Source organism: Protopterus annectens, chromosome 13.part0, assembly GCF_019279795.1.
Source record: "Protopterus annectens isolate FY-2018-M chromosome 13.part0, PAN1.0, whole genome shotgun sequence".
In the NCBI taxonomy this organism is placed as follows: Eukaryota; Metazoa; Chordata; order Ceratodontiformes; family Protopteridae; genus Protopterus; species Protopterus annectens.
In genome coordinates this window covers 381,796,989-381,869,077 of record NC_056747.1, presented here as the reverse complement: position 1 = coordinate 381,869,077, position 72,089 = coordinate 381,796,989, and the positions used below count along the sequence as shown (strand labels likewise).

General features: G+C 40.8%; 1 protein-coding gene across 3 annotated transcripts; it reads right to left on the bottom strand.

The window, feature by feature from the left end:
* Positions 1 to 23,919: 23,919 nt before the first annotated feature.
* Positions 23,920 to 70,553, bottom strand: CCHR13.PART0H19orf25 (chromosome chr13.part0 C19orf25 homolog). 3 transcript variants are annotated; one of them, XM_044053994.1, is made up of 3 exons: positions 70,448 to 70,553; positions 50,642 to 50,809; positions 23,920 to 25,185 (listed from the first exon to the last, which is right to left on the bottom strand). In XM_044053994.1, exons 2-3 carry the CDS (start codon positions 50,775 to 50,777, stop codon positions 25,004 to 25,006), a joined length of 318 nt encoding a protein of 105 aa, XP_043909929.1. In that variant the 5' UTR covers positions 50,778 to 50,809; positions 70,448 to 70,553; the 3' UTR covers positions 23,920 to 25,003. The 3 variants fall into 3 exon arrangements, with proteins under 3 accessions (XP_043909929.1, XP_043909930.1, XP_043909931.1); XM_044053995.1 differs by having other exon boundaries at positions 70,444 to 70,546; XM_044053996.1 differs by having other exon boundaries at positions 50,642 to 50,805; positions 70,448 to 70,545.
* Between the last annotated feature and the right edge of the window lie 1,536 nt (positions 70,554 to 72,089).

Here is a 72,089-nt window from a genome sequence, read left to right as displayed (position 1 = left end):
GTTGGCTTACCTCCTTAACCTGTTCTGCATCACAAAATGACTTTGATCCTCTAGGAAAAATCCTGAGGGCAGTTAGATATAACAGCTTGAATCTCACACCTGCCTCTCAACATTCCCTGATTGTTGGAATACATTATCTTTTCTTCTACCTGTTGTACAGTGAATGACCATTTTCCGCAAACACCACAATTTCCATATTTTTAATACTTTGCCCTTCAGCCACAATTTTGTCAGGATTAACTCTTTCTGCTGGTATGACTTTATCTTTACTAATACTGGTCTTGAATGCTTTCCCATGGCCAGGTTTGGAGTACACTCAATGTGCTTTTTCAATTAACAACCCCTGCTGTTGAATACTAGTTCAGTTGTTTATTTGTGCTTTCATCAAATAAATACAGTCTGCTCCTCCCAGTTTCTTTGATTCAGCAAAAATTCTCAGGTTTTCCTTATTCACACTTGTCCTCTAACTACCATTTTTTTGAAACAGCTCTTCTTAAGGAGTCTTATACTCAGCGAGATTTTTCTTCTTTCCAGCCTTTTGAGTTGAGATACCCCTTCAGTGATTCTTAATGTATTTTAATCAGCTCCGATAACATTTGATTTATTTTATCATCCAGATTACAGGAAGCAATGTCTTGCACCAAGGCTGGAGCTTGAACTGCTTTTTGCTGAACAGCTGCAGAATTCTTCCTAGTCCTTGTTTTCTCTTCACACCTTTTTGCTGATTTTCTTTCAGACTCTAGGCTTCTTCTTTGTTGGCATCCAGGCAGTGTACTTACTAGTCAGCAACTGAATTTACTAAATCTGGCAGTGTTACTGGTTCTTATTTCTCAAGTTTCTTTTTTCATACTGGGGGAAAAAGAAGTTATGTACTCACCATAACGTTCCATGTGAGTTGTTCATCTTGCCTTTATTCTCACTGATGGGTTCGGAGCCGATCCTCTGCTCTGATACGGCCTATAGCAAAGCTCAAGGTTTGGCAGTAGCTCGAGACCAAACCCCTTATCCCATGATGCACTGCTGGAATTACCTCCGATCTTGTTTGCTGCGTGTATATATACCCCGGTAAGGGGAGCACTCCCCAAGAAGGAAGGAAGAAAAAGTATTGAACAACCAGGATGATACTAGCCTCTAGGTCAACTGTCAGCCAGGAGGGGGATGGAGGGAGGGTCGTGATAATAAAGGCAAGATAAACAACTCACATGGAATGTTATGGTGAGTACATAACTTCTTTATGTGAAGTTAAATCTCACCGTTTATTCTCACTGATGGGTAGCGTTCCTAGCACCCACAATCCTGGGTGGCTCACAGGAGTACATTTCTCAGGACCGTGGAACCAAAACAAGACCTGCCCCTGGAAGCCTTATCGACTTTGTAATGAGTGATAAAGGTATGAGGCTTAGACCAAGTGGCTGCAGCACAAATGTTGTCAAGGGGCAATTTAGCTTGAAAAGCAGAAGACGTGGAAACGGCTCTGGTTGAATGAGCCTTTGCTTTGTGTGGCAAAGGTATGTTAGCATTTGCATGAACAAATGAGATACAATCCGATAACCATTTTGAAAGGGTTGTTTTAGCCACTGGTCTACCTTTTCTGGCCTCCGAAAAGGATACAAAGAGTTGATCTGATTTTCTAATATCCTTAGTTCTATCAAGATAAAATCTGAGCTGTCTATGTACGTCAAGTTTGTGCAGCATGTATTCCAATTTGTTGGAATGGTTGGGAAAAAAGACTGGCAACTCAGTGACCTGATAGATATTGGACTCGGAACAGACTTGAGGCAAAAAGGAGGGGTTTGTTCTGAGAGATACTCTATCAGCATGGAAAATCATGTAAGGAGGTCTGATAGATAATGCTTGAAGTTCTGACACTCTGTGGGCAGAAGTAATGGCCACCAGAAAAATAGTTTTCCAGGACAAAAATTTGAGAATACAAGATGATACTGGTTCGAAGGGGGGAAGAATTATTTGAGACAGCATAAAATTCAAATTCCAGGGAGAATAAGGGATTTTGACAGGAGGTCTCATGTGAAAAACACCTTTAAAAAAACCCTTAGATAACTTATGGGCCATAACATTTAACCCATCGAATCCAAGGTGGAAATTTGATATGGCGGCTAACTGAACCAGAACGCTGCTGCTCCTCCCTTAAAAATCATTGTCTAAAATGGACAACAGAGGAGCTCAGAAAGGGTCATTTTTTTGTATACTGGCCCAAACTGAGGACCTTTTCCACTTACTGCGATATAGTTTTCTAGTGGATGGCTTATGAGAAGACAATAGAATTTGTCTTGCCTCATCTGAGAGTAAATGAAACCTGGCTATTTGGGGAAGTGGATCAGCCACGCAGTCAGCTTTAGAGACTGCAATGAAGGATAGCAGTCCCCTGACGGGTGTGTCAGGAGGTCTGGAATTGGGTCCAAGATCCATGGATCCTCCAGCAAATAATGGTGAAGGAAAGGGAACCAAATCTGTCAAGACCAATGGGGGGCTATGAGGATAACAGTCCTTCCCAGCAATTTTGCTTTCTGTAAAAACCTGGGTATCAATGGAATCGGTGGGATGCATATAGGAGACCCAGAGGGCAATTCTGTACGAGTGTGTCTCTCAGGGAATGTCCAAGAGGTGGTATTAGGTCAAAGTAGCTTCTGCATTTGGTACTGATGTGACTGGCAAAGAGGTCGCAGCAAGGCTGGCCCTATTTGTGGAAAATCAAGTCCGCAACGTGTTCATTGAGAGACCACTCGTGAGGCAACAGGATTGCCCTGCTCAGCTTGTCCGCTATCACACTGAATTTCCCCGGGATGTGCATTGCTAACAGAAAATGCTGGGATAACACAGCCCATTGCCATACACTGAGGGCTTCTCGACAAAGGGGGTAAGACTTGGTTCCACCCTGTTTGTTCAAGTACCAGACCATTGACATGTCTGTCTGAATTGCAATTGCCCCTAGAGGAAGAGAGTCCTGGAAGTACTGCAACGTCAGAAGTACTGCTCTCAACTCCAGAACACTGATATGCAGATGCAACTCTTGATCCATCCATGTGCCTTGGGCAGTCTTTCCCTGAAAATGCCCCCCACCCTATCAGGGAAGCGTCCATGGTCACAGTGGCTATGGGGGGAAAGCACAAAGGGTCTTCCTATTGTGACATGAAGAGATGGCAACCACCACCGAAGGTTTCTCTTGCAAGAATTTGTGATGAGACCATTGAGCGAACAGGAGCCATTGAAGAATTTGCACATGCATACTTGTGAGTGGAATGGCTAGAATTGCTGCCACCATCAAACCTAGTACCTTCAAGACCTCTGCAGCTGTACCTTTGTATTTTGACACCAATGAGTTGACATGTTGATGAAGAAGTGAGACCCTTTCGACTGGAAGGCGTAGAGTGGTGGTCGAGGTATCTAACTCTGCTCCTATAAAGACGGTATGCTGCGATGGCGACAAGGCAGACTTTTCGAAGTTGACTGTAATACCTAAGTGGTGGCAAAGTGTCAGAGTAGACTGTGTTGCCTGAATCAATTGATGCCTGGTGGTAGCAGTGAGGAGCCAATTGTCTAGATATGGAAACACCTGGAATCCTAGATGCCTCAGGTGAGCTGTGACCACTGCCATGCATTTGGTGAACACTCTAGGAGCTGTAGTAAGCCCAAAGGGCAGGGCTCGAAACTGGTAGTGATTGGCTCCCAGCCAGAGATGCAGGTGATCTCTGGAGTGTCTGTCCATCTTTATGTGGTAGTACACGTCCTTGAGATGGATGGAGCACATCCAATCGCCTTTCCCTAAAGGGAAGAATGGCCTGAAGCGTGACCATTCGGAACTTCTCTTTTTTTACAAATTGGTTGTCTGCTGAGGTCCAAGATAGGTCTCCAGTCCTGTTTTCTTTGGAACCAAAAAGAATCTTGAGTAAGTTCCGAATCCAACTTGGTCTGCTGGGACTGGCTGGATGACTCTCTTTTTCTAGCAACTTGCGGACCTCTATGGTTGCTTGTTCCCTGAGACTGGGTGGAACATCCAGGATTCTGTTTACAGGAGTGGGAGGGGAAGAGAACGTTATGAAATACCCTCTGGAAATGATGCTTTGTACCCAGGTATTGGACATTATGCACAGCCAGGCTTCTGGGTACAAAGATAAGCAACCCCCGACTGCCTCCAGAGACGGACAGCCGGGTCTCCTTTCAGAAGCGCTGGTAGGGCTGACCCAAGAACTGGCCTCTGTCACCCTGCTGTTGCTGACACCCCCCCCCCGCTGCACGGGTAGCGTCTTCCATTATAACCCCCTCCTCTGCCTCTAGAGGGGGTTTCTCCACATGTCCTGAAAGGCTCCCTGTGCTTTTCAGAACCACATTTTTCCGCCCTTAGGACCCTTGGGATAGGGCCGAGCAGGGGTAGAAAAATGGACTCCAACAGCAGATAGAGTCTTGCCTTCCTGCTCATACCTGGTTAGAGTGTCCTTTACCTTGGGCCCAAACAGGGATGAGCCATCAAATGGAGTGTTGATAAAGGAAGACTTGAAAGGCTCCGCAAAGGAACAGAGATGCATCCACTCTTGTCTATGCAGAGCAATGCCTGAACTAGCGGCTCTACTTGAACCATCAGCTGCATAAGATATGAGGTGCATGGACGAGTTCACAATCGAGTTTAGGGTAGCGAGCTGTGTGTTAACTTTGTCGGCAACCCCTGCAGCTACTGTACCCTGGAGAGTATCTCCTAGCTATTTCAGATCTGTTTGTAGTCTTGTAAAATGGGTTAAATAGTTCAGTGATCGAAGGGTAAAGGTCGCTGAACTAAACATGCATTGCCCATATCTATCCATGATCCTAGAATCTCTGTTAGGAGGATGGATAGATGAGGACATCTTAGACATTTCCTTTTTGGTGGCTGCAGCCATCACCATGGCATCAACGGACACTCCCTTTGTCAAAAAGGCTTTGTCCACTGGGGCAGAGATTAATTTATTTGGCTTCCAAGGGACAGATTCCATGGCCTCCAGAGACTCCCATGCCTTATGAGAGATCAGCTCCATGAGCTCATCATAAGGCGGGGACACCCAAGAAGTGGAAGGTTGAGACCCGAAAGCCTTCAAGAGCACTGACTCATCTTCAGTAGGGCTTTTGGACTGCCAACCGGCCCTCTGATTATCTCCGCAAAGGAGATATCCTCAGAGGGGGATAAAGGGGACCCTTCTGACTCATCCAAGACAGTGTCAGATGTCAAAGACTCCTGTGGGGAGTACAAGTGCCTCCTCTTGCACAGTCTCTTCCTGGGTACCTCCTCAGTAGGGGGATCTGGGAAGGTCTCACAAGAGCACAGGGCGCCCTGTGGGGCTACTTGAGGCTCAGGCTCTCTACGCTTGGGTGGACCAATAGAAGCAGGAGCGGACACAGGCGCTTGAGGGGAGGAGGCAGACCGGATGCTGATGTCTTTGGAGACAGGACTCTCCTCACGGCATCGAACGCACCATGGCTCCGAAGAGAAGGGGCAGACAGATCCAAGGGACCGTCTGATCCTCCCGCACCGAGGCCATGGGCTCCAAGCCTGAGGTAGGACCCGAGCTCATCCAAGCTGAAGGCCCGATAGGAAGAGTCGGCACTGACAAATTGGTATAGCTATCCTCCCCGGACCCGACATGAGAGTGTCGGCTCCTAGAGTCCCTGGTCGGTGCCGAGGACATCCAAGTAGATGGAACCAATAACACCGGTGCAGGTCTTGGCTCCAAAGGCTGAACAACTATCAAGTCAGGCTCCTTCAGATCCGAAAGTCCAGTATGGCTCGGAGGAGGAGTAGTGAAGTCCGGGTTAATGGTCTGGTGCCTGTAGAAGCTTCTGCAATAGCTGGTCCATATCCATATTTGAGAGGCTGAAAGAAGACTTCGAGCAGTGCACCAAAGGTGCTGATTGGAGCAGAGGAGATGACGGAATCTCAGAGACCGGCTCCAAAGCTGTGAGCTGGCTCCGAACAGAAGGGACACTCGGTTCCGAGGACAGTGGAACCGATGACCCTACACCCTCTCCATTTGTTTTGTCTTTTTGGATGCTTTTGAGTCACCTAAGGATTTGGAAGAATTTGAGGATCTACTAGCACCATCCTGGTCACCCAGCACTTTGTAGAAAGGGTGCTGAAGTAAACCCCTATCTACTAATTTCCTCTTTCTCTCCAAAAGTAACCTGGAGGAGAAGGAGTGACATATACTGCAAGAGTCTTGAAGGTGTTTAGCCCCCAGACAATAAACACATTGAACATGCCCATCAGTGACTGACATTTTTTGTCCACAATCCAGGCATTTTTTGAAGCCAGATTTTGGGTGAGACTTCTCTTTCTCATCAGGCATCTCTATCATCAGATTAAACAATTTTAAAGAATTGAAACAACACACTTAGAAATTATCTACCAAAATACACCTAAGAATGAGGTTAAATACAAGGCCAACTCTTAGGCCCAACACTATAGAAAAACAGAAGCCAACACAGGGCACTAATCTAAAACTAAGTCTATGTCTAAGACTATAGAGATTTTATATATATATATATACATACATACATACATACATATACATATATACTATCCTGTCAAGAAAAAAAGTTTTTAGACTTGCAAATAGATGAATCTATCGATTAATAATGGTCCGAGCTATCTGGAACACCTAGATCTTGTGCCGCAGCAAACTAGATCTGAGGCAATTCCAGCAGTGCATCAAGGGATAAGGGGCTTGGTCTCGAGCTACTGGCAAACCTTGTGTTTTGCTATAGGCCGCGTTGGAGCCGAGGATCAGCTCCGAACCCATCCATGAGAATAAACTGAATTAGCAACTTCACATTTACAATTAAGCTGTTAATTAGTGTGCTGCCACCTTGGAATATCCACCCAAGTCAATACTCGAGCATTATTATGACAAAGGCTTAATAACTGAATAGTCCGCTTTCTTTCACTTCCCTTTTGTTCCACCACTGCCTATTTCCCTCACTTCCCTTTTATTCCACTATGATTTTTCTGAATGGTTACCATCCTCAGTCACACTAACTCAGACTTGTACTGAACTGGGTCTATATTAAAAGACTGAAGAGGTGTTTCATCGAACACCTCTTGGTCAACACAGAGAGCAAACGCACTAAAGCACGAACGCTCAAAACAGCGCTTTCCCTGGGAAAGAAATCACTAGCACAAACACACACTTTCAAACATAATGTGGAGGGCTGTGCCCCCCACACCCCGTTAACTAAATAGACCAAATCCAAGATCACACTACAGTGAGGAAAGGGGAAAACACATGGGGATGGCCAAGCGATTTCTTTCCCAAGGAAAGAAAATCGCTGTTTTGAGCATTTGAGCTTTAGTGCATTCGCTCTTTATGTGTCGACCAAGAGGTGTTCGATGAAACACCTCTGTTCTTTTAATACAGACCCTACTGAACTACTACTCACTTTCACAGACTAACTTACTCCTCTCTCAAGTAGCCCTTGATACTTTGATAACTTAACTTCAGTCATAACATTTTCTATCTATACTCTAAAAACGTACCCTATACTATTTGTTACTTGTAAATATCTTCCTCAAAGCCAATCTGTTACCATATAAAACAACTTACAATATCTTATCTGTAAGGTATTATTGGTTACTGAAAATATTGTATTCATACTATGCAATACATCCTTGTATTGTTTTTCTGACATAACTACCTGCAACATTAAATATTGTACATACTCTGTGCTATTTTTATTGTAAAATCTGTGGAGGTATCCTTGTGCTGAAGTATTGCTCTGCAGCTTTTCTCCCCAGTCTTCTGCTGAAAAACAGGCACTTCCCAGTTACTAGGCAAATGACCACTAGGGTCCTTACAAACCTAGCTACACATCCTAAACTATTTGGATCCAAAGTATCACAGGCCTCTATATGGGAGGGCATGCTAGCAGACAGGTAACTAAGGATTTGTAAGGTGGGTATGCCTCTTTCTATATCAAATAAATTTAAAGGTACTTTTCTCAAGTCAATAAAGGCAGCACCTAGCTGTTTATAATGCTGGAGAATATGTGGTCCAAAACAAAGATAGCGCTTAAGTATTAAATTATTTATAAAATCCACACTGAGCATTTTTGCTACTACTTGCTTGGGCAGTTTTAGTGGAACTCCCAACAGTGTCTCTTTTAGACAGAAATAAAAGCATGACTAAAAAGTAGTCATTGAGTGTCCTGGGTTTCTGTACATAATCAAGCCAGTTACCTCTCAGCTGCCTTATTCCACAATTAGGAAAAGATTATCCTGAAAACAGATAAGGGACATACGGAATAGGTCCAGGATTTGGAGTTCAGTTTCATCATAGACTGCTTCCCTGTTTAGACAATCAGGATCTAACAGCAAGGCTGTTTCCTTTCTAGTTGGACAGACCTGAACTTGATGTAGGTGGACTCAAGTTTAGGGGATCTTAAATGACCATATAGTGCAGATCAGTGGTTACCTAAAGGAGCTTGAGTGAACCTGCAAAAACACACATCTAACAAGAATGGTACTGAAGACAGCAATGGGAAGGAAGGCAGTTAACCATCTTGTGTAGGATTAGGATTTATGAGCATTATTTCTCTTCAAGACAGCTTTGTCTCAGCCCATCCAGTTTAGGTTAAAAAGCTTCTCTCAGTATGAGCCTGAATTGTTTGAAATAAGTCCTAATGCTTGTTGGGTATCAGAGGGGTGGGGAGACTGGATTACAATCCCACTAACAGTTTATGTCCACCTAATAACTTTGTAACAAGCCAGTTGCATGCTACATCACCCAGAGTGGCACCTTTACTGTGTCTTATCTCAACATCCATTTTATGAAGCACTAGCAGTCCCCTACCCCCAATCCTTATAACTGGCCTACTGTCAATAAATATTGAATACTATCAGACAGCAAGAAGGGCAGCCATCATAACTGAGTAATGACTGCTAAACCCAATTTTTTCCCAACAATCATAATTCAAGCATGGTATATTTGTGGTTCATGCTAGAAGCATTTAGCTGGGTAATTTGGAGGCCTGTTCACTGCTAGGTCACCAATCTGCAACTTAGTGAGTATGGGGTACCTACTGGTTGAGGCCTTAATGAATTATCAGGACAATTGTTCAAGTTGCTATCACCCACTCCAAGAAGCCTGCAGACTGCGAGTTACCTAAGGCATTCAATATAGATACTAAATGGGGTATCTAAAACTTAAAGTAGGGCTGTCGTGTCAAAATTCCCTTGTACTATATCAAGTACATTCTTGAACCACATTAAGGCACCATTCTGCAATGCTGACACTTAGGAATGTTTCAAACCTCAAAACTACCTCATTTGCCAAAACCACTTTCAATTATTTTTAAATCATGGCAAATCTATAGTCAAACAGATGACAGCTAATAATCCACTATCACAAATGAACTCAGAAGTATGATTAATCCAGAATTGGAAGTCATGAGCCTCCTTCTGTACTCCACCCCCAACAGTGCTCTGTACACCTCACATTGCTACCATAAAAGTATAACACAATTAGTTGTTTAGGCCAAGATTAACAGCTAGCAAGGACACAACTATGAATTTTCAATTCAAAGAAAAATACAATATAATAAGATATTTTCATTTGTATTTGAAACAGGTAGATATAGCTGAACATCCTACTCCTTTTATCTCCAGTGACAAAGAACCAGTGGCCAAGAAGGATGTTAATTCAGTCATCAAAACTGAAATATACATACATGGTCTTTATTTCCATTTAATTTCAATAAAACAGCTTTTTTTTTTTTTTTTTTTTAAACCTATGAGGGCAACAGTCTAAGACCTAGCACACCCATAGACTGGATCATGTCCAGCATGGTTGTTCACATCAGGACAAACAAGGAACTAGTGACTATACAATGCACTAATTAATCTGGTCAATGTTATGACTAACTCAAGCAACCCTTCTCTAGTCTTGTGGCCATGGCAAAATTACATTTTCAAGAGCCTTCCTAGTTTTAATTTTGGACTGCTCTAACTTTTAAGGATGATGTGAACACACCCCGTTATCCTTGCAACACTAACTATGACTCTTACTTCTTTTACTTTTTGTGCAAAATGTGGAAGAACTCTACAGTCTTGAAAGAGATGAAAATAAAGGCAAGAGTGCTTACTACCATAGTACTTTATAGAGTCAAGTTATGGAGATATCTTATTTGTCATTCTTAAGTCACTGGAACTCTAAACAAATCACAAATATAGAAAGAAAAAACACTGCACATCCATGCAATAATGAGTAATAAGTAGGAATGAATCAAATCCCAAGTTAATAGCAGTGAATGTCACACACATTAGGTGGTCAAGACTGCTACTTACCTGTTGTAAAAGCTCAAATATCCGATGCTTTTTTAACTAATTATTCTGCAGATTATTTTGCAAAGGCTGACTCTGCTGCCCTCATTGGTTAGTAGATACAATAATGCTGATGGCAAAAGCTTAGCTTCAGAACTTAGAATGTCTCCAAATAGGAGGTTCTACAGCTCACCAAAAATAAACAGTGAAAGGTTTCCTAAAACCAAAAATTCCCACATCTGCAGTGTCACTGGTACAGATATGGCCTCAAAAACTCTAAGCTTACAGCCAAAAAAAAAAAATCTATTTTAGATCTCAGTTGACAGTAATGTTCAAAGGCACCTTCCTGTCTTTAGTGATTCAAAAGTAAAGCGGAAAAAAAGGCAGTCGCCAAATGTACCACAAAAAGGAGGCTGTGAAAACTATATGCCACCTTTGCTGCCAACATTTTGTTTTGCTCTACTGCTCATTAGGTCTACACTCTACTCAAATATGATGCTTATGTCACATTATATTCCATCTATGGAGATTTGTGGAATATACGAGTTTACAAATTTGGTGCAATGCAACTAGTTGGAGTAAGAAGGGACTTGGATTTAACTTGCGTGTACATTACATAGTTTGCAAAATATTGTGATTAGAGTCCACTTTACACAAAAATGTCTATGTTACAAGAGGACTACTTGGACAATGACAAGAACAATGTATAGAAAACACAACAGGGTCCAAAAAAATTACAGGAATTGATTAAGGCTAGAGATTTTGCTTACCAGAAAAAAGAAAATGTTGGATATATACACACATACATTTTAAGAGGATCTTTTTTGCTACCACAGAGTAAAAGGAAAAACAATAATGGTACAGAATGCCTAGCATGCATCTCTAATCTTTAGCCATAAGAAATAAAAGGCAACAGAGCCTTGTGACCATTTACTCTTTGCCAGTAACCACCCCTTAATATTCTCCTTTTCAGGGAGTGGTAGACCAGTCAAGTTAGGGGTTAATTTTTGAGTATCCATCCAATTGTCCAGTTCACATATATGAGGGAAGATAATGCATCACATTGCTTGATTTGCAGCAGACGTCTACTCCAATGGTGGGGAAAGCATTACGTAATGAACCACTCTCTATATACTGTATTTTACTTACTTGCTGTTGAAAACGTGGATCCCTGGGTCTGATATTTGTGGAACTATTTGATTTGTGGCAGTGCAAAATATCCAGCACCACTGGGTGCCTAATGGCATAGAATTCTAGAATATGCTGAATAAAGGGACAGGGTTTCTGTATTGAGAAAATGGTTTCTGAGAGACAGGTTGCACTCCAAGAAGGCAGCTGTGCCTCGAAAGGTTTATCTGCTATAAATTAACAAGTCACTGTCCCTGTCTTTTACATTTGAGAAAAAAGTAAAAAGCATACAAGTACACCCTCAGTATGCAACAGGCCATTTCTAACCTGGTAAAAGAGTATTTTGAAACTATACCAGCCATAGCGGTTCGTGCATTACTTAGTAGTTAGCATGTGAACGGTTACAAAAGAATGAGAATGTTATCTAATCAGCATGTGGACTGTTACAAAAGACTGAGAACATTACCTAATCTATAGTTACAGTTTACTGCTTCATCATCTCCTAACTATGAATTCCACACACTGTTGAAGTTTCTAAAGATTCAGGACCTCACCACTCATGGCCACTTTTCAAAACATACCAAGAATGAACAGCTACATGTAAGCAACCCTGGGCAAGATTTGAAAAACAGGGACTACATTCCACACCATAGCAGGGATCTAATCTGTTATAGCTCAGTTTACAGTATGTCACAAATTAAATTACAACCTGAACATTTCACAAATATAACATTTGCATTTCAAGTTATCTGTAGTTAAAACGCACATAACAGCAACCCACCTATAAAATCCCCAACAGAACCAACACAAGCATGCTGAACAGACTGTAAATCCAGAAGCAGTTTAACAGAAACCCTCATCTGAAGTATATATGCATATCTGAAAAACGTCAAGTCAGGCATCTTTACATGTAAAGTTAAACATCTGACATCAAACACATTTTCCAAAATGTGAAGCTTTTGCATACGCACTAGCTCATCTAGAGTCTGTGGTAGCTTATTCAGTCACCAATATAAAAAGAAAAAAAACATTTTTGCAAGTTAGAACTACCCATATCCACCACACTTTGACAGAGAGTTCGTACTGACAGCTATGTTTCAGTATCACTGCGCTTAGCTTTCTTAAAGGTATGCTTTAAAAGACATCCCTGCCTAACTAGTAACTTTGGGAAGGACCCACAGTGAAATTCACCACCCATCTCAGCTTTGTAACTTCAAAGTGTGTTCTGTACAGCTACTCACAAGTTAATTTAATCAGAATGTAATTAATGAAAAGTCTGGAAATGTAGTCTTAGAAAATTATGTGCAATCAAAAATCCTTCTGGAATGCTAATTATAAGCACTTTCATAGCAAAATGATGACATGCCCAAGTAGGCCCATTAGTGTGCATTTTATATAAACAAAAATTAAAAGTTAAACAAAAAAGTGAGAGGTATAGGCAAAACTGCTATCTATAAGAAGCTAAAATCTCCCCAAACTCTCAGTGCGAGGTGCTGTGCTTGTGCCTTTTTCAACAAACATCTTTTGTCAGGCTTCCTCTGGCTTATTCGAGTGCCTCATACCATTACCCCTACATTCCTGCTGAAAGTGGTGAAGGAGGAAGGGAAAGAGGGACAGACCGATACACAGGGTGGGGTGGGGTTGCTGGACTAAATACCATCAAATGGCAGTAGGACATTTAATTCCAATCTGGCATAATTCTGCAAGGCCCCCCACCTCCTGAAAATGCACACCTATGTGTCTACGTTATTTGTCCAAGCTACAGCAATTAGGTTCTCCCCATGAGACAAAGTCAACTGCTGCAACCTTCACTTACCCCCCCCCCCCCACCTTTACCAGCTAGCCCTTCAGTGCCAAGGGTGCTACCCAAACTTAAGTAACCGGATGCAGATACCGTGACAGTAGCTCTGCTGTTCATTCTGACTCACAGTAACTCCAAAATACATGCACTCAACTTAAGCAAGTTACATTATATGCAGCTTATACAAATTTAAAGTGCACATTTTCAAAATCAGTAAACAAATTCCCAAGAAATGTTGAAGTTTCAAGCCACTATGCTCAGAGCTGCATTTCGCTTAAAAGTAGTTCTTAAAAACAGAAACATTCTTCAATAAGAAATAAAATCAACAAGATAATGGCCCAAGAATGACTACAGGGGGTGAACAGCCACTCTGGGAGGAACAGGCTTCTGTCCTATGATAAGGACACATCCCCAGTAATACGGATGGTAGCATAATCACAGGGATTTTGTGGGGACAACACATACACATGAAATGCACCTGACATTATACATAGTGGTGCGACTTCATTAGCACCACCCAGTTAGGGCATATTAAAAAAAAAAAAAATCAAGAAGTGCACAGGATCAGTGTATAAGACAATGCAGACTGCTTCTGCTCCACTCATCTTTCCATTCCTAAAATGCCACGGTTACAATCCCAGACCACGGGGGATAGTACTGGGGACACAAAGGTAAAATGGTGGAGTTAGGAAGATGAAGGCCAGCTGATTGCATGCAAATTGGGAAAATTAAAAACAACAAAGCATATATTTTAAAAGCATTCATTTGTGATTACTTATGGCTTGTGCTTAATATTCTGGCTCTCCAGTCACAAAAAGTTTGTTCTGTACTCTGCAAAGCTACTACTATGTTATACTGTTATGCATATACTACTGTGTTATCAAACAGCAATACAATACCAACTTAAAAGAATCTATAAAACAAAAGCAAACATAAATAATTAAGGTTTGCTGTAAAAGCACCAAACTGTGGGACAGTGTATTGGTTTTGACTTTCACTATGACACTGGTGACCCAACTTCAAAAAGCACCTCAGCATAATAAAGAACCAGACTACAGTGAGGTGCAGAGCAAGGAATCACCAGCTCACCCATCCTTTGAAGGCCGGGGTCTACATCTCTCTCCAGCTACAGAAACATTCCTATGGCAATGGAAAGACACTAACTACAGACTATCAGGAGCAAACACCCAGCAGGGACAGCATGCTGTTAATGCCACACTCTGCAGCACATTTGACACATTTAGAGGGATAAAGTGCACATCATGCATTACAAATGACAAACAGAGCTTGCACATGGGGGGAGGGGGCATAAAGAGAAAGTCCAATCTGCCACACATGACACCATCCTACTAGCACACAGGACTGTTCAACCTTCTGATGGTCCAAAACCACTGGATTATATGGAATCAAGACCAGGCTTTTGTTTCCAATTCAATCTCTGGTATGCTGATTTTTTTTTTTTTTTTTGTACTTTTGCATCAGTTCTATGGTTGTGTGCTAGAGGTTTGATTTTTCAATTACTCAGTGACTAATGTGGCTGGTTTAGTCCATCTGATTGTTTTACTGTTTATTTTTATTTATTGCTTTTTATTATTACATTTATTGTTGCCTGAACTGCAGGGAATCTTACATCTTCCACAGAGAAGATTCCTCATCACTTATTTGTGTTGGAGGTTGTTCATCTGGGTATGTTCTTCGAGAAGCAGTCTTTAGGATTATGTTCTTGCTTTCTGAGGAGAGTTACTATTTGTCTTGCTGGCTGAAGGGTGTCTGATTTATAAATCTGCTCAAAATATCTTTTTTTTTTTTTTTTGGGGTTTAAGTGAGTGCTTTAGCTCTGTGTTCATAAGGCTGCTTTTGCTGTTTAGCCCAGTAACAGACTACTTTGGACAAACTAATTAACTATGCAAGTTTGTCCCAATCATGAAGATTAATTTTTCCAACAAGGTTTTTGAGACAACTAGACCTGTAAGATGGTATCTTACATTAAAGATTTCCAGTATTCATAACTTTAGAGAGTTCTAGTATCAACTACACACCATTTACAGAAACTAGCATTATACTCCACATCAACATGTTAACACCACACTTTTCTTAGTGCCATCATAGCCCTGCAATGCATGCATAGAGGCAGACTGCAGATTCATCCAAAACACAGGAATACAAGAGGTAGACTGCAGATTCATCCAAAATACAGAACTACAAGTCCAAGAGGAGAAGTTGTTGTTGTCTGATAAGAGCTCAAAGTTCCACTGCTGTTTTAGTAGTAGTTCCAAAACCTTAACATTTCATATCAAAACTTCTGATCCAGACACACACTCAGCATCCAAGCCAAAGTAATACTAAGAATCAGAGTCTGAATCTAGTGGGACTTGCCAAATGTAAGTTGTATTAGTTCCCAATAGACATAATTTACTCCAGATAGCCACACAACTAAAATTCGCATGTACACAAAATCAGAAGTTAACAATGAAATTTAAACTAAGCTTCAGAAGTAGGAGAGCCAATCAGGAACTTAATCAGGACATGCAATACGTATTACTACTGAAAAATCACAGTACAGCTGTGTAAAACAGTACATGGCCTGTTTATTGTTGCAGAATACCTGCACAATGGGCTATCACTGCTGATGTCCAGCTGGTATACCAAAGCTTAACATTCCCAGGATCATACATCTATTTATGATCTCAGCTCATAGCGGTATATTGGCGTACAAGCATGAATCCTCACAACTACCTCCAAGCCAGTGGCATGAAGACTACCGAGAGAGTCATGTAGAAGAGGCAAAGCACGAAATGGTAATGAAGTCCCCACAGTTGTAGGACACTATTGGAGAATGAATGCAGAGGAGAATACTGCAACAGTGATCAGGAGGACATCTACTGTTATGTTGAGGTCTTACACAACTGTACTAGGTCCTGATTACGAATACTGCAACAGTGATCAGGAGGACATCTACTGTTATGTTGAGTTCTTACACAACTGTACTAGGTCCTGATTACGAATACTGCAACAGTGATCAGGAGGACATCTACTGCTATGTTGAGTTCTTACACAACTGTACTAGGTCCTGATCATGAATACTGTAACAGTGGTTTTCAAACAAAGGGAGATTTCCCAGACCTGAAGGTGATGCAACAGTGGTTGGATATTAAGTTGTTGTGCTGTCTTAATAGGCCCTAAAGGAATGACCTATTGAATGTCCTGGAAACATCAATAATCTTTTACTGTTTAGTGAAAGTGTGTACAGAAGACTAGGTAGCAGCTTTCAAGTATGGCCCTGGCATCCACCCCTTTGTAGAATGGTCCAGAGGATGCTACTGCCAGGTCTTGCCATGGACAGAATAAAAGGAGATGGACTTGGATAGCCAGCTTGCAATTGTTTGCTTGGGTACTAGTTGACCAAATGTATAGTCCATGAAAAACAGATGAGGTTTTCAAATGGATTTGGTTAGTTCAGATAAAATCTTAACTGTCATGAATACTTAGAAGGAGCCTTTCCCCTCGGTAATGAGGGTTTGGAAAGAAAGTACAGAGATGTATTGCCTTGTTGAGAGCTAGCTTATTTACTATCTTGGGCACGAAAGAAGGTTTAACCCTTAGCATCATTATGCCCTTGGGAAAAATAGAAAAATCGAAGTGGCCATGACAACCTGCAGCTTTGAAACACTCCTAGTTGAACTGAGAGCCAGAAATAGAAGAGTTTTCTCTAAGTGAATACAGAGTTGCTGAGTTTGCTGGTTCAAGAGGAAGCAAGATTAAGTTTTTCAAGCACAAAATTTAGGTTCCCAAAGATGATGTTATGTGCTTTCTAGGTGGGTTAAGATGCAGAATCCCTTCAAGGATTAACCTGGCCTTGGACCCAGACAAAAGCAGAGGGGTAGACGAGCAGTCTGCAGGAAAGACTTGACTTGTAGTTGATAGTGAACCCCAACTGTGATAGGAGGTTGAGGATGAATTGAAGGTGCTGTGGAACTATCTGTGGTAAGAACTGCCTGGATTAACAGGTCATCTACGTGGGGGGGGGGGGGGATCTGGATTCTGTGTGTTCGACAGAAAGCAATCACTGTTGCTAGCCACTTTCTGAAAAGATTTGCACCATTTCTAAACAATGGGTTACCACTGCTGAAGCCTGGCTGGGGTACCCACATTCAGTACAAAACTTAAAGAATATCCTGGAAGGTGGGCAAATGACTAAGTATCTTAAATCCAGAGACAGCATTTTGAAGGTCACCACTTTTAGAAAGACATTTAGTAAGGGGATATCCAGAATTGACCACCTAGGAACAGTCTGAAAAAGTCATCCTTTCCCACAAATTCACGGGGCACAGGTTCTACTCTAACCTGTACCTACAATTCCCATAAGATGGGTGACAGACTGATCTGGTTTTAGGAAAGGGGCTGCATGTCCTTTAGAGGGGGTAGGATTTCTATCCAAAACATGGCATAGCCCTGATGACAGAAAGCACCCACTCGCCTGTGGAAATCTTCTCCCAGTTGTAGGATGAATGGGTCAACCCATTTGGACAGTGGCAGGGCAGATGTGGGGGGGGGGGCATAGAGATGGATTAGAAAATAGTCACAGATTTGTCCCCAAAAGAGGAATCTCTGGGATTTCTCTGTGAATCACTTTTTGGTGGTCTTCCAGTGTCTGTACAGGTCTAGGGTCCTTTCTGACAAAGGAGATTAGTTTGGTAGGATAGTTCCTCTGGTTTGGAGGTTAATAAAAGCTGCCTGCAGTCCTTCATAGTTTTTCCATGCTCCTGGACATTTTTTTTGAAAAAGGCAGTCTCAGCTTGATGGCCAAACAAGAAATTGTCTAAAGGGGAATCTAATTTTGACATTAAAATCCCCTGGTATGGGTTGATTATGCAACCAAGTATACCTGCCAACAGAGCCACTACCAGATTTGACAAAACAACCCAGTGAATGATCTAAATTAGAAGCCTCCATCTAAACAGGAAGATAAAACCATAGCAATCTTCTGAAGAGTGTGTGTGTGGGGATGGGGGGCTGGGAAGAAAAGGAAGTCTCAGAGCCAAAATGGTCCCAAGTAAGTCTTGGGAAAAAGTCTATCCATTCTCTCTCAAAGATGAAGGGGGGGTTGCATGCTTAGTTTTTTGGTGCTTCTTTTCAGGCATAACACCTACCTGTACCAAGCGTGGAACGGCAGATCCCAGATATACTTTAATTTACCCATAATCTCTTCCCTAACAAGTATCTATGGAATACCCTCTAGGCCCTCCGAGATGACAATGTGAGGTTCAGCTTTTTCCTGTAGATACCGCAGTCATCAGAACCTCTGACACCATACAAGCCTCTTGCAGGGTCTTTATATAGGAGCTGGAACCAGATGTACTATGAGTTATGAAACTTCAGCAGGCACATCAGAATCAGAAGGATATGACCAAGTCTCAGGCCTAGGTTTTAAGTTATTTCTTTAGTGTAAGAGGAATGTCTGGGGAAGCAGGGTCTGCCATCTTGGAATGGGCCAAGCATTTCAGATGCTGGGTCTCCAGAAACATGTTAAGCAAAATCAGGTGGGATTGCAACATCTTGGGAACAAGCAACTGACAAATGTAATGGGTCTTGTAATAAAGCTCCCCTGCCAAGCATAGCAGGCACTGGGTGTGCAAGTCTTTGTATTGGATTTGCCTACCAGACTTTGATTTACCCCTCCTATCTGACATCCAACACTGGTAATAAAAAACACAAAGAAAAGGCAAAGGAAGCTTCCCCAACTGGGAAATTGTGTAATCGAAGCAATGGTATCAATCAAATGACCATCAGTTCAACAGATAAGTGACCTGCATTCGGGCTGGCATCGACAGTCTATGGATTCACATTATGCCTGCTTAAATAACCCTATAAGGAGATGTCATGCATCCATTCTAAAAGCCCTTAAAAGATGGTTAAAGGTACTACACACACATGGTTTGTTATTTATACATATATAAATTTTTAACACCTTTGGTCTTTTATAAGTAAATATACATGAATGTTATACAATATATATATATATATATATATATATATATATATATATATATACATAAAAATATATTTGAATGGTAATATTTAAATGGTTTACTCATTTTATACTAATTTTTATTATGTGTAACATTTACCTTTTACGATATATTAATAATCTGAATGATTTTAGTGTGTTTTGTTGGGGGGGGGGGGTGACTGCACTAGTATGGAAAGGAAATTATGTCACTATTTTAAATGTATTTAACTTAACTTGAAACAGCATTTTTATATCTGAAGTTCCTGTTAAAATTTATTTGGGACAAAAGCATTTATGCTTGAACTACCATTAAATAAACTTTGTGGACCTCTACCCTTCTGCGAGCATTCTGTGAATTTTGTGGTTTACTACATTGGATTTGGACTCGTTTGTTAGTTTCCTGGTTCGCAGATGGATGCGGTGCAACCAAACAGTACACAACCTAATTCTTTGCAAACGGATGGTTTATCGCAACCTAGTGGTTCTTTGGGCGAGATTTCCGCTCTTATCCAACAACTAACACAAAGAATGGAATGGTTGGAACAGTGTTCTTTGTCGCAATTATCCATACACCCCACTCCTGGCACTTTTCTGCAGGAAGTGACTTTGGATAATAATGACAGTGAAAACAATGGAATTAACCTAGAAACTCATTTGAATACAAGACCTGTGCTCAGAACCGACAAGGTTTGTACAAGTGTATGAATAACGCTGGTGGTAATGGCAGTAACATGCTTCCATTTAATGACTGGTTAGAAAACGGTTCGTTTTTAAACCTGCAATCTTCTGAAGCCAGTATATTTTATGACACTGTGCAACTTTGATCACATTCTTTTCAAGATAAACTACAAACGGACAATTTATATTTTCAAGAATGCCTCAAAATGAAAGTTGTACCAAAGGGTCTGCGCTTATGGCGCTACCCATGTTTAACACCAAACTCAGCATTTCATAAAGATTTAATACAGTTGTTTGATATTGAGTACATAGAAATGGTAAAATATAAATCAAACCCAAATCGATTCTTTGAGTAATGAAGTGAAGATTTTGGATAAAAAGATTGTACATGACTCACTCTTTACCATCAACAAGTTTGAATATACATGTATTTTTATACTATTGATGAGCAAATTGAGGTGATAAAAAAATAGGAAAATTAAAAAACTTAAGGGACAAAAAAAGAATACAATGCAAACTCTGCCTACCCACCTCCCCCCAATCTCAAGAATGGCACTTGAATAGACCTGTATATAATATAGTACAGATATGAGACTGTGGCTAACTATAATTATGAACCTTATGAAACAGCTTTTCTTTATAGATGAAAGCGAATATCCCCCACTTAGACGCTTGGAGAGTATTATGAACAAAACAGGGTGTGAACAACAATCAGGGGAGAGGCGACAGTAGCCTCCCAACCACCAACGGGGCCAACAGCGGATGAACAGAGGGAACTACAGGGGGTCATGGAGGGGAAGGAGATAAATATATCTGTTTATATGACGGACTGTAACGAACTGATGTGGGACGATGTGTTTTTACCTCCTCTTTCAATTAAAATGAATTGTTCTAGTGACTTTAAAAGTATACAACTTTGCTGACATCTGCTTTAACGTTAATTTATGTGATTTACTTGCCAAAGGGTTTACGGTTATACCAAGTAGATCAGCTAATTTAATCCACACACTGATGGATCTTAAGCAATATGTGAGAAAATTTCAATGTTTTATTCCACAGTGTGAATGACGTCATAGAACCTTTTAGTTTCTAGTACATAAAACCCCCCATACATCCTACTTTGGACATTTTTGAAAGATTATATGAGCTGGACATTAGAGCCTTATGTGAAAAAAATAAAAAAGCTAAGAGTAATTTGAGTATGGAAGAAGATTTAGAATTATAGTTCCTTAGGGGAACTAAGAGTGTTTGAATAATGAAGCCGGGGACAAGGGGGGGGGGGTTGGGTTGTCATGAATAAAGGTGATTACAACAGGAAAATGAAGGAGATTCTAGAGACCCTACTTATATTCATAGCTCTCTAAATGAGATGAATGGGGCATATAGGAAAATTAAAGGTTTTATACAACACCTTTTTATAGATGGTTTGATATCTATTGAAATATTAATTTTTTTTGACAGTGGAATTTCCTGTTAAGACAGTTATTGTCGGAATACCGAAAATACATAAGGACATGCACCAAACCCCCATGTGTCCCACTGTGGAGGCAAGAGGCTCCATAAAACTCATCCTTTAGCCAAGCTCTTAGACACAGAAATAAAAAATCTCTCTCCTTGAGGAACCACACTGATTCTTTTCCTGAAAAAATTAACCAAACAACATTAGACAGTAGGTTTTTATTTATCACTGTGGATGTCAGAGATTTATATACGGTCAACCCACACAGGTTGGGTGAACAATGGTTTTGTGACTATTTGCATCATAAAGGGGATCCCACAGGACAGGATTTACATGTCAACTCAAACAGTTCTTAAAAATAACTTATTTTAAAAAGAATTTTACCTTCAAACACAGGGAGTTGATATGGGTTCAGCTTCTGGGGGTTTGTATACAAACATCGTGATGTTAGAATGGGAAAGAAAATATTTAATGAATTCCTCCTTCTTCCCCTTCTGTCATACCTATACACAGTTCCTTGATGACATTTTATTTTATGGAATGGACCTAAACATCAAATTGTTGTTTTTTTTGAATTTATTAACACCACTACATCATTTTTAAAGTTTACCCATACTGTTAGTGAATTGGAAACATCTTACCTAGATGTCCTATTGAAAAATGACTCTCAGAATAATAGATATGTGGCAAAAATATTTCGTAAAGAAACGTATGCAAACTGTTTTCCTACAGTTTGATAGTTGCCACCCTCATTACAGAACAGGCAGTGGTAAAAGGCCAATTTGTGAGAGCAGCCCGGACGGTTACGCTTTGGGAATCCTTCATTATGGAATGTGAGAAACAGAGAGAGGTTTCTTAAAAGGGGGTATCCAACAGTATGGTTAAACAAGATTATAAATAAGGTTATTACCAAGTGACAAAATGGACATTTTTTGCCTTTATTGGGTGTCAATTATCCCAGCACAGGACAGAATAATGGTATAGAGTTGCCTAAAAGTATAACATCTGAATTGGGAGAACATTCCAACTCATTGGTCAACAGTTCCTCGATGCCACTACAACAAAAAGAGGGGCTTTTTTAAGTCCAGCTTTTTAACCACCTTTTCAAATGACTCCAGTTATATTAAAATAATTTTAGAAAACAAAAATGGAAGTTACTGAGTGGAGATAGGGACCCAAGGCAATTTGCAGGTGAAAAACCCATGTGTGCATTTAGAAAGGGGTCAAATTTAAAAAAAAAAATCTACTTGAGAATAAGACACACTCAATGTACCACAGGATACACGTACAAATGTGGAACTTGCAAGTTTTACCCTTGTACCTTAGAAATAAATGAGATAGTTATTAATAGAGTAAGGGTGAAAATACATGGTAGATGTTGTAACACCAAGACAGTGGTCTACTGTGCTGTAACTGCCCATGTTTTTACGTAGGTAAGACCGAACATAAATTGAAAAGTAGGATAGGTGAACATATTAGAAACAGGGGCAGTTATGAGTTCAATGCACTAGCTAAACACCTCATATTAAATTCAAGACATATGTTTAAATTTATTATCCTGGAAACCTTACCCCGTTTTGAAAGAGGGGGAGCTTGGCCATATGTTTTAGAAAAAGAATTAAGTTGGCAAATCCGCTTGGATGCTGGACATTGGCCTAGTTTGAATAATTGTACTTCGATAAATAGTCTTAAAACTAAAAGCTCTTAAAAGACAGTTTGAAGTATACATACCTTTAACTACACACACATGGCTTATTTACAACATATATAAAATTTTAACACCTTTGCTCTTTTATAAGTAAATATATATGAACGTTTTATATATATATATATATATATATATATATATATATATATATATATATATATATATATATATATATATATATATATATATATATATATATATATATATATATATATATATATATATATTTTGAATGGCAATATTTAAATGGTTTGTTTTTATACCAATTTTTATTATGTATAACATTTACCTTTTATGATATATTAATAATCTGAATGATTTTAGAGTGTTTTGTTAGGGAGGGGGAGTGACGGATTGCTCTACTATGGAAAGGAAATGTCACTATTTTAAATGTATTTAACTTAACTTGAAACATAGCATTTTTGTATATGATGAAGTTCCTGTTAAAATTTATTTGGGACGAAAGCGCTTATACTTGAACTATCGTTAAATAAACTTTGGGGACCTCTACCGTTCTGCAAGCATTCTGTAAATAATGGCAACCTCCACTGCTGACAACCTGTATATAAGAGACAACAGGAAGTAAGGTGCCCCAGCATTTTCCACATCTACACGCATATCCAAAAGTTATATTCACAGTTCAACATCAGGCAACTACATATCAGCTATAATTATCCCTCTACCAGAACCGGGTGCACAACAATACATGGTATCAACTCCAATTACAAGCAAAACAAACAAAAAAAAAAAAAAAACAAACAAACAAATGCAAATAGACTGCTCAAATTTACCATCCCTGAAAGTGACAGCACCTTTGCTCCATAATGAAGGCTATGTAAAAAGTGCAAGGCCTGATCCTTTATTTTTGCCAATACATGAACACAGCTGAAATACAAATGCATCCGTAAATGGGGAGTGCTAGCCAGGCCTGCTCCACTTGCAGTCTAGGAGGTAAATCTTTTACATCTCACCTTTTTGCTTTTCATACTTCCCAATAGTTTTGTTTTGAAAAATGTACTACTGTACTTGAGTCCACTAATGTGCCGAAGCACTACTGGCACCTGTTCATCTTGTACATTGGCATAAACTGGTATGAACTTGGTACCAGCTTGTTCAATGCTGTGAAACAAATTCCATTCTAAGACCTTCTGGCACCAATAATTCTTCAGAGAGTTCGCAGACAGAATAACAAACGTAACACTACTACGACAAATAATGTCAGTTACTGAAGAAATGGCCAGCATCCCTCCTAGTTCATCCTGATGTTCCAAATAGCCACAGTGACCTGAACTGCGCAAGATTTCAGCAACAGTACTAGCAATGTCTTCATCAGTTTCACTGTACCAGATGGAAAAGTCGTATACAAATGTGGTATTCTTCCGCAGTTCCATGAGCAGTACAGTCCACGTCTTACATCAGTACCACACATATGGGTGTATAACCAGGAATCATTTAGTCCTTTAAGCACATAATGAATAAATCTGACTTTCAAAACATTCTTGACAATTACAAAAATAATGTCAGCTAAATATACAGACAGAAATAAGCTTCTAAAAACAGTAAACTGTGATAGGAGGTGCAAAGCACTAGCAGTCAGATTAGAAAAAAAAAACTGTCTTATGAAAAGCACATGAATTCAGTGGGGAAATACTAAAACCACCAACTTGGAACAACCAACCTTGTCATGTTTTACAATTAATGTGAAAATGGCTTTACAGCAATGTTTACAAAGGTTTATTTTCAATCCAAAAGGCAGAGAAAACCCCAACAGAACTGTTTTCTTGACAGAATAGTTTATTAAAATGGACAAGCTAGAAAGGTTCTCTGTTGGGGAAAAAGCCTCTCTCAATAACTGCAAATGCCCTTCCTATTTTTGGTAAAGCTAATTTGAGAAATCTGCTCAGATTCATTTCAGCTGTAGATCAGGAAGCTCGCTCTCTCATATCTGTGATGTTTTGTTCAAGCTGCTCACCAACCACCTTCAGCTGTTCACGTTTTTGCTTTAGTACTGCTTGCATCTGCTGCAGTTTCTGGGTGAATTCGACACATGAGCGACACTGCTGGTACTGTTTCTCCCTGTTTTCTGCAGAATCTTCTAGTGGCTCTGAAACAGAAACAAAAGAAAAGTTAGAGCCAAGCAATCTTTCACTGCTCCTCTAATGTCAGTGTCTTATCTGGTCTGTCTCCCAGACATCGCTTTCACTCTTCCAGATCTCAGTGCCAGCTAATTTAGGAAATCTTTCCAAGTACAGACACAGGCTTAGTACAAAACACAACCACAGTCTTACAAGACAGCACCATTGCTCACCAACTCCATACTACTTACAGATGCAAATGCAGACCTATGGCAGCAAACAGTAGCTACTTGGAATGCAGCATTTCTCTTCCCCAGCAAGCTAGAACATATATTAACACAAATCAACTACAAGTCACTCAACCTGTGACAGTCCAGAATCAAGCAATGATGCTTGCTGGCAGTTCGGGGCATGAAAAAGGAGACCACCTCTGTTTCTGTAATATATCTCATGCTATATTTACAGCATTGACAGTCATAAAAGGCAGTTCTGTGAACCCACTTTCTGACATGGAGGAAGTAAATGTACAGTTTTCAAAACACACAACTGGTGATGGCAGGTGATTCACACACAAAGGGAACAATTAAAATCAAGAAATTTTACTTACCTCTACTGTACCCGTCTACAGTTTTGTGTCTTATTTCAGATTTCTACACTTCTGATGAAAGGCTTAAAGCTGAATTTTCTGTGCGTGCGGGTCTCTAGTACCTGGAAAAATGCATCTTAAACTACTGGTGTTAATACTTCTGGGCAAGGTAAATTAAGTTAAACTGCTGGACTACAATTCTTTATTTTAGTTCCACAGGTAAAGTCATCTATGCAAACAAGCCCCTTTTTAGCAGAGACCTGGAGAGAAAAGCTCCACAAGAAATAACAGTAGTACATATAATACAGAGTATGCCTTGACCCTGCCCGAAATAGATCTGGCATGGTGAGTTGAACAAAGGTAATAGCCTTGGACAAGCATTTGGAAATCTTTTGACACCAGTTGTCCCTTCTTACCTTCACAAGAAATGAATCATGATGCCGTGACACCTAAAATCCTGAGATCCTTTGATATCCAAGGAACACAATCCAGTGAGAGGAAGACAAAGACTTGACTGTTCTCTTGGAATTCCAGCTTGTGTAAGATCTCTCACCAAAGAGATTCCTGATATTTGAAGACAATGCTGCAAACATAAGAAAGTCATCTAAATATGGAAAAATGTGGATACCCTGTAGCCTGCAACTGGCTGTAACTGGAGCTAGACACTGAACACTCTTGGTGCAGGAGGTAGTCCAAAGGTTAAGGAAGAGAACTGATATTGTGATCCACACACACAAAACCTTAAGAAACAACTGAAGTACACATGAATAGGAATGTGATAAGCATCTTTTAAGCCTAGTGTCACCAAGAAAATTGAAAGAGGTAGAAGAGGCATCAGAGGTTGGGAAGTGACAACATTTTGAATTTCGCCACCATCAAACAGGTTTAAGAAACAAAGATCTAGAACCGGTCTCCAGGACTTTTCTTTCTCTGGGACTAGGGGTATCCTTAAATAAAATCTCTTCCCCACCTGGGAATGAGGAACTGGTTTCCATCACTCTTGGATACCATGTGATGAAGAGGAGGAAACAAACTGTCTGATCTGCAGGATGAGGGACAACCCCTGGAAAGGAGGAATTTTCTCCCACTGCCATCTGTAAACCCGATGAATGATTTTTAGAACCCATTTGTCTAAAACAAACGGGTCACAAAAGAGAAAAATGGAGATTCAGACTTTCTTTAAGAGAAAGAGGGCCATGGTGGGCTTGGTTCACAAGGTCTTGAACAGTCAGCCACTCTTGTTGGAATGTCCTTAGTTTTGGGAGGTTTGAGACTTCTTTTTGAAACCTCCTTACCACTTTTTAACCATCTGTTTACCTAAATTCTGCAGAGTCTGTTTATTTTCTTTTTTGATGACACTGGATGAGGAGAAAGAAAATCCCTTGGGCGATGTAGAAAAGGAGGGCTGAAAAATCTTAGATATTCCCTGAATCAGCTTGCCCCTTTCACACTACTGACTACCTCTGCAGCAGTGGGGGCCAGACACTAAATCTCTATCAAAGGGAGAATTTCAACTCATTTTTATCATCGGAAGGTTCTGCAAATGCAGCCAAACATACCTCCTTAAACTGTACCAGTGGCCATAGCCCTGGAAGTAGTATCAGAGTAATACCAACACTACAAACATTGAGCAGTGACCTATGCAGTAAAACAAACCAAGTTATTTAAAGCAAATGTTCCTTCACAAGAAGCAGCTGTAGATAAAATATTCCCCACACTTTCACAATATGTCAGAATAAGTTTTAACATACGAGCCTGAAAATTTAAGGATTCTGAAATTCAAAAGATCATACTTCTTGTGACTTTTTCCCATATCCATCAATTTTCCAATCTATCAGAAAGAGTAGGATTGGAATTAAGCAAAGGTCTTAGAAGCAGAGGAGTCAACTAATGTTATAGCTACTGGGTCAGGTTAACCAGAATTAAACTTAATGCCCTACTATCTCTAGAACTTCAGATCCTGTATCCCAGCTCAAAAAATAATTTCCTTAGTTAAAATAATTTGACTGCCCAGTATTTGACAGAGTACTCTGTAGGGAATTTTTAGTCTGCCAACTCATTACACTCCCAAAACATATGTTCCCAGTTGCCTCTTTCCTCCCAATCACACCTCAAATATTAATCTACCCAAGAAAAACTCTTTTTAGTCTGTTTGCGGTATAAAGGTATCTATGCCAACACCTCCAGGCAAAATCCTATACCTTTTAAACTTTTTTGCATATACGGGAGCTGTACACAAGTCATTCCATTGTTTCTTTGTGAATTACAAATCTAGTCTCTCACCAATCTTTTCAGACCTCTGAGGAATCCTACACTTATGCAATATGTAACAGTGGCTTCTGTAGGAGATTCCAATAAAAACCCAACCAGTACAGGTCTTTCATTTAGGATTCTCCTATCCCCTTCTCTTGGTCTATACCTCGATATCAATCCCTGATAGGGAAGGTAATCAGTAGCCTGCAATCCAAATGTCTTCTGGCCTCTACCCATTTTATTACCATTCCTTCTCTAATTATCTGTTCCCAACACCTTGGTTCCCTTGCCAGTTTCCTCCAGTAAATTCCAACCCCCTCATCTGTTCTCTGTGCCCTTAACTGCAGTCATTCTTACTGGCAGAATCGTTCTCCATTTTCGTGTTGGTTTAGTTTTTAATATACTTTCTGCTACTTTACGAATAATATGTATGATTGTTAATCTCCTTAAGAATGTGTGTCCAAACTCCCATTCTTTCCTTATTACTTGAATTGCCCCCCTGCTTTATCATCCCTTTCCACTTTGAATTGTAGCATTCTGCTTGTGTTGTGTAAGAGCATCAACTGTGTAGCAATAAAATATCCCTTCAAATCAGATAATCCTAAACCTTTTTCTGTTGGGAGGATCAGCTTACCCCACTTGACTCTTCCCCTCTGCCCCACCCAAATAAAATCCTTCAACTCTTTAAATACTGTCCACATCTTCTCTGGTTGATAAAAATATGCCAAACCTGCATATAAAAAAGTAAAGAGACTAAATATTTTTCCACTTGCACCTTGCTATCCATACCCATCAGTTATTGTAATATCTTTTGTCAAGTTACCTTCTTCCCACACATCCTTAGCTGCCATAACTGAATCCATTTCACTCCATACTCCTAAATGCTTCATTTTATCACGTCCCCATAAATATGGGTATTGCTGGTCCAATTCATGTGTGGGTACATAGCTTTATAGCTATAGCCTTTGTTTTATCTTTTTGTGATATTAAATTAATGAACAGAACTGTCTCCGAAAATTCCACAACACTGAAATAGTTCTATTAGGTCCAAAATAACATCTGCAAATAAAGCCAGCTTTTCTTGAACACCATAGAAATTAAAGAATATAATTCACAAGTCCCTCATTTTCTTTGCCAGAGGTTCTAAATACAACACAAATAAAAGGGAAAGAGGCCTCCCCTACCTGGTTCTGTGTTCAGGGACAACTACTCAGACAGGAACCCTCTAACTTTGATTTTTGATTCCGATAATGTATCTTTCTAAATTAACCTTATTTCCGTATCAGGAAATGCAAATGCTTTCATGGTACTACTCAAAATCCCAGTTTACTGTGTCGAATGCTTCCTCTGCCTCAAGACCCACCAATAACAGCAGTATTTTCTTACATTCTTATCTCTGGATCATGGTTTTATTAATGTTTGCCTCCCCTCCACATAAGCACACAGGTCCATATCTATCAATTCTGGCATCACCTTTACTATTCTTTAGCAATTATGCACATAACACTTTATAATCGTGGTTTAGACTTGAAATGGATCAAATGGGTCTTTATTGTCTTTAGGTATTACAGCCACCACAGCTTTTTTCCCCAGGATGCTGGTGCTTCCCCTCCTTTTAATATAATGTCAAACAAAACCTTCCAGATCTTTCACTTTCTTCCCTCAATTTCTAATTAAATAATATGTATTCCTGGAGACTTTCCCATTTCCTTCCATCTTAACTCTTAGTTGCCGAATTTCATCTACGTCTAACCTTGGCATATTAAATCTTCCATAGATATTTCCATTTTTTTTTCTCGATTTCCTCACTTCTCGGCTTTGTACAAATTTTCATAAAATTTCAAAATTATCTCCAATACCTCTACAGGATCTCTGGTTATTTATTTATTTTTTTATTGTGTAGGGTCTCCAAGTTTGGCAACAACCCTATTTTCGGTTAATGAAGTTGTTGTGCCAAAAGTTTATGTGTTCTAGAGAGCGAGATTGGTAGGGGGAATCAGAAAAAACAGATGAGAGATAAACTTTATGCTGGGGACATGAAGCATCTTAGCCCTAAGGGACAACAGGTTAGTCCCTCTATTGCTGCTCTTTTTTTCCCCCACCGGTCACAGAAGTGCTTCACTAGTAAGCAATACCATTCAGAAGATTTTAAAAACAGTACTTAGTATAGCTCCAGCTAAGTTCCTACATCCACGGACATACCCTCACATGTTTTTTCACTCTCCAACTGCTTCAGCATAAAACGAGCGATTGTCCCTATTTAAATGTAATAGCAGTACTTTTCAACAGCCCAGCTACACCCACACTGCCGCTTACAAGGCAGCACCTATTTTTACCCCTAGAAGCGTTCATCTCTTTTTAAAGTCAATATCCAGTCATAAATCCATCCCAGCCATGTTGTGCCTAACTAGGCTGTACTATTCTGCTTACCAGCCCCACTAATGGCATTTTAGCATTCTACTTCTCTCTGAAGGATTGTGCACCGCCACCCTTTTTACCTCATATTAATGTTTTGTGGCTAACTAGGCTGTACTATTTCTCCTTACCAGCCGCACTAACGGCGACTCAGCATTCTACTCCTCTCTGGACGAAGGTTCACCACCACCCTTTTAATCCCCATATTACTAATGTTTTATGCTGAACTACAAACCAGTTGTGGCGTACCAGCTGCATTAGCGGAACATACCACATCCTAAATTGAAATGTTACCCTCATCACATTCCCTACACTTGGCGTCTTTCCTCACCAATAGCACAAATGTGTAACGCGCGTATCCACCTATTGTACTGAACTAAAACTGGTAATATAATCATGCTCACTCTAAACGGATTACATAGACCCTTGTATGCATCAGTAATCCTGTTCTCATACAAATGCCCTTGTTGCTCAGATATTCCCTTTCACTGCCTAATTTTACTGGGTTTTGAAAAGGTTATACCAGAAGGTTGCTCACTCACACAGACTGAATCCCCCCCAGTTTAGAATACTTATATGCCTATACCCAACCCAATTGTTTTTAGTGCTATTACTGTATAATCTGCCAAATTTTGGGGTATTTATCTGTGTGTAAAGCAAGTTTTTCTGTGATACTTGGCTAGTTGAAGAATCTTTGTAGTTTTAATAGCATATGTTACATTTGCTATGCATAGTGTAAAGGGATTTTTATGACTAGTTGTGTAGAGTATGATATCTGAAGCTTATGTGTTGTTTATATCTAGACTCTCTGTTTGCCTTATCAGTTATATGTGTATGTTCCTTAATTGCTGATTAACCTGTTAATCTCTGTTTGCTTATATCTGTATTTATATTACAATTATCTCCTCTCATTATTTTTCTCCAGTTTTTTCTGCCTCTCTACCTACTCTGCTCTGCCTACTGGCCCTGCCCTCCTGGACAACTAAGAACAGTCACAGAATCTATTTTATCCCAGATCGACTTGCTTCCCTAACGGGAAAGTCCTAAGTTTTCCCCTGAAGTGACAGAAAGTATGATATATGGAATTAATCCTAATTTATTTTTAATGTAAAGTTACTCTATCACTTGCTAGGAGCTAGGATAGGACTCCGGACTGAGAAGCCTGCAGCCAAAGCCCCCATATCTACCTCATCCCATCTCACCCCTTTCCTTTGCATTTCTACCTCCTATAGTGATTCGTCACTCCACATATTTGATTTGGCCACTAGATAGCAGTCTTTACCCATCTATAACCTCTCTTCCCCACACAATCTCTCTCACCATAACATATATCTAGTTTCTTTTTCACCTTATTTTCTCAAGCTGCTTGTTAAATTAGTCCTACCTACCTCCCTCTGACTTTCATTTATTCCCCCTCACAGTCCCCTAAAGCACACCTCTAATCAGCCTGATTACCACCCTCTGTACTTACCTTCACCTAACTGATAGTTTTTTCACACAGTCTGTCCTGCTGCCTTTCTTTCCTTGGGTCTACCCTCTCCATTCACCCTTCGGGCTCACTCCGCTCCCCTACCCTAACCCCAAATTCCACCCACCCCCAGTGCACCTGACCTCATACTTCCCTAGCCACACCCCCCACTCTTCAACCAATTAGCCAACTCCATTTCTCTTATCAATTAACAATTTTTGGCTCCTTTTGTTAACTCAAACTGTTTATCAGCTGACTGTCCCTCTCACAGCCCCTCCACACAACTGGTCTTCATTTCTTCTAATTATCTTAATCTCCTCCACCCATCTCTTCCAATTATCTTAATCTCTTCCTCCCTATACATCTCACTATGTATAGTCACTGCTGGGCAACAAACCGTAACATTCTTCCCCTATCCATTGGGCTTACCTCTCCGATATCTCATGACCTAACTTGCTACAAATCCCTAACCTTTGCTAAATTTCAACACCCCCTAGGACAAACAAGCCCACTCTCTCCTATAACCTCTCTAACACACAGTGACATCATATCTTCATCCTACCTTCTACCACAGTTTCATAGACTAACCCATATTAAATATCACCAAATGAGAAAAGGAGACCCTTCTCTCTGTAAACTTATCAAACTATCATGTAACCCTCATAATTGTTTACTGCTACATGGTGACATCCACCCAGACCCTGGTCCTAACTATACCACCCTTAATACCTCTTCAGCCAATACTACCACTCTTCTCTCCCTCTCAAAAAAACAAGACTCAGGTCACCTCAATATATGTAGTGTAAATAATAAAATAACCCAGCTACATGCCCTAATAAACACCTATTCCTTTGACATCTTATGCCTTACTGAAACTTGGCTTAAACCCACAACTAAAGACAATGACATTGTCCCACCAGGCTAGAACATTCTCAGACATGACCGTCTAAATAAAAAGGGTGGTGGGGTAGCCTATACTGTTCAAATCTGAAATGAAGGTCACAGCACTAGATATCCATCCACCACCACCTAATAAGGCTGAAATTCTAACCTCTAAGCTCCAAATTAATACAAAAAAAGCTATATACATTATTTGCTCATATATCCCCCCATGTAATAACATCAGTACTCTTGAAAATACCCTTAGCTGGCTTGCCACATCCCTACCACAAGAAACCATACCCCTTGGAGATTATTTGATTGGAATGGATGTACCTCTGCCAACCCAACTACTCATATAAACCTCTCTGGCTTCCAGCAAACCATTAACTTCCCTACCAGAACCCACAAACCTAGCAAGAAACAAACCATATTAAGATTGGATACTAGTTAATAGTAACCCCCATGCATATAAAACAGGTATACTCCCCGATCACATAAATGACCACTCTCTACTTTCATTTCTAGGCAAAAGACCCACCTTCACAATCAAATAGCATTTAGAACTACCAAAAACAAGACAGACTTCAACCCAGTTAACTTCCAAGATGAGCTCAAAGCCTGCAATTGGTCACCCATAAAATACCTACCCTCTTGACAAAGCAGTTTCTTTAACAACAACTTTTTGCAAATCCAAGACCACCATGTTCCTACCTACATTGTTAGAATTAAAAACAAACCAGCTCCCTGGCTCACCAAGGACACAAGGCTAAACATTCGACTAAGAAAAACTCTGGTCCAAATGGAGAAAAACTAAAAACCCAGTTGACTACCTTAACTTTAGACAACTTTGTAATACCACAAAAAAATCTATATTCCTTGACAAAATAATTACTACCTCAATTCCAACAGACCCAACAGCAAAACCCACAAAAGTTCTGGTCAGGAATCAAACTACTCCATCCAGTGCAAAACATCTACCCCCTCAAACTTAACACAAACTTCTCCCAACCAAATTGCTAATACATTTAATAACATTTTCTCTGAAACAGTACAATCACTAGCAAATACCTTACCACCCGTTACCACCACCGAACTATCCTCACTAACCAACTTGCCCCAGACATTTAGCCTCCAGCCTGTTCCAACATCTCATACACTCCCTGCTTCTCAAACAAACCATGTACACCATCAGCCAACCTCCTCCCAGCTGAATACCTGCAAATTGCAGCTGGTGTACTTGCCTACCCTATTTCTATCTTAATACACAGAACCATTTCTGAATCCCGTGTCCCAGCCATTTGGAAAGTCTCACACATTATCCCTTTGCATAAAGGGGGTACCTCAAATGACCTTTCACACATCCACCCATAGCCCTTCTCTCTCCTTTAGCAAAAATTATGGAGAGATGTATCCACCGTCAATTACTACATCATCTCCTCCAAAGTAACCTACTAGTGGACTGCCAACATGGATTCAGGCCATACCATAGTACAACTGCTCTTCTATCCTTTACAGACTGCATTAATAAAAATAGGAAATACTAACCTGCTATCTTCTGCTCTTTTCATACACCTCTCCAAGGCCTTTGATATGGTTAACCACCAACTATAGACCAGTATACTTAAATCACTTTCTCTTGATTCTCAATTAGTACAATGGTTCCAATCCTACCTGGAAAACAGAAAAAAAGCAGTTCTGTGGGACAATAACCTATCCTCTCAGCTTCCAGTCACCCTTGGAGTCCCACAAGGATCAATTCTTGGACCACTCCTTTTTACTATTTTCATTAATGATCTGAAAACTTCCCTTCCCCAAGCTATGTGCATACAATATGCCGATGATTCAACTCTATGTGCCGCATCTTCTCCAGCAGAACTCCAATCCGGTACACAAACAGTCTTTACCTTAGTTGAAAACTGGTTCCATCAAATATGTCTCCTCCTTAACCCAAAAAAAAACTAAATTATTACTTTTTACTCCCACACAGAAATCCCCCCCCCCCTATAAATTTCATAGTTGCATCAAATAATGGCACAGAAATTGCTCCCAACACCGCCACCAAACTCCTGGGTGTGCAATAGGCAACAATCTCAACTTTAACACACACATTAATTCAACTATTAAATCAGTTAATAGAAAACTTGGATTCCTTTATAGATCAAGCCTTTTCTCACAGCCTCAGCTACAGTTTCTATTACCCAGACCCACCTCACTTCACCCTTCTCTACGCCTCCCCTATCTATACTAACTTATCCAAAAGCAATCTGAATAAACTAGCAACCTCCTACAACAACATAGCCAAATTGGACACCGGTGCCCCCTTTCGTACCCACCACTGCCATCATCTTAAACTTCTAGGACAGCTGGAAGTACAAAACCATCTACTTTTCCAGCAACTCATTTTTATCCACAAGATCATACATCATCCTTCAAATACTCCCATACTCTGTAACCTCTTCAACTCCTATAAAACTTTACAAACCCTAAAATCCGCTAAGAAGCTGCAAGTATCCACCATACAATCCAACAACAAATCTGGGGACTGACTGTTCTCAAATGCTATTGGCAACCCTCGGAACAAACTTCCAAATGAAATAACATCCCTGACTTCCACCAACCTTTTCAAGAAACAATTCAAAATTTTCATTAAAAACCAATGGCTCTGCCCCTGCTCTAATCCTGATACTATTTCACCTTTTTGTCCAAATACTTCTCAACTAAAAACTTTCTTCTTCTGATATTCCTCTATCCTCTACGCTGTCTTAGAATCAATAATTTTTTTTTGTTGTTTTGCCTGCCTTACTGTCCCGAGTAAACTCATGTACATTGAAAGTTTTTTGTTATTTCTTTTTTTATATACAACTGTATAACTATCTTCATATGTGTAACCTTAAGACTGTTTGCACAAACTTTTACTAAGCAGTTGCATACTTATGTAAATTGTTTTTTTTCCCCACTGTTTTTGTGGACTCTGTGTATAATATTTTTTTTCTCGGAGCTTCTCGGGCCTCTGCTGAAAATATATATCCAGCTAGACTAGCCCGGTCAACAAATGTAAAATAAATAAATAATAAACAGCGCTCAAGAAGGGATTGGAAACATGAGCTGCACCATTAAATCCATGCAGGTGGAGGAGGGGGGAGTCAAACATGCAGAAGAAAGGCACAGATTCGGCAGCAAGAGAGAGAGAAGAAAAAAAAAGGTGAACGGCACACAAAGGCAACTCAAATCATTGCTGTGATACACCATTATATAAAGGGTTTAGAAAAGAAAAAAAAGATAGGATTCGCATATCAGTGTGCTAAACAAACAGCTGAAGAAATTTTGGGAAGCTTTACCATTGTCATTATCACAGTAATGTGGTTAACAAGTAGGTTTGCAAAAGACTGGGCAAGCTGACACCCAGCTCTAGTAATAGCAGCAGGGTAGTTTCCTCTGGACAGGACAGCTGCACTAAAACCTGGCATGAATAAGCAATTACTATCCAATCACTGAAGCTAGTTTTGAAGGAAGACAGGGGAGTATGTTACATGATGTACAGAGGTTATCTACTCCAAACAAGGCTTAGTTGTGGAATAAGAAACCAATCAAGCTGGCAGGCGTTCAGTCTCACAATGGAGTTGTACTTTTTGGATCCAATGTTAGACCGTCTATGAAGGTGGAAAAGGCTACAAACGCACACACATTCGGGATGTCCTGAGAAATGAGCTGTCTGGAGGTAATGGAGACATAGTGGTCAAAAGACAGCTCACTTTCCACAAGGGATCTTAAGTCTCTAATTACACTTATTTTGGGTGGGGGTAGTACGCCAATGTGACTATGCTGCACTTCTTACCATACAGTGGTGAGCTAATGATGAACACACCAGGCAATTGTCCAATCCAGTGCTTGCTGGATGAACACACCAGGCAATTGTCCAATCCAGTGCTTGCTGGATGAACACACCAGGCAATTGTCCAAGCCAGTGCTTGCTGGATGAACACACCAGGCAACTGTCCAATCCAGTGCTTGCTGGAGAATACAGATATCATGGGAGGAATTAAACGCACCTAAATTTGCAATCATCCACAAAAATTGGTTAGCTACAGATCTTAGATGACTGACTTCACTTCTAAGTAAATGTCAAACAAAGGGAGGGCCCAAGAAAAATCCTGTGGAACACCACTGGCAGCATATCCTTACAAAGGGAATTCTGTCAGTAAGCCAAGCAACTATCCAGTGGACAACATAAGGGTCAAGACTTACACAGGAAAATTTGTCTGCAATACTCTCAGAAAGGATGGTGTCAAAACCTTGACAAGGTCAACGTTGGCAGCATTACTAAAAAGGCTCACCCAGATTCTGCCACAGCTTGCTGTAAGGGAAAGGTTAGCTTGCTTTTTGATTTTCTTAAGTTTTGTATTACTTTGCATTTTTCTATTTTGTATACTGTGATTTGTTTTCTTTACACTGTTTTACTTGCATATTAAAACTTGGAGACCACAGCTCTCTCTCTCTTGTGACAAGACGGAATTTCTTCCACCCTCCCACCTTGTTATTGTTGTGTTCTTAAACACCACTGTCTTTAGAGTTGTCTGCCCCTTATGTTAATTTGACCATATATCTCCTTCCCTCTCTCCTTTCACAGGATGACGTGAGCAAACACAGAATCATCATTTTGTAAAAAATCACTCCCCTTTAATTATTTAAATTTATTGGCCATCCCACTGTATCCCATAATACTAAAATACAAAAAAGTGTCCATCACTTTTCAATCTATTTTGCTCTTTTAAACAAAAGACAGTGGCCCTCCACTTAGACAGCTAAAACTTAAGTTACCCTTTTTCATCTCTAACTGTTTAATTTACACTGCAGTGTTTAGGATAAACCACTTTTTTCATCTTACCTATAAAAGATCTATTGCAAGACCACCACTTATTGGACAGCCCACATTTTGCATCTCAGTAGTCATCTTGGGATTAGTGCTTTTGGAGGAGTACAGAGACGATTCCTGGAGACCGCTGATAACCAGAAAGCCTAATAACTGCTTTATAGGTGACTGCTTGGAATCTGTGTTTATATTCTGGTCCTGGTGAGAGGAGCACACAGTGCATAGATTCCTGACCGTTTCTGGTTGGAGAGCGAGTGTCTGGTTGCTATTCAAGGCATTTACCAGGAAAAGGCTACAAGCCTACAGACCCTTGCATTATCTGGAACAAGACTGTGAATCACCAGACAGATTGCGGCCTGCTTCTCTTCTTGGGATTGGTACTAACATTTTGCTTCTGGTGAGAGAAGGAGCATTGTATCCCAACAGAGTGAAGCTGTAGTGAGACCAGGATTAGTAGTAGCCAGGCAGTAAACATTCATGCAACTCCCCTCTTTTCATAGTTACTGACAAGCTAGTTCTTTGTTTTCAGTAAGTACTGCTTGATTTGTTTCTAACTTCAAAATATCTGCCTAAATACTACAGCCTTAAATGTTCAGGGTCTACGTATTACTTTCCCCTCAAGTGTTTGGTAGTGCTCTGTACAGACTCTGACACCCTGACTGACATTTTTCCTGTAAAAGCACAATTAAAATTTCTCCATTACCTAGTTGCACACAGGACAACTAGTTTGCAGTGATGAGCACTGTCCACATAGTTGCAAACTGGATACTCCTGACAGTGATTGCTATTCTCACTACAACTATATAATCAATAAAAAATAAAAAAGGGTCTTTGCCATGGACAAACTTCCCTACCGTCTCCGTTACTGGCTTGGTGGTCATATGGGCATGTTGAGGCAATGCAGAAATTGCCTCATGCTTGCTAACAACCATTTAATTCTCAAACTGATATGGTATGTGACGTGTATTTACACAATGTCACTGGAGACAAAGCTCTCACATAAAAGTATTCCTAATGTCAAAAAGGTTGTCAGTAGTACGCAAGCTGCACCAATCACGCACAATTTAAAGTGGACATAACAACCCACATATGCTGAGGCACTTGCATGAAACCTTCCTAAATTATAAAGACCTCCTAGACAAAGTACACATAACAAATACCCTCTGCAGCCCCTAATGCACTATTTCAAAACACTTGCATCAACACAAGGCTACACCTCATGTGGCCTCTATCACTAAGCCCATAAGGCAAGCCACCATACAATCAAACATTCTAAACATTGGAGACTCCATCGTGAGACACACTGATGTCTCTCTCACCAGGCTGAGTAAGGAGAAAGTTACGTTCAGGGGCTAGAATCCATGACATTACTCAGGTCACCCGACCACAATTACCAATATGACTCATAGTCCATGTGGGAGTAAATGACCCAAGACGTACCTCCCTAGACTATATGAAGACAGACATGATAGAACTCTTGGAATACGAGTCTCAGGCTGGTATGAGCCTAGCATTGAGCAGCATTTTACCTTCTCCAAGGATGATGCCACAATACAAACAAAAGACAATTGACTTTTCATTGACTTAGTTTCTAGTGTCATTATAAGGGGGTGAAGTATTTGTCAGCATGAAAGAGACGACCAACAGACCACGCTGCTTTGCCAGGGATGGTCTGCACCTCTCCCCTCTAGGCTTTCGAATATTAGCTAAAATATTGTTTTCCCACATAGTGCTTTTTTTAGACAATGCCAAACTAAGCACTTCAGACATAGCAAAAAAAATCTAAAGTTATTACTGCTCAATGCTAGGAGTCTATAAACAGAAAACTCCACTACCTAGAAGCTCTCTTACCTAGAGAATGCGGACGTCTGTGCGGTCACTGAGACAGTTTAAAGCCAGAAAGTACACCAACAGTGCAAGTTTATAATGCTTTCCACACATTCAGGCCAGCTATTTCACAGGCAGGGTCTAAAGGAGCAGGTCTCTCTATTTACATCAAAAATATACTTCAAGGCTGGTCAAACAGAGCAATGCACTTGAGCTTTGCCACGTTCAAATCACCATAAGTAAAATCTAATACCACTTCCTTGCAAGCTACAGGTCACCCTCTATGACCCAAGAAACCCATACCATTTGGCATTCAGACCTATCATTGAGTACAATGCCCCCTTTGGTATGTATCTAACCAGGCACATCAAACAATTGGAAAGTCCACAGAGGTTCCGCACTAAAAGAATACAGGGTGTAAGTAAAGTATCCTATGCAGACCACCTCAAGGCCCTATTCCCTGTATTCGGTCTCCTGCATGTTTTTGAGCAGAGATCTATGCATGGCATACAGGGCATTGTCAGATCCCACTCTAATGGACCTCTGCATATCCACAAACCAAACAGCACCAGAATTACCCATTCTAAAGACTTAAACCTTGCCTGTCATATAAATAGGACCTGCTGGAGAGAACGGCATGCATCCCAGAGATTACCCAGTCTATGGAATAGGCTCCCCATCCACTTGAAGCAGATTTCCTCCCTAACCCAATTCAAGTCCAACTTGGACAATTGTATGTGAAACCGGAAATTCATCCCTGGTTTGGCACCCATGTCTTTAATGGACATAGGTAACCTGTAAATGGTTCTTCTCCCAGGCCCATGCTTACATTTATCAAGTGTATCAGAATTTGTCAGAGATTTTGGATGCATGGCTAGATTTAAAAAGGTCCTTGTGGTAGTTAGCCTAGTAAACACCTATGAATTTATAACAGCCTGGTCACTGTCCAAGGCTTCTCTAACCTTGTAAAAAACTGATGGGTTGAGTAATCATACACTTAACAAATCCAAACTGATTATAGTCAAGGGTTTGGATGTTGGCTACATCATTCTTTAGTTTGGCAAAAACACGTTCTATGGCCTTACAGATGATGCTAAAACACTAAAACGTCTGTAGTTAACTGTGGCATATCATGGGGCCACTCTTGTGAAAAGTGAGTCAGTTCTCTAAGCTTCAGGTTAGACTACAGTTAGAGATTTAGAAGGGGCTGGGCTATGCAGTGCTTCAATCCTGCAAGAAAACATCTTGGAATACTGTCAGGATCAATGGAAACTATTGTTTTTAGTTATAAATAGTGCTGATGCAACTTGTATAAGGGGATTACAGGTAGCACAGTAACAGGAGAAACTGGGAGGGCACAATGGGACATGGGTAATGTGTGAAGTTGGAGCTAAAATTTTCTGTCAGGATCTTAGCTATGCTTTCTTTGTTGGAGTACGACATGCCACGGGAGACAAGTTCGAAGCAGGTCTGGGTATTACTTCAAAGTTTCTTAATGCAGACCAGGAAAGCCTTGTAATTATCTTGGGTATTGGATATTAAGGAAAGCCCTACATTTACAGTGCCTCGTCGGTACTAGGGATGCAGTAATGAAGACTTAACTTAAAGCTTCTGATAATGGTGTACTGCTGCACACAGTAAAAACAGTCAATCCCAGGGTCTTAAACTTCATTACCAACCCTTGAAAAATACACAAGCCTGCCACTGTGGCATGTACATTTACAGTTTACTTAAGAGATTAAAATGATTATTAAAGCAAACACTCTGCTATAAAAACTCTATGGCTGCTAACCCATCAATACAGATGTGGCATCAAAGTGGCACGTCACCAGACAACAGCTCACAATACAGGGCCTACAGTTAACTGTGATACAGTACCCTAAGAGATGCAATCCTCTCTTGGGACATACCTGAACTCCTCTCTTACTATCTCCATGGATATCACTGTGCCCCACAAATATATGGCTACAGAACGACATGTTAAAGGACTGAAGGAGAGGAATCAGAAGTGTGCTGAGAAATGGTGTTCTATAAAACTTCCATCTACAACCCCCCCCCCCCATTTCTGGGCATGGGGGTCAGGGTGTCACTGCAACAGTGACAATCTGGAGCAAAGGTTCACACCATTGGGCACTGAGCTAATCTTTTCCAAGTATTACAGCCTACACAGTACAGTAACACATCCATGGATGCATGGAACAAAGATACACTAAGTTCAGGTGGAAATTACTAACCACACCTCATTTTAGGGACAATTACACTAACTGATTAGTGACCATCCTTAACAGACTGGTCCACCTGTCCTCTAGGATGAAATCTGGTAGGATAAAAAAAAGTGTCAGGAATGCACTCATTTGGTGCTATACACAATCCAGAAACTGTCATTCCTGTAAAACAAACTCTGACAAAAGACAACCTTCTCACACTGTAGTCAGCATTGGTCCTGTGATGTTACAGACTCCATGACTAAGCAACATGGTCTTCTTCTAGATACCATAACTAACACAAGACTTCAAACATGTATACAGAAAAATTCAGGGCTCCAAAGAAGTTAGAATTGTGGAGTCCCATCTCTACATTCCTTGGGTGTTATACATAAACACTATGTGCCATGGAGTAGGGCTGGCACAATCATAAAGCAACATATGAAAGCTCTATGCAATTCTTAGAAAACAGTGCACAAGACCCTGTACTCAGTTTTGCCACAGTACTCCATGCATGAAGTGCACATACAAATGATACTGTACAAACACTATATCTCATGGATAGGGACTAGTCCTAAAGGTTAACTTACAGGACTCCAAGAGCAAGCCTCTAGATGGTGCAGAAATCTGTTGGCACCACTAACTTAAAACAAAGCAAAATCCCAATTGTGACACACATCCAGGAGATAAAGTATCTGGCTGTGATTGATTATATAACTATCTGGACATACAAAGCTGATACAAGTATACTTTTTTGCACCTGATCGGTTTCAGTGATAGTTAAACTGTACTGCATTTATTTATTTCCTTGATTGAATAAGGTTGGTCTCCGTCTGCATTTTGGTGGCTTTGGAATTGCCCGCCCCTGTTGTAAATTTGATTTTGGATACTCCTCCCAGTCCCATCTCATCAACTCATTCTACTGTCTACAGAGAGGGTATTTTGGAAGGCCAACCCCCTTAATTTCTTAATCTTGAATTATCTTCTATTTCTTCCCTCTCCACTTTCAGAAAATTGCACTTAAAAGCTGCTTTTACTGCAATTGTGTTCTTCCTATGTTATTAACATTTTGCTTTGTTGCTTGCTCTCAAGTGCTTTTATTCTGCTGCATTTATTACTGTTTGTTAATAGCCTGATTAAATTTGTCTGTTATTCTAAGCCTCTTAGTTTTTGTTTTAGCACTTGGGCTTCAGGCCAGTTATTTTACATTTAAGGTTTTTATGGTCTACACTCTTGTGGACTAACCCTTATCAAAATCCTCTGTCCATAAGTCCGACCAAGTTTTCAGAACACTATGCCTGGGAAATACCTATCAGTTTCTCCTGCCAGCTTGGTCGACATGAGCATACTGAGTGTAGCAACTTCCTCATGTTCATGGACAGCCCTCTTCTTTTAGCACATAAGTCTACTTGCGAGAAATGCATCTACATCAGTAACCTAGAATCTGTGCTCTCTCAAGCCACACTCAATACTCCTGACAAAGAGGAAACTGATGGCACAAAACACCACACCGACCACATCATATAGCCAAGCACCACACACACACACACACACACACACACACACACACACACACACACACACACACACACACACCCCTATGCAGAGGTCCTCAATAAAAATGTACCTAAACGGCAGAGACCTGCAAAACACTCAGAAATGTACCACACAAGGCAGACAACACACCAGTGTCTCACAAACACAGCCCATAAGGCATTAACAGTAAACCAACACAGACCATATGGCATAACAATAAACCAAACATACTAGTCATTGGCAACTCATGAGAGCCACACCAATATCCCCCTCACCAGGCTTGACAAGGACACAGGTCAGTTGTCTAAGAGGTGTCCAGAATCCACCACATCATGAACGTACTTAAGTCTCTCCACAGGTACAAGTACGACTCTGTCATTGTCCATGCTGGTGTGAATGATTTGAGATGTACCTCCCTGGACTATATGAAGAGACATGATTAAGCTCAGAGTATGTGTCTGAGGCAGGTATGACCCTAACCCTAAGCAGCATCCTACCTTCACCAAGAATAATACAATACCAACAGAACATAAATTGACTTTAGTTTCTGAAGTCATTCCAAGGGGATTCAGTATCGGTCTGCCTGGGATGACATGGTTTACAGGCCTCAGTGCTTTGCCAGAGATGGCTTCCACCCATCACCCCTGGGATTAAAGATTCTGGCAAAGGCTTTAGTCTCCCTAATTTGCTTTTTTAAGCAATGTCCCAAAGACAAATCTTCCAACATAAAAGATCCATCAAAAAGCAAACTGAAGGTCATGCTTAACGCCAGGCACCTTAACCTGAAAGTGCACTCAGTGGAGGCTCTCCTCACACTAGAAGACATCTATGCAGTCACAGAAACTTGGTTCAAGGCTGTGGAGAGCACCCCTGCCTTACCAGATTACACCTCATTCCACACATTCTGACTCCAAAATGAGGTTGGGAGACTTAAGGGTGGTGGAGCCTTTCATTAACGACAAGCACACCTCCAGACTTGGCTTGCCAGCATGATACACTAGAGCTACTCCAGGTACAAGTGACAGGTGGCAAGTCACCCATCCAAGTTATAGCCAGCTACAGACCCCCTCCATGACTCAGGACACCCACTCCTCCTACCTGGAACTATTTGATTCTATCAAGGTACTCCCTAACACCCTGATCTTTGGTGACTTCAACTACCCCACCATAGTCTGGGTGAAGTATTCCTGTACCAATACACTCACCAGATTCCTTGACTTCATCAGTTCCAACACACTAGACCAGATCATCTCATTCCCCCACAAGGGGAGAGGACATTCTGGACTTGGTTCTCACCAACATGGGTGACCTCTGCACCATTCCCATAGTAAGTTCTTCCCTGGTGAGATCAGATCGGTCGGTCTCATTCAAAGTTTCTAACCCCCCCCCCCCCCCAGCTGTAACCAGGCAAAATAATTCTCAAAAGCTGACTACAACCTCCTAATCCTAAGGGAGGGTTTCAGTAGCTTCACACCCCTCCCCCCACAGGATGCAGACAACTATGCTGAACAGTAAGCCAGTGCAGTATACAAGCATTTGTACAACTGCATGGACTCAGCCATACCCAACAGAACTAAAACTTGGTCCTCACGGAAACAAAGCTATCTGATAGACATCCCATATCACCAGGCTTTACAACAAAAAGGAAGAAACTATTGTGCAAGGGTAAAAAGGCACAAATTCCTAATTGGAAAACCTCCCATCTTAGCCTCAACAAGCAAATTAGATCACTAGTGAAAAACCTTCAAAGCCAATTATGAATAGAAACTAGCCTCTGAAACAAAGGGAAACCAGAAAGCCTTCTTCAGTTACATCAGAAACCTCCATGGCAAAGCCCAAGTTTGTTCCGAATTAGTACTCAACGGTACCACTTACACTGATCTCTGTTGACTTGGCCAACCTGCTAGCAGATTCAGCTCAAACTTCACCCCCTGTCCCCCCCCCCCCCCAAAGGCCCATTCAACATCCCCCATACTTGTCCCACACCTCACATCTCTGTAGATCAAGTGTTAAAGGCTCTATCCAAGGCAAAGAACACAGCTTCCATGGGACCGGATAGTATCCCATGTATTCTGCACCATCTCCAGCAAGAACTAGCTTCATCATTGAGTAATCTATTGAACCACAGCCCAAGTACAGGTTTCATTCCAGCAGAGTGGAGAACCCCTTACACAAAAGGTGGTGCCACTACTGACCCTGGAAACTATAGCCCCATTAGCTTGACAAGTCTGATCTGTAAAGCCATGGAGCATATTATTATGGTCCTCACAAAACAAGGACATAGGCAATCTCCAAGCACTTGACCCCACCCAGTTCAGATTAGTCAAGTTGAACCTAGTTGACTTTCTGAAACAGTCACCAAGGCCCTGGATGAGGGAAAGTCAGTACATACAGCTTTACCTTACCTTGGCCAAAAGCCTTTGACACAATCCCCCACTCGGGCATCAAAAAGCTAACACAACTTGGCATAAATCCCTATCTCATCAGGTGGGTGGCCAACTGGCTCACCGATAGAATCCCAAGGTCAAAATAGGTGCCTCCACCTCCAACAGCAGACCTGTCAGTAGTGGTGTTCCCCAGCGATCTGTCCTGGGACCTCTACTGTCTGGCATCTACTGCTCAGAGGTCCAGAAAAGACAAAAGGCCTGTGGATGAGTTAAGTTGGGGTGCAGTCAACTCCCCAAATGATGTTAACATACTGCACAAGGGTCTCCCAGCAACAAATGACTGGTGCCAAAGTAATGGCCAACGCAAAAAAAATGTATCATCATACCATTTGGCAAAAACACAGCCCCTACTGATTACCACATCAATGGCAACCCTCTAAGCACACAGCCTGTGGTAAGAGACCTGGGTACACAGGTTGACAACAATCTCACATTCGATGATTATGTAGCTGCAGTGTTCACCTCATAAGTAAAGGGACTGCATCCAGAAAAAAAGGAGGTTGTTATCTCTGTATACTTCTCCCTCATTAGGCCAGTAATTGAGTAAAACGCCCTGTTTGGTATGTACCTCTTCAACACCTGCCCCAGCTAGAAAGGCCACAGACATACCTCACAAAGGGAATCCATGGCATCCAACACCCATCCTATGTGGACAGGCACAGATCATTATCACTCTACTTGGTATCATACAGATTGCTCAGAGTTGATTGGTGTCTAGCTCCTTGCGCATTACCCACCTGAAAGGCCTAAATCTAATAAGTGACACTAACAAAACCTGCTGGAGAGAGAGGTTTGTCCCCAGAGGCTGCCCAGTCTCTGGAAGAGACTTCCCATACATGTCAGAGTATGTCGCTGACCCTCTTCAAGTGCAACCTTGAGTGGATGGGAAACCACAAATTTGTCCCAGGGGTTCCACCTCTGTTCCTCACTGATAGGGGCGACGGGTACCGACTGAGGTTTCTTTTAGGGGATAAACTCATGGCTAGGCTTGCAAGGCTCCCAGGGCCATTAGCCTAGTAACCTCCCATGATCCTACAATAAAATACATTTCTCATTGCTGCTTACTCTAACTGGTATTTTGAACAGTAACCGAAATCAGTCTATCCCTAGACCAGGGCATTTTGCAGATCTGAAGCAACTGCTCTGCTGTACCCATAATTCAGATCTATTCATTCTCACCTGTATCCCTGTAAACTACTTGCTCCACACTTTTCAACTGTTCAGATTTTTACCTCATATGTTTTGGTCTGTTCCTTAAAAAATTAGTGTTTTTCTTGAAATTGCTGACTTAAGTTACTAAATAACATACATTTGAGAGTTTGAGACTTCCATATCCTTCAGGAAAAAGTATGCTAACACAAATCCTGTCATCATTGTGGCAACTTTCTAAGTTTATAAGAGCAATATTTAAAATTGGCCTCTAGTTTTGTGCATTTGCCCCCCCCCCCCAATAATTTTAGATTTTGTCCAGATTTCTTGCACTAAACAGGCTGAGAAACATGACTTGCTTTCATGTCAGAACAATAAAGACCCAAGACACTACTCTTACATAAACTTCCACTACTACCAACAGCTTTTATGAGGCTGCTCAAACAAAAGCCAACACTGCTCTGTGATGACATTCACCCCAACTCTAGCCCAATCCACGAAAATCATACCCTTCTTACCCAGACAAAATCTGGTCCAAGTTCCACGGCTAAAACTGGCCCACTTAAGACACCTTAGCTTAAGAAATAAAATCAAAACTACACAGCTGAATGTCGCTTACAAGTCTGGCATCCCAACTTAACTGCATCTGAAGAAAAAGGAAATCAGAGATTCCTTGTACAGATACAAAGAAAACAAATAAAACGGAGAAGGGCTTGCTATGCTATTCCCGTGAGTACTCTCTCATAACATATCAGTCTTCTGTAAGACAGGCACATAATAAATTTCAGCCAAGTCAAACAATGCAAAGAGCCTTATTGCTGGATACATCTACACCCCCCAAAGCAAAAAACATTAACCATCTGAAGATACACTAACTGTATCACTAATGAAATCAAACATAAGCTGGTAGTTCTAGGTGACTTTAACATTGATTGGAAAAAAAGCCGAAGAAATTCTCATCCCACCTGGAATGGCGGAGCCAATAGCCTATGAAAAAAAGTATTCCTGACTGCATACTTGTGTCCATGCCCCACACAACACACTGCATGCTGAATTATTCCAGATTCCATTCCTGATCATTCTCCCAATTTTCTATCTGGTAACAAGGCTAAATTAAGAAGCAGCACCACTATGCATTAGCAAACTCTTCATATCTGTGTTACTCTTTAAATAGGAAGAACAGAGTTGGAGGCAATACTCATCTGTGAGTATCTGGAGAAATCTCTCTCATGTCTCAACGTGAGAAAAAAATATCACACACACAACCCACCCTTCCACAAAAAAAATCCAGAACAAGCTTACAGATGAATTGGCTGTGCCACAAAAAAAAAAAAGCTATCATGAAATACAAGTTACAAAATGTTTTATTCCAGTGAGACTGGCTGCCTATGTTTTCAGAGTGCTATGATTACGCTCTGAAACTGGGTAAAGTTAAGCATCTTTCTGACATGTAAAAGGTGCTCAACCAGCTTTTGTTATGCACCTCACAGCACTATTATGCTCAAAGTCTCACTCTAGAGCCCAACAGCAGCCAGTGCCTGCCACTGCAACAGAGAAGCACAAGCTAAGCCAGCTTTGAAAACTGTTGGAGCCTTCATTCTGACACACTTGGAATGCTTTGCTTCTGCTCACCATATGTGGCAGCATTAACAGCTTAAAGGCTTTCAGGATCATAAAAACACGGTGTTCCTACCTCTTTAATATATTTTTTAAATGGTATTACATGGACCAAACACTCAACTACAAAGAATTATGATCAGGTCTGTCAAACTCCGACATGGATGTTAAAATATTCACCTCTCAAGTTTCACTTTGCTTTTGATGTGCATTTCTTGACCTCCATGTTTCAAACACATACACTGGCTATTTGAGAAGTGATCATAAAAGCATCTATGTTGTGAAGTGAAATAACCACCAAGGAGCACTTTTATTCTTTAAAAAATGCACTAAATATGAAAACTTAAAAATGAAGTAACCAGAGGATTAAAATAAACCAGTCCTACTGAAGCTTACTTGCTCCTGAAAATAAGCTAACAATGGAAAAGACGTTTAAAAACCTTTGTATACAAACTACAAGGAAAACTCCAAAACGTCAGCATTTTAAAGGTTTTAAAGACCTGCACAATTCCTTTACAATTTATTTACACCAGGGGAGATGGTGACATTCAATAAAACCTGACATTTGTACTCATTTACATTCAACAAGGTCTCCAAGTCTAAACATCACTATTCCAGGCATCTAAATTAAATACAAACATAAAATGAATAAACAAATCTTGACACGGCAATGAATGCTTACATAATGCATTTTTTTTCCAGTCTCATCACCTTTGTTCTAATCCACCTACAAAATGTTTTTTTTTTTTTTTAAATCACCTGATTGTCTGGCAGTTAGCACAGAGGATCAAGGTTAACAGATCTCAAAAGGCTGCTTCCTGTGGTAGAGCGTTTGAATCCCTCAGCCTTCATTTACCTACTGTGTGACCCTCAAGTCAATTAACCAGTGTGTTTTGGGACAAATTCAGAATTCGGGCTACACTGCTTAATGGTCTCCTGGACCACATGCCTTGCAACTACCTATGAACTAAAATGCTCTTGGTTTTTTATGGTCATTTAATGTGAATGATGCAGAGATAAATGGGAAAGCCAATGGTTCAGACAGCCATGTTTTCCCACATTATTATACTAGTTCAGGACAAGACAATGCCAACCCAACAGCCATGGCACTGTTGCAAACATTTTTGAGGGGAACCTGGTACTAGGCTTCGCTCCTGAGGAAGCCTCTGAAATACATACCAGTGTACGTATGCAACTACCCAACAGCCATGGCACTGTTGCAAACATTTTTCTGAGGGGAACCTGGTACTAGGCTTCGCTCCTGAGGAAGCCTCTGAAATACATACCAGTGTATGTATGCAACTACCCATGTGAGTAAGCATGCAGTCTCCATAATGAAGCCAGTGTGGACACAATAAGTTTTATGTACAATCCAACAATGCAAAACCACTTCAAGTAACAGTGAAATGGAAAGCATGTATTACATGGAGAGCCCTTCACCTGACATAGCCAACTCTAAGTTATACAACTGAGAGCCAGCTGATGTATGCCAACACTTAGAAGTGCCATCTGTGCAACTCAAATTCACTGAAAAACATTTGGCAAACATGGATGATGCATGCTTCCCCCCGTTGTGTAATTGTGGAGTCGGGATAAACAAATTTGGGGGGGGGATCTCCCTCTTACATGATAGGTGCATGGGGACATGCCCCTTTCAAAAGAAAAGAAAAAAGCTTGTTTAATTGAAAGTGGCTTTAGGTGGGTTTGATGTGCACAAATGGCACATTCAGCAAGTGTGGTCAGAGAATTAACACAAATCTGCACAGTTCTGGGGCAAGTTAAAACTTTCATACACTTCAAGCTAGTTTGCTGAAGTTGTCTGATTTAGCACATTTGATGATGTTAGCTCCAACAAACAGTATGGATTCTGACCTGCTCCTTCCAAAGTGGGGGCATTACTTTACACAAAAGCTTGTTCTGAAAGTGAGGGATGTAGTTGGGATAAGCCATGAAAGTGAAGCAGCAAAAGAAAAAAAAAAAAAAAAAAAAAAAAAAAAAAGGCAACGTGCAACTACATATATTTCAGAAAAAGGGGGGGGGGTCAGAATAAACAGACCGGACACACTTGTGTACTGTACGATGTTTTGGGTTTCACAGAAAGGTACTAGTATAAATTAATAAGATGGTTATACCTACATCAAATGCACAAAAGTGGTAAAATGTGTTGGAAGAAAGTCTCATTTCCACTGCCCCACACACTCAGCTTTACAGTAAGCCATTAATTTTACTACCTTCATTGGTCTCCTTTAACACAGCAAATACTGGATCAGAGGGGTGAGCATCCCGGATGTCCTCTAAAATCTGTTCAATGCTCGGAGGTTCAGGACGGGTTGGTAGAATCACTCGCTTCTTACTTTTCGTGGACATTTCCCCATTTGCATTATCAGAAGAGAGCCTGCCTGGAAAGAGAGGTGTGAACAAACAAAAGAACATGGAAAATGGAGATAAGTCACAAACATCTGAAAAGCAAATTACATTTCCATATACATTTTGACAATGGTACCAGTCCCCAAAACAATATGTGAAAGCATTCATTCTCTACCACTTCCACCTCTCTCTAGCAGTACATACTTCACCTAAAAGCAAAGAAAGAAAAGAAAATCTACAACCTGTGAATGAACAACAAATAGGTAAATCCCAGCAGAGTTCTAGGATGGCTCATACCTGCTTACAAGCACAATGCAAAACACATACATTAAAAATGATCCTGAATTGCAGCTTGGTTCTAAGGCTTCATTGGCAAGTTCTACTGAATTTCTATCTAGTCCTAATGAAAAAATTGCCTGACTCATTGTTCTGAACTGAGCAAAGCAGTGTATTATGTTCAGCAGACTTGTGACCAAGAAAGCAGTGTTCCAACAGCTCATGGTTAGTAGCAGTGAGACAGACAAGGAAATTATTTCTTGTTGTAGTGAACCAGGGACTGCGTGGGGTCAGAAAAGCATTTACTGAACACTGCTGGGACTAAGGGGAGACCAAATGGAGTGTTTGAAACTGAAAAAGGCTGAGCCCCTACTCAAAGTGTACCTCCTTTGCAATCCTTTTTGTGGAGGTAGATGTACCAAAAGAAAAGAAAATCCTGATTGGTCATGGTGCAGTCGGTCCTTGTGTGCTTAGCAGGAAATGTGATATGTTTTTTTGGACAAGGCCACTTGGATCCAGAACTGGCCCAAGTTCTTGGTCTTCTTTACTTCCCAAGAATTAAATTAGCACTTCTTTCCTGTGTGTTATGCTGAACCTCCTGTACGGCTCTTTCAAAGCAGGCTTAATACCCGTTTTTGGTTGCACTCTTCTAATGGGGTTGGACATCATGCGGTGACAGAGTGCATGGCTGGTGGAACAGGATGGTTTGACCTCTGGATATAGTAATCTGCATCCATGTGTTCAGTATGAATGCCACCAATGTAGGCAGATGAAAAGACCTGACCCCTGACTGCCTCCAGAGAGGAATATGGCAAGTCTTGAGGGGTTTGCTGCTATACGCCACCATTCAAGAGAGGGTCATAGAATCCCAGATTTTGCTGATTAGTTCAAGTTTTGCTGGCAGCATCTATTCCTGAAGTTCACATAGCCATGATGATTTCTTTCAGAGTAACAGTTTCTAGGGCTGCTGCTGGCCACTTTGCTACCAGAGATGGCATGCACTCTTCTGCATCCATGAGATGGGATGTTGTGGAGTTGTAAACTCTATGCCAACTGCCATGAAGGCTTCACCCTCTACCTCACTTCTTCCAACTTTTCTTTCAGTATTCCTGGAAACAAGATGAAACTGCCATAGGATGTATTAGGATATCCTGAAGTTTGCAGTGAAATATGCAAGTAGCAGTCAGGTGTGATGGCAGATGGCTATGCTGCTGCACGTGGTCCTTGACGTACCATCAGCAGAACTGCAATGTTGGCCACATGACAAAGTCAGCGGCCAATATAACTTACCTGTTAATACAACTTGGTCTTTAGGTTGTCATCCAAACAGTCCGGTGACAACCACTTCATCAAGTTCTTACTGAAATCTAAACACATGCAATAAACAGTTTGGCACCCATACAGAAAACTAGGATGCATAAATCTGCCTCCCACGGTGACCCATTGTCCTAGACTTCATCTGGAGGATGAAACACAGAGGGTCTGTGCTATGGGAGTCTTCTTCAGAACTACCACTGCCATGATAATCAGTGAGAGAGGACCCCATCATTACAACTGTTGGAAGCTTGTCCAGACTCCTAGGACAACAGGTACCACAACATTAAGCTTTTCACTCCTCAAATGACATCAAGAACTCATCTTGGGAACAATACACGAGGATGATGGAGGTATCCAGAACACCTGTAAGATACTTTACAGAGATGAAGCAGGGTCTTAAGACCATTTACCCTGTTCTCTCATCTCTGCAATTTCCCTCAAGTTGAGATTAGAGGGGTAATTGTGGAAAACAAGCTCATCACCATTGGGCTAGTTTCAGTATGTGCGACTCGGAATCTATGCACTTCTTGCATGCGTTCTCTCTCGCACTACTGGGGGGGTGCCCCCAAAGAGAAGAGGGTGAGTCATCAACTGTCCCACCAAATGTCAATCATGCCAGCAAATCTCCAACCCTCTCTCATACTTCCAAGAAGAGCAAGTGGCCACAAGGTCAGACAGATGCAAGTCTTGGCATCTGCAAACGCATCCGTCTCAACCCAAACGCCATGTAATCAGAACTGCAACACTGTCAAACCCAGGCTAGATGTTCTGGGCTGGCAGTGATTGGCACCACCATGCTTATTACTTTAATTTCTCCAAATCTTTTGGGCTTCTAATACCATGACGGGAATGGACCCCAGTCCTAAGTCAAGGTACGATTAAAGTTCATGAAATTAGTATTGTTTTAATCCTGGATGTCAGCCAAAAGTGCTCTTCACAGCACCCGCAACGTGCCCAGTCATCGACTCCTCCTGCAAATCGTACAGGGTTACATGAATTGGTACAAAGAATGCAAATTTTCATTTGAAGATTCTGAAAGTTCTTCTTGCAGAAGTATTTTTCTTTCCTCTAATTTCTCTCTTAAGCGTTTTGTATATCTTGTGTCTGAAAATTCTGGGGTTTTTACATAACATTAACAATACATACATTTCTTTCTTATCCTCAATAGTCCACACTATCATCTTTATGGCTCTTTGGCCTATCAGTTTGTGTGTGTTTTTGTGGACTGCTACTTCCTTCTACAATAGGGGATTCTACACAGTCATTTTTTCCAGTCCTGGCACCAGTACACCTACCAGGATTGGGCACTTTTATCCTGGGTCTCATGCACCCAGCTATCTTTTTTGTTTTTGACTTATTTCTGTCCATGATATATGCTATACAAATACAGTTTATATATCAGTGTCGCCTTGGTGAATTTTTGTGAAAACAGGGTCCACCTTGCAAAGGTAATCACCAAGACTTGAGGATGAATTAAGTTTCAGCACTACTACTCCTTTGTTTGCTGACGTTTCGTCTTGACATTAGGACCCCTATTACCACTAAGGACCTCCTAATATCAGCTAAGGGTCATTAGTCTAGGGTTATAATTAGTGCTTTGGGTGCGAGAGGTCTCAAGTTCAAATCGTAGACAAGCCCAGTGTGTATCACTGAACTTGCCAGGGCTAGAGCAGACACCAAGGCTCTTAGTGACAAAGGCTTGAATGCCAAAAAGAGTACGACAAAAAAAAAGTGATATGGGGTTCAATATCAGTTCCAAACCGATTCCAAAGTGTGCGACCCAAATAGAAGCTGGCACTGTGGGAATAGTGCTGGGGTCACAGACCTCATGTGCTGACAATGGCTTTTATACATGCACAGAGGACACATGGAAACACCACCCCTTTCTACACTTGAACCGGAGGGAAAGGGACCTGGCCACAGTCATAGTCTTGCAATTCAAATTAGTCTCCTCCAATGGAAGATCCTTGTCCTTGATTCAATCCCTTGCTTGTTAAAACAGTAAAAATGGAACCACCTCCAAAGCACTAAGAACCAGAGGTTTTAAACTTTGGTAGTACTTTCCCCTAGGCACCAAACATTTAAATCAACATAATTTTTTCTATCAAAATGAACTAATCAGATATGCTAAAAATAATGCACTCCACTTTTAAATGACTAAGGCAGGTTACATGATGCATAGTGCTACACTCACAAAACTTATGCTTTTTAAACCCTGATGATTTGTTTCCAATGTGAGGAAATGTAGTAAATGACTCCAAGTTGTTGTTGTCTTTCAGCTTTTCCCAGTTAGGGGTCGCCACAGCGGAACTCCGGTCCGCTTATGATTGGCAGTAGATTTTCACGAACGCCGAGGTGCCAGCTCGACATTCAACCTTCAACGAAGGCACGCCCATTTACGCATGTCTTTTGAATGCCCACCCAACCACGGGGAGGGCATGCAGTCTACACACAGAAGGCACCCCCCACACTCCAGCCGAGAATCGAACGGGAGAACCTCTTGCTGTGAGGCAACAACAGTACCGCTGCACCACCGCAGAAATGACTCTTCCAGTGACAGATGTTAAATACCCCAACAGCTGAGGGAGGGGGGGACGCACCACAAGCAAAAGCCAAAAATGGTTCAAAACGGTCAAGAAAACAATCAAAAGGAGCAAAGATACAAGGAAAGGGTGCAGACACTAGGCTGCAGCTTAAAGGGGGATTCAGATATGCAACGGTGATGGCAAAATTTTAGAAAATTGGAAAGGCTCAACCTGAAAAGGTTTTGAAACGTCAATGAAGGCTTGAATTGGACAAGATACAACTCTGAACTTACCCGAATGCCGAAAAAGAGAAGCCGAACAGCCATTCCCCTGTTGAACCCAGTAGAAAGAGATATGGAGAGGCAAAGAATGTTGAGCTTTCAGATAAAGGAAAGGAATTAAAGCCTGTTAAAGGTTCGCATGCCAACTATCCAAGACGGTATTAGTCTGATGGTTATTGAAGATGAACTGCATCAATCAGTTCTGTATACTGCAGTCTCTTCCACACAGAGCAGTGTGCTTTTTACGCTTCACTGCATATTGTATAGCATTTTTGTTTCTTTTTTTGCCGTGATGACAGTGCATCGCTTTCTCCTAACTTCTGTTTCTGCATGTGCACATGCTCGTGCTTTCACTCTCATAAGCACATATACATATGTTTCAGTCTGCATAACATCTGAACATTGTGATGCTATCAGCAGCTGTGAACACCAAGGTTCTGTGGTGGTGAAGGCTGGCTTGATTACGGATTGAATTTTAACATGTTACACCAAACCAACAAGTGAGAGCCTAATGCAGCAAATTGAAAAAAGTTCCAGCAACACAAGACATCAGTGGTGCAGAGAACTATGATGAGTCAATCCATTCCTAATTTTCTGAATGAGGACTTTTCCTCTGTACAGCTCAAATACATTCACCTCCACTAATCTGAAAATTCCACGCATGCCAGGGAAGCACAAAACCACTTGCCATACAACACATGTTGGTAAGGCTACTGGGAATTGCAACACAAAGTTGTTGTAGCCCCCATCCCCTTTTTTTTTTTTTAATTTATTACTGCATTCAATGCCAATTCCTCTGTCTTCATTTCTTGCACTGTATTAGTGTAAGGCACTTTTAATCTCACTAGTATCCTTTCACTACAAAAGATGAGGGAAACAGAGAATTATCAGGCTTCACTTTGTGCACAATTACACATTTGCTTTCCTCCATTTTATGAGACTAGAAATGAATAAAACGCAGGGTTATAGACACATAAACCAGGTGAAGCTGTGCAGATAGAGAAAGAATGTTGTTTGAGACTTTACGTGCTATCCATGAAGTGGTCCAAATTGTGGATACCAATTTACCTCAGTTAATGGACTCTGGTTCCAGACAGACAGGAAGGAAGAGAGTATCTTAAGGCTGTAAATGTTAATCTCAAAATTGCATGCTAGAGGAAATGCCAATCATATATACCTACTGAAATACTACCAGTGAATGACATCTCTAGAAAATGGGTGCAATCTTTAGAAAGTGAAAATTATTTGCTGAAAACAAGATAACAGCCATATACAACATATGGTTTTCTAAATAGCATTTTTGTATTGTTTAAACCAAGCCCAAGATCTATATGTCAAAATGGCAGAAAATACTGTTGTAAATAAAGTGTACAACACCAGATTAAACCTTTAAATCATCTACACAGTAGGATTAAAGGTGATCTCAGAATATAATAATCATAAGCCTGTATACAAGCAAATAGGTACCCTTTTAAAATAATTTATTCAGAGATAAATTAAACACTATGTCAAAGAAAACTAAATATCACTTTGCAGAAAATATCACTTTGCAGAAGTGAATTTAAAATTGTAATGAGGCTGTTTGAATGTTTTTTTTTTTTTAAGAAAAATCTTTAGTAAATTCTCTTACAACGTAGACAATCATGCATTTATATAAACGAAAACAAATCATATTGACATGTTCAAGTGCAAATGTTATACACCTCTAATCTAATCGGTCATTGTCTGTCAAACATTACAGAGCTCTTTCAATTTCTGCCTTTCCCTAAACATCATTCCTCCACAGAAACATTCTACATGTATTGTTCCCACACTTCCCCATCCCCCCACAGTAATTTGCTCCTACCTTTTTCTAAAGATCCCATTTCCACTTTTTTTCTCTCTCTTACTACAGTCACTAATTCTACTACAGCTGGTTTATGTATTTTACATTTGTTGACCAGGATAGTCCGACTGGATACATGTACATTTTCAGCAGAGGCCCGGGGAGAAAAGCTCCAAGGTAGTCAGAGTCAAAAATATAACAGTGTAGACATAACTACAGGTAAGTTATTTACAGACGATACATGAAAAAACATGAGATAGGCAAGTTCACAGGTACAGTTATCCCTGGTTTAAGTCAAGGGAATACATTGACAGTAGGCAGAAAGTAATACATTATATACATTTATGAGGAGGGTTAACCAGGCTTGTTACAGTGGCAAAGCCAGTTTAGTGCCAGATGTTGTCTGGTTTTAAATTGGCAAAGGGAGGAGAGCGAAGTAATGTCGGCTGGAAGTCAGAAGGTTGTATTGGATTAGACTGGGAAGTTCTAGCCACACAAGCTGTTTGAGGTTAATGCAGTGGTGTGTCCAAAATGGCAGGCCAGTGGCCAACCTAGTAATGTGATTGTAACAGGATGACGGTCTATTTAGGACAGACTTGTTTAAATTAGAGAAAAGGGGGAGGCATATAGAAGTGTTGATTAGGTGGGTGCGGGCTACAGCAATCCTGGCTGGAGGGGTTAGGAAGGCTTTTATTCTATACAGTGATCCTGTTTTTTTATTGATGTTCTTGATTAATTGATTGACATGCAAGTCAAACTTTAGGCTATTATCAATAATGATTCCTAGTAGTTTTGTAGAGGGGTCGGGGGAGATAACAGTGCCATCCTTCGCATTAATGTTAAAGGTAAAAGCAGCAGACCTTTGTGTAGGTGAGAAAACAGCATTTTGTTTTTTTTGGGGATTTAATAACAGGTGACATTCAGAGACCCAATTTTCTATGGTATTAAAGGTGGACTGGGTAGCAGACCTCAGTTCCGAAGGAGATGTATCAGAGCAAATCAGGGTGGTTTAGACTTTTGATTTCCACTTTCAAGTAATTAGTGTCAATGGCACAACTGGTAGCACACTTTTCTTTGGTGCAGAAGGCTGCAAATTCTATTCCCATGCCAAGTAGATCAATTGCTAATCCTGCAGTATGGAATATGGGGCGATTCAACCTTTGAGGAGATATTAAACCAACTCCCCATCTGCCCGAGTTGGTGGTAGTTCAGGTAGATGCACAGGATCCCATAGCACTGATCAAAAAGAGTAGGAGCCATTTACTAAACACATTTTCTACAATATCTACATTATTTGGCTTTACTGAAAAAGTTCACCCAGCCTCTGCCACAACTTGCTGTGAGGGAAAGGTTAATTTGTTTTTGCTTTTATATTTTGTATTGCTTTGCCCTCTTCTACTTTGTATATTGTGAATTATTTTCTCGAGATTGTATTTTACTTTAACTATGCAATTAAAAGCAGAATACAACCAAGAAACAGACAACTGTGACTCTTGTGAGCCACACAAAAATTAGAACAGTTAAGTTAAGGTTAATTACCTGTGAACGGAGGGCAGAGCTAAGAACCAAACCTTCTACTTTAGGGGTAAAATAAAACATTTCAAGGCTTTACTGGAAAAGCTCACCCAGACGCTGCTACAACTTACTGCGAGGGAAAGGTTTGATTTTCGTTTTCTTGTATTTTGTACTGTTTTACTGCGTTCTTCTATTTTGTATATTGCGATTTATTTTCTTTATACTATGTTTTACCTGTATTCTGCTTTTACTTGCACGCTTAAACAAGGAAAGGGACCATAGCTGTCTCGCTTTTGAGTCACACAAAACTTGAAACGTTTTCCCAACTGTCTACCCTTGTGCTGTTGCATTTTTAAACTCAACTGTCTTTCTAGATGCCTGTCCCTTATGCTAAATTTGACCACAGTATCTCATTCCCTCTTCTTGCATTGGCTGTTGTAAGCACAAAATCATCATTTTGTGAAATCACTCCCCTTCAGCTATTTAAATTTATTGGCCATCCCACTGTATTCCACAGAACCAGAAAACAAAGTGCTCAACCCTTTCCAATCTATCTTGCTCTTAAAAATTATTGGCTCTCCACTTAAATATGAAAGGAGGGGGTAACTTAAGTTTCAGCTACCTGCTTAGTGCACACTACAGCTCTTAGGATAGTAAACCATTTTTCCATCTTAATTTTAAAATCTGCAACATCTACTCAAAGACCACCAATAATGAGAATGTCCACATTCTACCTCTCAGTAGTCATCTTGGGACTAGAAGGAACATAGGGACATTACTTCCTGGAGACCGAGAAAATAATCAAAAGTACTCCATAACTGATACAGACACCACTTTTTGCAAAACATATTTCTTAGATGTGATGCATTGTCCAAAGCCTTGTTCATTTATTCACAAAGATATTAAATAGTAGACTATGCTTTTTCAATTGCAACACTTGTAAATTGTGGCTTGCAGATAAGTAACCTATTACTCTCATATGTCAAGCTGCAGAACATGTTCTGAAAAATTTGTCAGGTTTAACACTGTTTCTACTAAACAGTTACTTTTGTCTAGCATACCTGTCAACAGTGGCAACTTACCAACTCACTGCCTTTGCCTGTAAAAAAGCTAACTGGCAGTCAGTCAGTTGTGCAATCCCTTGGAGGCCAGTTAAACATAAGGACCTCTGCCTACTGTCTACAAATGCACAGGCCTCAGTTTGTACTGATAATAGGAAGAAAGATTTACAAACGTTGTCCCTACAAACCAAACTACCTGCCTGGGGTCATCAGAAATTAAACAAACTACAAATGTATCTGGTACCACACACTAGGGGCAAGTTACAAAACTGGATGCTATATATAACCTTGCTATGCGATACAGAGGGACAGTTCTGCCTGCAACACAGATGAGAATTCAATAGCACCTAGGGCCCTAGGAAAGGGAGGGGGGGCTTGACTACCCAAGACTGGCAGTAGCCTTTGCATAAGCAAGTCTGAAGCAGGCATGCACATGTATTTGTATACAGACAGTCCCTCACACTAATCCAGATGCTGAATTCACTACCAAGAGGATGGGTTACATCACTACTAAGGGAAGGGGTTAGGGCTGTACCTGTAACATCCTCTCATGGCTGCCTTGGTGAAAGCCACACCACAGTGTACTCATTTGGCAGAATGAAAGGGTTCTGGTAGCTTACTCCACTGCTAGGGGAAAGAATGAGGAATTGCAACAGAAGCTGGTAGTCACTAAGCATGAGAGAATTAAAAAAAAAAAAAAATCATCCAATATTAAATATTCCAGGCACTTACGTAAAGTGACAGATACAGTTATAAACTAGTCACCATTTTGGTAGTGAACTGACTCATCAGAAAACCTAATCAAACAGACCTGGCAGACAAAAACAGCTATAGTATCACACACTTTCTCACACAATGGCACTGCTGCTGAACATAACGGTGCCACAGTACTAAAAGATTATGTTTAATTGAAAACACGGCCTCTAGAGATTCTGTCCCACATCAACTGTAGTACCAGAGATTACAATGGTGCCAGAATGCCACATACTACAAGTATGGCATAGCAAAAATATGTAATGCACCAAAAAAGGTAAAAAAAATTGGTGCCAAACTACATTCCACCTTCAGTTTGCCATCAGTGACACTGCAGCAGGCCGGTATGGTGCCACGATACTAAAAGCATACCAATGACAAATCAGTGACACTGTTACAAATCTAAATGGTGCCACAGCACTATCTGCTAACATGAACACAGAAAAATGACCAACAAAAATGCACTGCTGTCTCAGGGACATTACTACACAATGGGTGTCAAGTGACACGGTACCATCTCAAAATTACTGAAGATCAGAATGGAGGCAGATACCAGATGCTTCCAACAGCAAGCAACAGCTGCCAGAGATATGTACTGCTAATAGTCACAGCTACCTTCAGCAGGTAGCAAATCTGTGAAAGAGAATTTCTTCCAGCTCATCACATTGGCACTGCTATACATCAGAAAACAGTGTGGTCTTCACACTCTATAGCTACTCAATCAGTGTCAAGAGCCCTAATACTACCACAGCAATACACCTTCAGGAAGTAGTACAGATGTCTCCTCCAGCCAGAAAACTAGAAGTTTCTATCAAGGAGTGGCAATACTGTCAGACATGCTAGATCCATCATTAATAACACTTCTGTAGGGAAGGATGGTGACAAAGCAATACCTGTTACAAGCAAACATATCAGCTCTTAGCCAGTCTTCCCCGCCCAGATGTGGTACTGCCAGTAGGTCAGAATCATGCAAGGACGTCATGCACTACCATCAGTTGTATATAGTGTTAGCTTGGAATGAAAAGGCACAGTCCATACGATGGACATTCCAAACTAGTAAATGCTAATTTGGGCACATTAATATGCCTCTACTCAATGTCAGGAGCCATAACAAAATAAAGCCCAAATGTGAAGCCCTCCTGCAAACTGAGCACATTCATAGTGTGTGTAGAGAGACAGTTTGAGTACTAAAAATCACTCCTATTTCTCGGCACCTCATTACAGATTTTTCGGGATACCACATTGGAAATCCTATTTGTCGAAATCACCATAAATGAGACAGATTTCAACTCATAGCAAATTACAGAACACCCTTTATACCCCTTCGGAGTACAACAGCTGTCTTAGTGATAGTCTCATAAAATGCAGAACACTCTAGAAGGAGTAAAAAAAATCTTTTTAAAATCAAGCCACAAAACACTGGAAAAAAATTTGCAAGGGGGCAAAACACCATGCAACCTCACACCCCTGTAACTATATACATCAACAACAGCTTGTACAACAGCAGAGAAAAGGCAAATTCCCAGACCCTGCTGTACCAAGATGTCACATGCATAACAGCTAGTAGGCTGAAAAACAAAGAAAAGACTTTTGTTCTTACCAACTGCAACCATGTTAACACATTAGCTGAAATCTCCATTAAGCCCAACACCTTTCTGCTAGGGATCATCAACTACCAATAAATAAACTGTCAGACTTGCACTGCCAATCAGAATGACTGGCAGCTTGACATATATGCCAACTGTTTTACAGAATAGTTAATAATCCTACCAGGGATCCCCAACATCCTTAATCTAGTCCTTACAAATAAGGCCAAATCTTGCACATATCCATACATCACCCTACAGTGTTAAATCAGACCAAGAATTATAAACCTTTTACCTTAAAAATGATGGAACCCCCACTTGTAAATACTCCTGTATTTAGGGATTTCTCAAAAGCAAACCTCCAGTTACTTGATGACCTAAACTTCCACAGTAATCCTCCTTCACTGGATCCCATTACTAAAGCTACCGGCTACACCTCTGACTTCTATTCCCACTTAAATGGTTTACTGGATAAGGCAGTTTGCAGCAAACAGGATGAAAATTTTAGAAACAAACCCAAGTAGTAAAATAACCATATAAACAACTTAAGCAGTTTCTGGCGCCAGGGCTAAATGAAGTCATCAATTTAAAATGTTTTTTATTATATAGAAAGACAGTTTAAAATAGAATGATTGTACATATTAAACATTTTACACATCATATTTATTTCACATATTTAAGTATAGATAGAATTATAGGTAAAAATGATGTTCATATTGTAAATATGGTTTTAATAATGTTTCGAAGTTATTACATCACTTCCTGAGATGTATCATTTGAATAGTATAAAAGGAAAGGGTGTGTTCTTTGTCAGTTTTTCTGAAGAAGTTCACGGTAATAAAGTGAATGAAAGCGCTAAAATATTTTATGGTCTGAGTTTTTTGCCTGCTGGAAGTTGTCCGTTCTGGATTTGGTGTTTTTATTCAATTTTTATGAAACCACATATAAACAACTAGACTGGTATTCCCAAATCAGTTGTTAATTGAAAGAGCAATTGTGTGCATGCTCCAAACCTGGCAATGAGAAAGCAACTAAGATCTCTAATAGCAAAGATGCAATCATACCAGCATGAGGAGTTTATTCTGACAAAACTTTGGCAGAAGAACACAGTATAAACAGTCAGACAGTAGAGTGTGGAAAAGTAATACTTGCTGTACACAAAGCACAAGAGGAGTCAATTTATTCCAGCAATCAGGAAAAGTCAGGAGGCAGGCATGAGATTCGAGCTGCTGTATCCAGCTATTTTCAGAATATTTTCTTCGGGACAAACAGTAATTTCTTGATGCAGAACATGCTAAGGAGGAAATACAAAAGTTTGTCCAATAAAACGTAAGCTAAAACAGAAGGGGAACTATTCTTATTCTTCTGACAATACAACTGAGAGAGACACTACACAAGTGAAACCTTTTCCAATGTTCCAAAGGAAAATGCTCGAGACAGAGAAAAGCAAAGTTGACTACAAGAACCAGGACTATGCTGGAAATGAACCAGAGACTGGAGCACAGAGACAGTAATCAAAAGGAAGAAAACCAGCAAATTGGAAGCTCATAGGTGTGTACTAGGCTAATGGCACTGGAGCCTTTACAAGCCTAGCCTATAGGATTACCCTGGCATCATGCCACCCGACCTTAGTTCCCAGTGCCTCTGTCGAGTAGAGCCACTGGAGTGATCCTGGGGTGAATTTTCTACTTCCCATACACTCAAGATGTCTCTTGAAGAGGACCAGTGAGGTGTTCTGCTTGACATGTATGGGAAGTCTATTCTACAGCATGGGCAGTCACTGGGTTATGAACCTATCCCTCTACCATGTTCTGTTGATTGTGGTAATGAGGATGAGGTTGAGGTCATGGAGTGTGGGGTGCGGAGGGATTGGGATTTCTTTAGATGTAGCACTTCCAACAAAGCTGGGTCAGACATGGCTTTGCAAGTCAAGCAGAGATCGCCTCTAAGTAGGTGATATGAGACAGAGAATAGTTAGAGTTTTTTGAGTCTGTCCATATAGGACAAGTGTTTAAGGCCTAGGATCCTCTTTGTGATGTACTTTTATGGCCTTTCCAGTTGATGCAGGTGTCTAGTGAGGTACATGCCAAATGGGGCATTGTACTTGATGACTGGCCTAATGAGGGAAGAGTAGAGGGAGACAATGACCTCTCTCTTCCTGGATGCAAAACCCTTAGTAATGAGATGTGCCACACAGGACTTTCTGACCACAGTGGCAATGTGGTGGTCAAAAGAGGTTGCTGTCAAGCTGTGTTTCCAGATCTCTTAACACCTTCTGTGTTCAGTGACCTACCATCGATGTGGTAATTCATGGAAACCAGATTTTTCCCAAAAGGGATGACATTTTTTGGCATTGAGCTTAAGGCCATGGTTCTGACACCAGTCACTGGTCTCAGTAAGGCCTTTCTGTAGGATGTCAACATCACTTGGGGAGTTAATAACTCTCAACTTGCAATAGTCTGCAAATTTGGTCAGCCAGAGTCCCTTCATGCTGGCCTGGACTTCAGAGTAGTAGATACACAGGAGAGGACCCAGGACCGAACCCTGTGGGACTCCACTTGGGACTGGTCAGTAGTCCGACTTGGAGTCGGCTACTTTCACACTGTGGGTTCTGTGAGCCAGTTTGCAACCCACCTAGTGATATAGAGGCTGATGTCTAGCTAAGTGAGTTTTTCTAATATTCATGAGTGGGGAATGGTATCAAAGGCCTTGACCAGATCAATGTAGGCTGCATGAACCACCTTGCTTTCATCCACAGCTCTGGTGACTGACTCAAAGAAGTCGACCAGGTTGATCAGGCATGATCTACCTTTCACAAAACCAAACTATGTGGGATCCAGAGTTTGGAGATTCCCTATATCCTTATTTGGTCCATGATGGTGCGTTCCACAGCTTTGCATATTCAACTCATCAGGCTAATGGGCAATAGTTCCCAGGGTCTGTAGTCGCTCCTCGTTTGTGGAGAGGAATGACTGTAGCAGTGCGCCATTTGGTAGGGACAAAGCCTGAGGTGATGCTGTGATTGAACAGGGCACAAAGTAAGGTGCCAGTTCACTCTGTAGGTCATGTAGAACACAGCCAGGGATATTGTCAGGTCCCATTAGAAGCTGCATTCTTGGCCTTGGACAGTGCTGTTTTAACCTATGCAGCAGTAATACTGGGTGCCTGGCAATCTACTGGTATTGTGATTGGTCCTTGGGGGGGGTAAAGTTGGGGCTGAATCTGTCGCAATATCTGTTGGCTCGGTATAGGAGGCACCATTATGCAGTAGCTCAGAGCAAATCTGGGTATTGCCATGGAGATTCTTTACACAACTACAGAATCCCTTGTGTTGTCTTTACTATTTGCTGTAATTCTGTTTTCATAGCTAGCTTTAGAGGATTTGATGAGGGATCTCAACTTTTTGTTGAGGCTGATAAGGAGCTGGGACTTCACCTTTTTCCACAATCAGTTTCCTCCTCCTGTTGTAGAGTTTGTTTATGGCAGGGGACCACCAGATTGGCTTGCTTTTTTTTGGAGGAGAGTGTGTCTTGGTTCTATTGGGTATGGCGAGATCCATGCATTTGTGTATGTGTTCGTACAGTGCATTGGTGTATAATTCGGCAGTCATGCAGCTTTTCTCCATTTGCATGGGTGCCATGAGGTTAGCCACCTCTGTTTTTAGGAGCCCAAAGTTAGCTTTGGAGAAGTTTTTCATGGTGGTTACCTTTGTGGGGGTGGGGGTGATGTGGATTTCCAAGATGATTAGTTTGTGGTCGGATCTAACCAGGGAGGAGTTGACTATTGGTGTGAAGCAAAGGTTGCCCATGTTAGTAATGACCAGGTCAAGTATGTTGCTACCTCTAGTGGGGCTAAGAACAAACTGGTCCAAGGCATTGGAATTAATGAATTGCAGGAAATACTGGGCAAGTGTATTAGTACATGAGTAGTTTTCCCAGTTAATGGAGGATTAGTTGAAGTTGTCCAGTATGAAAGTGTTAGGTTGGACCCCAATATTCTCCAGGGTGCTTAGGAACGTGGAGTGCGAGTCTTGGGACATGGTTGGGGACCTAACAGGCTACGACCTGAACTTGCTGTCTTACCCAATGTTAGCTGCACCTGAAGCATCTCTGATGCGTTATGTCTGGCTACCAGTCTGGAGGTGTGCACATCCTTTATGAATATGGAACACCACCACCTTTGGAGCTTCGATCCAAGTTCTGGAGCCGAAAAGTATGAAATGAGTTATAGCCTGGTAGTGCAGGGGTGCTTTCTGCTGCCTTGAACCAGTTCTCTTGCAGCATAAATGTCAATGTTCGCCATTTTAAGGAGTGCTTTGAGTGAGTGCATTTTTAGATTTAGACTTCTAACATTTAGCAGCATGACCCTCAGATGGCATTTGTTTGTAGCTGTTATGGTGGTAATTTGGTCTTTGGAACACCGCCCAAAAAAGGTACTACAGGGCCAATATCTAGAAGCCCAGGGGTGACAGATGCAGGCCATCTCTGGAAAAGCATCGAAGTCAGTCAGTCATGTCATCCCAGGCAGACAGATAGTGGATCCCCTTAGAATGACACCAGAAACTTAGCCAACTGTTGAAATCAATAATTTTCTGCTTGTACTGTGGTATCATTCTGGGTGATGGTAGGAGGCTGCTCAGGGCTAGGGTCATACCCACCTGGGCTACATAATCTGAGAGCTCCTCCATGTCTCTTCATGTAGTCCAGGGAGTTACGTCTCCAGTCATTCAAACCCACATGTACAATGACAGAGTCATATTTATACCTGTTCTTGCGAGACCAGAGTGCATGTGTTAGGTGGTGGATCCCGGCAGCTGACTGTTACTTTCTCCTTATTCAACCTATTGAGTGGGACATCAGTGTGCCTCATTATCGAGTCACCTATGACTAGTGTGTTGGGCATGCTGTTTTGGCTTTGGTTGAGTGGCACACTGTTTAGAAGAGTTGTGTCTCGTGATTAGTGTTGTGGTGGTCGAGTGCATTTCTGCCTTGGAGGTCTCTGCTGTTTTGGTAGATCTTTATTGACAGACTCCATGGAGGTGGGTGTGTGGTTTGTGTTTTTATGTGAAGGCAGTGCTGGTGTGTGTTCTGGAGGGCTGTGTGTTCCATGTGGTGTGGTGTAAGTGTTGACCTCCTCTTGACCAGCTATTCCAGTCTTGGCTGGAGAGTGTGCGGCTTCCAATTTGGATATACAAGTGCATCCCTCGCAAATTTGAGTGTTGGGAGGTAAGAGGAGAGGGTTGTCCGTGTACATGAGGCAGATGCTGCATTGCCTCAGGATGCCCAGGTTCAACGGGAGAAAGCACAGGGAACTGACCTTTAGACATGCCTGGAGGAATGGGCTTTAATACGTACTGGAGCCTTGCAGAACGTTTAGTGCTAGTAGCACTTTTGTGTGCTACAATAATTACTAAAAGAAGTCTGTTGAAAAGTGCAGGACAGGAGAGATCTAATGGAAAAAAATGAAAGAGCAGACTTTGGCACCACTTAGAAGCTTACAAACAGTCCTGGATACAGCAAACCTGTATCTGGACTAGACTAGTTACAGGAAAGGCAGAAAACAAGCGCAAATGCAGGCTTTTAAACCAGAAAGTTGAAAAGAGATGGGAAAAACTGCCCAAACGGCCAATAAACTACAATTGGGCCAGAAACCACTCCTCTTGTGCTAGACAGGCTACCTAGTGCTTACCACTCCCACCAATAAGCTAGAAGGCTTCCCTCCAACACAGAAAGGGCTGGGGAGCTCAAAAGTTTACAAACAGTCCTGGATACAGAAAATCTGTAGCTGGACTAGACTAGTTACAGGAAACTAGCTTAGATTTTTTTTAAACAGAAAAGCAGCTAAAACAGAACTAAAAACAATTTGAGTGCAGTGCAAGCTAGCACAGTTGAGTGTATAGCAATATTAAAGCAAATGCAGTTTAAATAAATGCAATTTATTCAAACTATTCTGAACTGAATTCAATTATTGTTTTATTCAACTCTGAACAGTTAAGTGCCAAAAAATATACCTATCAGCTGAGAAGCACACTCAGTCAGAACACACAAGGAAATTCTAGCAGTTTTTTTTTTTTTTTTTTGTAAAGTGAGAAAGGAGGAACAGAAGATAGTTCAATGTTAAGTTAATGAATAAATGTAGGCTTACAAAGCAATCACATGTGAAATATGTTAGAACAAGAAAAGCTGAAAATATTGGACTTTTTGACTATTAAATTTGTAGGGACTCCAAAGGAAATGCCCTACTTCATGTCATTAATGTTTGGAAGAACATTAAGGAAAGGGGAAGAGGAAGGAAAGAGGTAATCAAGTAAAACAAATTTTGTTCTTAATATTTTTTTATACAAAACATTGCATGTACTACATGTTATACAGTAACACATTTTCAGTTATTTTTTGTGTTATGGATACCAAATTGCAGGCAATAACACATCCTGTAAATCGAAGAGGGAAGGAGGAATGGGTGTAGGAAAATCCTTCTATGACAACTCATAGTATTTTCTGATTGACTGAGAAACAGTGTTCTCCCACTGAAAACAATGTGACATTCTAGCAACAGTCCAAGAGAAATCCCCACAGGGAGAATCAGAAAGTTCTCCTCAGAGTCTAAATCAGTGCATCTTCCTGTTCAGATTCAGAAACTTTAATCTCATCAAGAAAGGAGGCATCCCTATCTTTTACCGGAAACTACTCCAAGAAGGATTAACAGCCTGAAACAAACTCTAAGCCAGCCCCAGTAAACTACTATCCAAAGAAATTTAACGAGTAGGTACATGCTTGGTTACTGTGTTACTAACAGCAGCCACTTCTTCATGATGGGCACTGCCTTCCGATAACCTTCCCATTTTCCTCTTCCAGTGCTGAGAAGAGTGGCTCTCCCTTGCCTACTGAGGTTGTGGCTAATCCCTGGTCCATAGTGGCTGTAGATGCTACACCAGAGGGATTTAGAGGTAAAAGATGAGTGGTCTGAGTTACAACAAAGGGCCACACCAGAGTCACCCATCTGCGGCTGAAGCGGTTTGCTTAACTTTCTTTTTGTGACTTCAGGATGCATGAGCAGTACTCAAGCTTCATTTCAGAGAGAAACTTGTTTAGCTGTGTGACTGAACTAATAGCTCAGGATGTGTACGCAGTAAACAAGCTTTTTTTGTTTTGTTAGCAGAACAAAGGGCGTTTCAGTGAGTCTCTGAGGCACACTGTGGGTTTTAACAGTCTGAAAGGAACAAAGGGAACACAAAGCACACAAGTGTGCATACACACATTTGTAGACATCTATTTATGTAACTGTATCTATACATATAAAATTTCTCAATTTCGAAGTGTTCACTTTTTTCATTATATTACTCTCTATACTGCACATTGTAGAGTCATTTCTGAGTTTACTTTAAAAAAAAAAAAAATCACAACTGAAGTGTTTCTCCCGGGTCTCCTCCGAAAACAGGCTCTGTCGGGCTAGTCCTACCCATTATCAAACAAAAAATGATAAGCCAAGTCATTAACTTTTAATCTACTACTACTGTACAATGCATTCATATACTGTGTACATGTAGCACCTATTACAGCAAAACGGATAGCCCTCAACTATCCCAGATTTCAGGGACATCCCTAACTGACTCATTTTAGCACTGTCCCTCTTAATCCCCCTTAAAACTAGTAACTTTTTTTGAAATGGTGGCGAATTAAAATTTAATAAATAATGACAGAGTTACAGGTTTCTTTTACTTCAGAAGACTCAACTGGTATTCTAATCTCTTATTCTGTCAATAACTCAAGTTAATATTACTAATATTTCAAGTGTCCCTGATTGTGTTGATAGCTATAGGGACAGTTCAGACCGAAGAAGAGGTAGACTGCAAATTACAACCTCATAGTAAAAAATAAAGACATACAGAATGCCTAGACCTGGACATTTTATGCCAACTAAGCAACAGTACGATGTACAGTTTACGCTCATTACGCATCATTCCCTACTTAACTTCTCAACTCCGCTGAGGACACAGCAACATTACAAAACTTGGTAGGCGGAGATTACGTTTACGGTTGTAGGATTTGTTTCTTACCAACGCAGGGCGCGCTGACATAAAGGTTCACATTTTAATATAGATACTGGCGTGCAATTACAAAATTAGCAAATAACCAGAAGTTAAAATCAAATCCTGCATCTTCTAATGAATGTTAAACCTTAAAGATAATGGCAACGCTCTTCTTTTTATACAACTCAAGCTAATTACAACGTTGCGAAAACATGTATAGATAAAGAGCATTACGACGCGGTGAAATTCTTTAGTTGTACTATAAGAACTGGTCTTCAGGAACAGTTGTCATATCATACTCACACGACAGTAATAATTAGTTGGAGGAGTCACGCTGCTAAAGATGTGATAGGAGTACTCTGAATTTAATACACTGGCCTTCAAGACATGCACAGCTTTATGAAAACACACACATTTCAGCAAAGTTGGAACATACTCAGACACCGCTTAATTTATTTCTTAATAAGTTAAGGTTATGCTCTTGCAGTACCAACTTACCTACCTGTCCACAATCAACACCTAAACCTCGCCTTACAGCTCCTTCCTTTCTAGCCAGTAAACCTCTTATAACGCATGCGCATTCATTTTCTATTGTCGCAGGAAGTGGATCATCCTGACAGAGGAGGAACGGCGGAAGTGTTAGGAAAGTGATCGCTTTTGTATGTGTTGTGGTTGTTTTAGTTGTGTTACAAGTAAAACTGAATTTTCGGGAGGTGTTATTTTAATGTGATTTGTGTCAATTAACCTGGTGCAGAATTTTGTTGGTGTGAATTTTACTGTGTCACTGGAGTAAACCAAAACGTTGCTGGAATACCGATTCTGTTAGTACTAGCAGTTATTGTACGATGGCTGTCATAGCTTTGAGGAAACGGAGGCTGGAAAAGTTGCGTCATTGGGAAGACCACATAGGTTGTACAGCTGTCTGAAAAAATACGTGAGTGGAGATCGCCCCGCCTCAGCTTTACATCTACTGTCACTAGCCCTTAAATTTGACAATAATAAAAATGGCTACAACTGAAGTAGCAGTAAAGTACTTAAAGCATTCATTGATGCTGTGCTATAACTGTTTCGTAAGATACATGACAGTGAGTCCTACATATTCGTAAATCGAAGAGTACCAGAACTACAAGATCTAGGAACCTGAATTGTGTCTGTCTTACACAGAACATGCAGCTAGAAAGACAGACACAGCTTTATATCTACTGTCTCTAGCCCTTACGTTTGACAATAATAAAAGGCTGCAACTAAAGTAGCAGTAAAGTACTTGAATCCTTCATTGGTGCTGTGTTATACCTGTTTCGTAAGAGACGTGATAGTGAGTCCTACATATTCGTAAGTCAAAGAGTACCAGAACTACACGATCTAGGAACCTGAATTTTGTCTGCGACTTAAGCAGAACATGCAGCTATAAAGACAGACACATGGGTGTTCCTGGGTAATTTGGGATGACTGAGAACTATAACTGGTCTGGCACCCACATCCCTTATTGACAGAGGTAGCTTATAAATGTCTGGCCCTCAATGTCCTATTTAGATGCAGGTTATCATTATTATTTCAGGAAACCTTGGCTAGGCTTAGAAAGGCCCCTTGGGTCATTAACCTAATAATCTATGGTGATACTATGCAGTAGCTCTAACAGTGAGGAGAGACGGCCTATTTATTGCACAGTCATCTTTGATTACCCACAAGTGGCTTTCCAGCATCTCTGGTTTTCATTTGCTGCTTTATGAAAACAGCATTGGTAGGGTGAATAGGGATTCTTCTGTAGCAATATTTGAAGTTCCACATTTGACAGTACAGTACTTTTAACTTAACTTTGGATGGCACAGGCAGTGATAATTCAGTCCATTGCTTTTTGATTTTTGCATTTCATCTGATAGTCTGACAAAAAGTGGCATTGTGGTATGTTTAAAAATACACTGATATATAGGAAAGTACAGTGGAAATAACTCCCCCACCACTACCCCCTGTTAAATCCCTTCAAGTATATCTCCAACTGTCAACAGGAAGCAGGTCCTGAAGGTGCTCACTAAGGCTTAAAACACTGCATCACTGGGCTCTGACAATATCCCCACTTGCCTCCTAATTAGTCTAAACTCTAAAACATGACCTAGTGGGACAACTTTAACCACAGCTTTAAAACA

Bases quoted from the DNA above. Each gene is read 5' to 3' on its own strand.
- CCHR13.PART0H19orf25 (XM_044053994.1), bottom strand. From the start codon at position 50,777: ATGTCCACGAAAAGTAAGAAGCGAGTGATTCTACCAACCCGTCCTGAA. The intron at 25,186-50,641 runs GTAGTAAAATTA...TTTCTGTTTCAG, and splicing joins GTTAAAGGAGACCAATGAAG to AGCCACTAGAAGATTCTGCA.